Source organism: Euphorbia lathyris, chromosome 3 (genome assembly GCF_963576675.1).
Source record: "Euphorbia lathyris chromosome 3, ddEupLath1.1, whole genome shotgun sequence".
NCBI classification, from domain to species: Eukaryota; Viridiplantae; Streptophyta; class Magnoliopsida; order Malpighiales; family Euphorbiaceae; genus Euphorbia; species Euphorbia lathyris.
Window position 1 is genome coordinate 40,111,292 of NC_088912.1, and position 72,089 is coordinate 40,183,380.

The 72,089-nt window shown below is 36.2% G+C and overlaps 3 protein-coding genes, 1 long non-coding RNA gene and 1 other non-coding gene across 15 annotated transcripts; all 5 read left to right on the top strand.

Moving 5' to 3' along the window:
- The first annotated feature begins 15,737 nt into the window (after nt 1–15,737).
- On the top strand, nt 15,738–23,998 carry LOC136224042 (receptor-like serine/threonine-protein kinase NCRK). Of its 9 annotated transcripts, none has more exons than XM_066012256.1 (11): nt 15,738–16,142; nt 16,954–17,026; nt 18,090–18,177; nt 18,883–19,011; nt 20,174–20,287; nt 21,208–21,480; nt 21,607–21,848; nt 21,986–22,282; nt 22,476–22,712; nt 22,809–23,033; nt 23,335–23,998. In XM_066012256.1, the coding sequence occupies exons 3-11, from the start codon at nt 18,108–18,110 to the stop codon at nt 23,620–23,622; spliced, it is 1,875 nt and encodes a 624-aa protein (XP_065868328.1). In that variant the 5' UTR covers nt 15,738–16,142; nt 16,954–17,026; nt 18,090–18,107; the 3' UTR covers nt 23,623–23,998. The 9 variants fall into 9 exon arrangements, with proteins under 9 accessions (XP_065868328.1, XP_065868331.1, XP_065868336.1 ...); XM_066012258.1 differs by lacking the exon at nt 15,738–16,142 and adding an exon at nt 16,825–16,846; XM_066012259.1 differs by lacking the exon at nt 16,954–17,026.
- A 7,834-nt stretch (nt 23,999–31,832) lies between these two features.
- On the top strand, nt 31,833–35,030 carry LOC136223510 (uncharacterized). Of its 3 annotated transcripts, XR_010685995.1 has the most exons (5): nt 31,833–32,127; nt 32,949–33,027; nt 33,136–33,176; nt 33,690–33,731; nt 34,846–35,030. It is a non-coding gene; the product is annotated as an uncharacterized lncRNA (long non-coding RNA). The 3 variants fall into 3 exon arrangements; XR_010685994.1 differs by having other exon boundaries at nt 33,136–33,731; XR_010685993.1 differs by having other exon boundaries at nt 31,836–32,127; nt 33,136–35,030.
- A 22,316-nt stretch (nt 35,031–57,346) lies between these two features.
- TRNAD-GUC (transfer RNA aspartic acid (anticodon GUC)) lies at nt 57,347–57,418 on the top strand. Its single transcript has one exon. It is a non-coding gene; the product is annotated as a tRNA-Asp (tRNA).
- Nucleotides 57,419–62,400: 4,982 nt separating this feature from the next.
- On the top strand, nt 62,401–67,127 carry LOC136221599 (exosome complex component RRP41-like). The gene is made up of 7 exons (XM_066008986.1): nt 62,401–62,757; nt 64,206–64,284; nt 64,469–64,571; nt 64,674–64,794; nt 65,497–65,585; nt 66,561–66,710; nt 66,793–67,127. The coding sequence occupies exons 1-7, from the start codon at nt 62,619–62,621 to the stop codon at nt 66,880–66,882; spliced, it is 771 nt and encodes a 256-aa protein (XP_065865058.1). The 5' UTR covers nt 62,401–62,618; the 3' UTR covers nt 66,883–67,127.
- A 490-nt stretch (nt 67,128–67,617) lies between these two features.
- LOC136222024 (lysM domain receptor-like kinase 4) lies at nt 67,618–69,380 on the top strand. The gene has a single exon (XM_066009502.1). It carries the CDS (start codon nt 67,618–67,620, stop codon nt 69,361–69,363), a length of 1,746 nt encoding a protein of 581 aa, XP_065865574.1. The 3' UTR covers nt 69,364–69,380.
- Nucleotides 69,381–72,089: the final 2,709 nt, after the last annotated feature.

A 72,089-nucleotide genomic window follows, 5' to 3' on the forward strand; every position in this document is an offset into this window, starting at 1 on the left:
GCTTCTTCTGGCGTCATTTCTTTCACCGATGATGTCGAGCATCTATTAAGAATATAAAATACCCAATTTACTGCTTCTGGCCATAGTTTTCTTGGAACACTCTTCTCAACCAATAAGCTCCTCACTATATTCATCACGGTTCTATTTTTTCGCTCAGCAATTCCATTCTGTTGCAGTGTATATGCAGCCGTTAATTACCTCTTGATCCCATTCGTTTCACAATATTCTTTGAACTCATCTGATGTGAATTCACCTCTACGATCTGTTCTAAGGAATTTAATAGGCAAACCAGTTTCTTTTTCGACAAGAGCTTTAAATAGCTTAAAGTAAGTGAATGCATCTGACCTAAAAGTAAGAAAATACACCCATGCCTTCCTACTATAGTCATCAATGTAGCAGATGAAATACCTCTTGCTGCCCTCTGAAACAGGAGATATTAGGCCGCAAATATCAGCGTGAACGAGCTCCAACTTTGCTGATGCTCTCCATGTACTTTTCTTTGGGATTACATCTCGATGATGCTTCCCTTTCAAGCAATCACTGCACGTAATTTCACCCTCGGAGAACTTGGCAAGCTTCTCATCATGCCCTTTGTTTGCAAAGTTTTCAACCCTTTGTAGCTGAGATGATCGAATCTTCGATGCCATAAATGAGCCACGTCTTGAGTGATTACTTGGAGACACTCTTCATCTCTTTCCCTTTTGACTGATCGAGTGTTTGATAGCAACACAAACATTCGATTGGCTACCATGGTGGTTTTGAAAATCAATCCCTTTGTGTGGTGATAAATCCGGCACATATTTGACTGCATCAGTACAGCCAAACCCTTTTCTTACAGCTGCCCAACACTGAGAAGATTATTCTTCAACCCCGGTACATAATACACATCCCGGACAAGGTGATTAACTCCTTTTACAGTTAATCGAACACTTCCCTTTCCAATAACATTCATGCTTGCATAATTCCCTAATCTTACCACTTCGTTGAAACCCTTTTCTAAATCACAGAAGAGTGATGAATCACCACTCATGTGATTGATGCATCCAGATGCAATAAACCATACGTCATCTCGATCACCTCCAAGCGTATCGATATATGCCATTAGCACCATCTCTTCCGATTCATCCAAATCTGCATAATTTTCTTGGCACTCGTACTGAAAATGTCCAAGCTTATGACACTTATAACACTCAACCGTATCTTTGCTCCAGTTTAGGTGACCCCTGCCTTTACCTTTTCCTCAGCCTCCTCTGAAAGAAGCTCTTCCTCTTCCTCTTCCACAATAACCCTCTTCATGAGTCACCTTCAAAGCATGTTCTTCTCCTCCATCTCCTTTGAACTTTTGCTCATAAACGAGCAGAGAACTTTGCAAGGCATCCACAGAGAGCTGATATACGTCATTGGCTTCCTCAATGGAACAAACAATGTAGTTCCATTTATCAGTAAGGGTTCTCAAAATCTTCTCAACAATCTTGACATCACTTGTTGAAACACCTTTCCACATGATTTTGATTTGACAAAATTATTTAAGTAAATCTCCATGATAAAAATATTCTAACACAATTAAGTTTAAATTGCCTTGATTTAATTGTGCTAATGATTTTGTTCAATGTTGAGTAAGTTGATTGATAAGAACAGGAATTGAATATCTATAAAAAGTTAAGACAAAGTCAGCAGATGCAAATCACACAGCCGGAGCTGAGTAAAATGCAACTCAGCTTGGAAAAATAAATGTCTTCTTCAGAAAAGCTTGAAGGTGAAGCCGCTTTGTCAAGCTGGGTGGTTGTCAGGTCAGCATCAATGATCATCAACTTGCAAGACAAAGTCTGTCCATTTCTTGAAGTATTCAGAAGTCACAAAGAGCATGGACCATCTGACATCTACAATAAGACAGGATTGTCCTGCAGCACTGAGTGCTGACCAAGTGATGACGAAAGGTGAACGTTTCCCCACAACGGCTATGTCAGGATTCAAATTATTGGCACCTCAAACATCACTATAAAAAGGCCACTTCAACACTTCAATCCAAACAGATCTTCATCAAGTCTATTCATTGATAAAGTACAAAATAGAAGCTCTGTCCTGAAAAGAAAAAACAAGCTCTTACACCAACTCCTATCTTTGTGTAAAAGTCTAGAGTGATTTTAGTCATCTAAAGTGTTCTTCACTCAGTGAGAACAAATTCTGTATCATTTGTAAAAGGTTAGAAAAAAGAGGCTGAGTACTCGATTATAGTACCCAGTGGTAGAGAGAGGCTGAGTACTTGGTTATAGTACTCAATGGTAGAGATAGGATTGATTAGACGAATAGAGGATGGTACTCTTGCATACTTAGTTGCTATTGTAAACGGTTTGTGCTCTACCTTTAAAGAGCTCAGTAGAGGATTCGAAAAGCTCGGAAGGATTTCCGGGGACTGGACGTAGGCGGAGAGGCCGAACCAGGATAAGTCTTCTGAGTAACTTCTAACCCTTTATCCTTTGATATATATATATGTATTGCTTGCTAAATATTACTCGGTAAAATAACAACTTGTATACGCCGAGCTGAGTAATCTGAGTGTTGAGTTGGAAACTGACTTAAGTGCTGCTTCCCAACTCACAATTGAAATAACTCTAGTTAGCAGTTGACTAAAGTTGTCTCAAAATCCACTCAGCGGTGCTGACCTAGAGACTGAGTAAAAGTATTAAACTTAAAATAAGTCAGCCTTAATTAAAATTTTGTAATAGTTCCTAACCCCCCCCCCCCCCCACTTTGGAACTAATACTCTCACGTTACACGGGACCAACAAGTGGTATCAGAGCCTAACAGCTCACTAATCAAGATAAAACTATCTTGAGCTGATCCCTGTAATGGTTGAGAACAGCACTTGTTTCCTTCCAGGAAATCAAACAACTCAGATACTCCCTGAGGGATTATCTATTTCAAGGCCTCCACTATTCTTCGGAGCTAACTATACCTTCTGGAAGAACAGGATGAAAAATTTCATCCAGGCAAAAAATATGAGTGCATGGCTGGCTATAGTCCAAGGCCCTTTTGTTCCCTATGAAATCATTTACGGTGTAAAAACTGTCAAAAGCGAGGCTAAATGGTCAGAGGATGACCTTAAGAAATTGTAAAATAATGCTTCGGCTATAAACATGCTTCATTGTGCGCTAGATGCTGTAGAATACAATAAGATTTCAGGTTGCGAGTCAGCACAAGAAATCTGGAAGAAGCTAGAGGTTACCTACAAAGGAACCAGTAAGGTCAAAGAGTCAAAAGTGAATCAACACATGCGGTTGTACGAGCTGTTCGAGATGAATGATGATGAAGGCATCTCTGAAATGAATGCAAGATTCACTAATATAATCAACGAGCTCAAGAGACTCGGCAAGAACTTCACTGAGGAAGAACAGGTGAAGAAAATCCTGAGAAGTCTCCCCAAAAGTTGGCAAGCAAAGAAAACAGCTGTTGAAGAAGCTCAGGACCTGACCATGTACAAGTATGATGAGCTCATTAGATCTCTGCTGACCCATGAGATTTCAATGAAGAATTTTGAAGTAAAAGAAAAGTCTGAAGACAAGAAGCAAAAGTCTCTTGTCATGAAAGCTGACTCAACTGACGCTGACTCATCAGATGATGAGGAAATGGCCATGTTCACTAGGAAAATGAAAAAGTTGTTTAGAAGAAACGACAAATACAGAAAAAGGCCATCTAAAAGGAGTGATAAATATAAAGCTGAGTCAAGTGATAGTAGACACAAGAAAGACAGATCAAAGCCCGTTACCTGTTTTGAATGTCATCAAACTAGACACATCAAGTCAATTTGTCCTACTCTGAAGAAAGATAAGAAGGGCAGTAGAAAGGCAATGGTGGCCACTTGGAGTGATAGTGATGAGACAACCTCGTCAGAAGCTTATGCCACCGAGTCAGCAAACATCTGTTTCATGGTTGACGAGTCTGCTGACCTCTGCCATTCTGAGCAAGCTGACCACTCAGGTCCGTCTGACCATGAGAAACACTCAACCGAGGTAATGTCTCTACCCTTGCTCAGAAATGAAATGATTAATGCCCTGAGTGATCTCTATACACTTATCAAAAAGTGTAACAAGAAAATACGGGCACTCAGTAGGCGATGTGATGAGATTGAGGAGGTCAAGCTGAGTGATCTCCAACATCTTCTCTAGGACAATACCAGGCAAGATGAAAATTTAAAAATCATGCATAGGTTTGTCTCTGAAGTCCAATCAGATTCTAAGAAACTGAGGAAGGACATCACATCCATACAGAGCCAGCTGAATACATCAGCTAATAAGAGGTTCTGTTCAAAAGCTGAGTACGCAGGTACTGGTCAGCGGAGATGGAATACTCAGCAGAATGGTCAATGTGACTTCTGTGGAAAGAAAGGACACACTGCAAAAGTGTGTTGGAATGCTCAGTACTAAGGTGCTAACTAGCAAGTAAGGTATCCCCAACGGAAGTTCTATTGTGACTTCTGTGGGAAGAATGGCCACACTACCAATGTGTGTTGTCATACAATTAAGTATGACGTATTACCTGCTGACCCTAACAAACGAGGACCCAAAAAGACTTGGGTACCTAAAGATAACTAGTTACATTATAGGTAAGCCTGAGGTGTGCTGAGAAGTCAAAGCTATGGTATATTGACAGTGCATGCTCAAGGCATATGACTGGTGATGAAACTCAGTTCATCGCACTTGTGCATAAATGAGGTGGAAATGTAAGTTTTGGACACAACAAAAAGGGTAAGATAGTAGGGTCAGGAACTGTTGGTGGTAATCCTACTATTGAGTCAGTCTCCCTAGTCAGAGGACTTGAATATAACCTACTGAGCGTAGCTCAGCTGTGTGACAGTGGTAGAAAGGTTGTATTCGATGCCACTGAGTGTAAGATACTTGAGGGCAAAAAAAATGAGTTGATTTTAACTGCACCTCGTGTTGACAACGTTTTCATGCTGAACTTAGAAAAGAAGTTTTCAAAGAATATATGCTTAGTGTCAAAGGAAGATAATTCCTGGCTATGGCATAGGAGACTTGGTCATGTAATTATGGATCTCCTTGCCAAATTAGCAAGAAAGCAATTAGTTGAGGGATTGCCCAAACTCAGGTTTGAGAAGGATCAATTGTGCAATGCTTGTCAGCAAGGAAAAAAACTAAGAAATCTTTTCAAAGTAAAAATGCAGTCTCAACCAAGCGTCCATTAGAGTTACTACACTTGGATCTTTTCGGACCAGTCCAGCCGCTGAGCTTGGGTGGTAAGAGATTTTCCTTGGTCATTGTAGATGACTTTTCTCGGTACACTTGGGTCATCCTGCTGAGTAGCAAGGATGAAGCCTTTGAGATGTTCTCAACATTGGTTAGAAAACTTGAAAATGATAAACACCTAAAATTAGCTCACATTCGAAGTGATAATGATGGAGAATTCAAAAATCAACAATTCGATGAATTCTGTGAAACCAGCGGCATTGACCATAATTTTTCTGCTCCTAGAACTCCTCAACAAAATGGGGTAGTTAAGAGGAAGAATAGAACCTAGGTTGAAATAGCCAGGACAATGCTGAGTGAGAATAGGCTTCCAAAGTATTTCTGGGGTGAAGCTGTCAACACGACTTGCTATATACTAAATAGGGCTTTAGTCAGACCTATACTTAAGAAAACCCCCTATGAACTTTGGAAAGGACGAAAACCCAACATTGGATATTTTCATGCCTTTGGTTGCAAATGTTTTATTCTAAATACTAAAGACAACCTTGCTAAGTTTGATTCAAGAGCTGACGAAGCTATCTTCTTAGGCTACTCAACAAACAGTAAAGCATATAGGGTGTTCAATAAATGAACTCAGATCCTAGAAGAATCTGTACATGTTGAGTTCGAAGAAACTAACCCTGCAGGAAAGGTAAATCAATCAACTGAGGATGACCAATGCTCAGCATCTGCTGACCAAAATGGAGCTGCCGAGTCACTACCTCAAGGGCTGACCAAAGGTAAAAACGAACCTCAAATTATTTTCACTGACCAACTTAAACCTGCAGAGATTATTGAAACACCTGCTCCTGAAGACACTACATTGCCAAAAGAGATCAAGGTTCTAAGAGGACATTCTGAAAGTAGCATTCTTGATGCCACTGAGAACACTCTGATGACCAGAAATCAACTCAGGAGATATCTCAGCAATGTGGCTTTCGTGTCAGTTCTTGAACCAAGAAACTTCTTAGAAGCTGAGAACGATGAATTCTGGATAAATGCAATGCAAGAGGAGCTTGATCAATTAAAAAGAAATGAAGTATGGGATTTAGTGCCCAATCCAAGAAGTCAGAAGGTCATATGAATAAGATGGGTATTTCGAAACAAGCTAGATGAACAAGGAAATGTAGTTAGGAACAAAGCCAGACTTGTAGCTCAAGGTTATAGTCAGCAGGAAGGTATTGACTATGGTGAGACCTTTGCCCCTGTGGCTAGATTAGAAGCTATAAGAATATTGTTTGCATATGCTAGCTTTATGAATTTTAAATTATTTCAAATGGATGTTAAAAGTGCGTTTCTTAATGGAGTTATAAATGAAGAGGTTTATGTTAGTCAGCCTCCAGGGTTTGAGGATCCCAAGTTCCCAAACTATGTTTATAAACTCAAAAAGGCTTTGTATGGCCTGAAGCAAGCACCACGTGCTTGGTATGAAACGCTGACCAGCTTCCTGCTGACCAGAAACTATGTCAGAGGAAAAGCTGACACGACCCTATTCATTAAGAGAAAGGGTAAAGATACCCTGTTGGCACAAATATATGTTGACGATATTATCTTTGGTGCTACTAACGAGTCAATATGCAAGGAATTTAGTAAGCAGATGCAAACTGAGTTTGAAATGTCAATGATGGGAGAACTCAACTTCTTCCTTGGACTTCAAATCAAACAAGGCAAAAATGGTATCTTTATCAGCCAGACTAAGTATGCCAAGGAGATATTGAAGAAATTTGAAATGGAAAATTGTAACCCAATATCTACCCCAATGGGTACTGACACTGTACTCTGTGCTGACGAAAAAGGTAAGTCAGTAGACATCAAGTTGTACAGAGGTATGATTGGCTCTCTACTCTATTTAACGGCAAGTAGGCCAGATATTCAGTACTCAGTATGCTACTGTGCAAGATATCAATCTAACCCTAAGGAATCTCATTACATAGCTGTAAAAAGAATCCTTAGATATTTACAAAGCTCAGTGAATGCAGGTTTATGGTATCCTAACACTAATGATTTCACACTCATTGGATACACTGACGCTGACTATGGACGAGACAAGATGGAGAGGAAAAGCACCTTATGAGGATGTCACTTTCTTAGAAGCTGTCTTGTGTCTTGGTTTAGTAAAAAACAGTCGTCAGTAGCCCTGTCAACAACTGAAGCTGAGTACATTGCTGCTGGAAGCTGTGTTGCCTAAGTGCTATGAATCAAGCAACAACTGGAAGATTATGGAGTTCAGACCAAAATGATTGAAGTCAAATGTGACAACAAAAGTGCCATTAACCTATCAAAGAATCCAATCCAGCACATCAAGATGAAGCATGTCAGCATTAGGCATCACTTCATCAGAGATCATGTACTCAAGGGTGAGATCAAGCTGACCTATGTTCCAACGGATGAACAGCTTACAGATATCTTCACGAAGCCACTGGCTCGTGAACAATTTAGCATATTGAGGGAAGCCATCGGTATGTTTAATCCTCTTTAATAATTTTTCCAAGTATGATAAATGCTGAGTGATTATAACATGCTGAGTAATTATTGCATATGCTGAGTAAACATCTGTGCTGAGTAAATCACTATATGCTGAACTGCTAAGTACATTGAGTGATTATTAAATGCTGAGTTACTATGCATGCTGAGTAAGTACTACACGCTGAGTCGATATGCATACTGAGTGATTCACTATGCAAATATGTAACTCTATTCTTGCATTCAGAACTTCAAGCGTTGAGTACCTTAGATACTGAGTAAAACAACTTGCACAATAAATGCTTGCATGCGTATTCAAGTAGCTAACTAGCATGATGTAAGCGTAATCATTAGGAAAACCATGCGTCGAATGTGTCATTAATGTCAGAATTAAATGACTCTGAGTGGTTCAAATTCCCACCGTTATCCTGACCTATTAGATCAACACGCACCGCCTATAAATAGTGAACGATTTCTCACTATTCACCCTTACGCTTGATAATTTCGCACTTGGCCTCTCTCTCTCAAATCCTTAATCTTCTGCATTTCTCAAGAACTCCTCAAGAACACCATGTCGAACGATTCCCAAAACAACTCTAGTGACCAATACGAGGACAACAGATCTGATATTAATCCCCCGTCTCTAGTTGAGCAGGAGTATCAAGAAACTTCTTCCTCAGAGTCTCAGAAACAAACCCATGGTCAGCATGACCAACCCATGGGTGAGGTCAGCATCCTCGAAACTGAGCACTCAACTCCTTCGAAAACGAAGAAGCAGAAGAAGAAAAAAAAACCCAGGGAAAGAAAGTTCATTGCTGCCTTCAGCGGTGTTGAGAAACTTAACGTCTTCCACTTACGATGGTTCTCTAAGAGCTTCGTTGAAGCTGAAAAACCCTTCCGCGACTGGATCTCAAAAAATGGATGGACTACCCTCTTTTCACTCCCTGAAACGACCTACCCAAGGCTAGTAACCGAGTTTTATACTAACCTGACTGTGGATGAAGATGACACTGACTATATGGTAACTCACATTAAAGAGAAGCAGATTACCATTACCCCTTCATATCTCACTATACTGCTAGATCTCAAAGAAGAAGGAGCGAAACTAAGAAGAACCAATGACTACAAGTACGTTGAGTGCAAGGTTGAGTTTTGTAAACCCAAGGATCACGTGGGAGAAGTCTCTAGCACATGTTTGGGTCAGCCTCAAAGACAAGCACACTACATCCTGACCAACTACCTTTTCCCAAAGGTCAACGCCACCTCCTCCGCATCTAACTTCGAGCAATGCTTCATCTGGCATATGCTCAACTACCAACCACTCAACATGCCTGTCTTTCTCATTAGGGCTTTCCAACGAAGCACCAGGATCCTCAGGATGAGCTCTCTCATCACCAAAATTCTTCAGGATCACAAGATCAGCTTCAAGGGGGAAGCAAGTGTAGTTGGCACTGAGATCACCTCGGGAATCCTGGTCGGCTTGGCACATAGCCTTCCTTTCAATAGCAAGTCTAAGAAAGGAAAGGAAACCATGAAAGAGGAAGAACAAGCTGAGTTGCCCGTTAAAGGAAAGAAGAGAAAAGCTGACCCTGCTCCTAAAGCTAAACCTGCCATTCAGACAGCTAAAAGGATCAAGGTGGTGCTGACCAAACCTCCTCAAGCTGAGCCAGCCAAGAAAAAGGCTGAACCCGCTGAGGCCAAGAAGAAAAGAGTTGAGCCTGAAGAAGATAGTGAAAGTGAACCTGAGCAACCCCTAAAGAGGAAGAAATCCTCTGGAATGACACCGTTGGACGCAGCTCCACTCGACTTCATCATTTCAAAGGATTCACACTTCCTGCGAGCTCAGGGGATCGATCTGGAGAAAACTCCTTATGGTCAGGAGGAAGAGCAAATTTTTACTGAGGAACAGCCTGAAACTGACCAGACGAAATCTACTGAACCCAGTAACACAACTGCTGCTGAGCACGCTGATAATCAAAGAGCCGAGTCTCCAGTGAAGAACAAGGTTGTTGAGGACCTATATGCGGACTTTAGACTCAACTCCTCTCTTGAGTCCCCTGAACACCAAACTGCTGACCTCTCACCCAACTCCAAAAATCCCAAAGAAAATAGTGGAAAGAGGTTCAAGAGGAAGTCGAAAAAGCCTCAACTGATCTACATCTTAGATGACTCTCCGCTGAGAGACCCTATTACTGACCTGACTGGGTTACAGTTCAACTTCTTCACTAACATAACTGAACCCACTCAGAGTCAGGATAAAGAAAATCAAGCCTCTGTTCCTAAGGCTCAGGAACATGCTGAAACTACTTCTGCCGACACCGCTGCTCCACCTTCTACTGAGCAAGTGCTCGAAGTTCCTGCTGCTCAACTCAACGAGCAAGCAACGGAAAACACTAATGCTGCACAATCCACTCCTACTCCACCTGAGCAGTTAGTTATCCAGTCAGCCCCTGCTGCTGGACTCAATAATGTGAATGCCGCTCCTAACCAAGCTGGCACTTCTACTTCTAGACACCATCCAAATCCTTCAACATCTGCTGCCAACTAGAAAACGGCCCCTAAAACCTCACAGATCAATGCTGAGAATGATCCCTACAACTTCCTGGATGCCTCTGAGTCAGGCCGCAGAATCATTTACTCAGCTCATGCTCTTCTCCAAGAGATCAATCAGTCTCAAGCCGCTGCTGCTGGGTCCACTCCTGCTGAGCCAACTCAACTCTCCTCCATCACGCAACTTTTGACCGAACTCAAAGGTCTTAAGGAGCTGATGAATGTCATGACCTCATTGGTCTCTCAGTAGCCCAAGCAAGCATTCATGGTCAAGCTGGAGGATCTTCAGCTTATGATGGTTCATCACATGGACTCAATTGAAGGGAAAATTAATGCCCTATCTGCCGTGAACTCATCAACCGCAACTTCTGCTGAAGTTACTTAGCATTTCAATCAGCTGACCGCTGAGCTTACAACAGCTCGAGACCTTATTTCCTCTTCCTCTCAATGCACGATTGAATAAGTAGCTGAGGTTGTGCGCCTACTCAGCCTAACCAGAGAAGAGATGGAAACTGACCAAGTCAAGACCAACGATATCCTGCACTGCACCAGAACGACCCTTGAGCACATCCGTCATCTGAATGCTCAGCGTCATATCTACGATGCTTCCATGCTCAAGATGTATCATCAGTCGTATGCACGGATGACCGACTCAATCACCTGGATGGGGAAGTCACTTGAGTTCATACTTAGTGTCATCAGCGCCCACATGAAAATTCCCTCATCCAGCATGGCCGGTGGTGTCGAGGTCTTTAACGGTCTTAAAGAAAGTATGAGTCACATGCAACATTATTCGACCATACTGACGCATGCTGTTCAAAAAGTGCAGTTTTATGCTTCTGCCCCTCAGCTTGGTGATGCTGGCAAAACGGGGGAGAAAGATAAGCATCCAGCAGAAGAAACTCTATAGCAGACTCACCCAGGCTCAACTTCTGCTGCCCCGAGCCAACAAAGAACAGCCAAGCCTAACCAGAAGACCAAACCCAAAGCTAACCAAGTTCAAGTCAACATCAAGAGATAGATCTAGCAATAGAATTCACTTGTAACTTGTGTTTTTTAGTTGGTTGTCATAGGCATGTTTCTTTGTTGAGCTGACTGTTTATAAAAGCATCTTTCCACATATTGTTTTATCTATAATGCTTTATATGCTGTGTTAAATGCTGACTTTTCTCACATAACTACTCATTGAACACAATAAATTAAAACTTGTGAACATAAAAATTATACAAGTACTTGGCCTCTGAGTAAAACTACTCAGCCCCAAATTAGCATACTCAGCTTACCTTAACTCAGATACCTGAACCTTACTTTTAATTTAACTAAGTGTTAAAACTGAGTAATGACAAAATGTTCCAAGTACTGACCAACTTCTGAAGCTGACTTTAAACTCATTTCAATTATATCTTAAAAGGTTTAGAATTGAACTAAGTCAGTGGATTCAAACCTTAGTCCCACTCGATTAAATCTTGAAAGGTTTAGAGTTGAAATAAGTCAGTGGATTCAACCCTTACGGGGGAGTATTTTCAGAAGTTTAGAAAAGGTCAATTATCTTGGGGGAGGTCAACACTGAGTTCCTTGTTGAATATTTTTGCCAACATCAAAATGGTGGGGGGGGGGGGGGGGTTGTTGAAACACATTTCCACATGATTTTGATTTGACAAAATTATTTAAGTAAATCTCCATGATAAAAATATTCTAACACAATTAAGTTTAAATTGCCTTGATTTAATTGTGCTAATGAGTTTGTTCAATGTTGAGTAAGTTGATTGATAAGAACAAGAATTGAATATCTATAAAAAGTTAAGACAAAGTCAGCAGATGCAAATCACACAGTCGGAGCTGAGTAAAATGCAGCTCAGCTTGGAAAAATAAAATGTCTTCTTCAGAAAAGCTTGAAGGCGAAGCCGCTTTGTCAAGCTGAGTGGTCGTCAGGTCAGCATCAATGATCGTCAACTTGCAAGACAAAGTCTGTCCATTTCCTGAAGTATTCAGAAGTCACAGAAATCTGTCTGGAAGACTTTTCGAAAAAGAGCATGGACCATCTGACATCTACAAGAAGACAAACCTAGAGTTTGACGAAGATAGAAGACAGGATTGGCCTGCAGCACTAAGTGTTGGCCAAGTGATGACGAAAGGTGAACGTTTCCCCACAACGGCTATGTCAGGATTCAAATTATTGGCACCTCAAACATCACTATAAAAAGGCCACTTCAACACTTCAATCCAAACAGATCTTCATCAAGTCTATTCATTGATAAAGTACAAAATAGAAGCTCTATCCTGAAAAGAAAAAGCAAGCTCTTACACCAATTCCTATCTTTGTGTAAAAGTCTAGAGTGATTTTAGTCATCTAAAGTGTTCTTCACTCAGTGAGAACAAATTCTGTATCATTTGTAAAAGGTTAGAAAAGAGAGGCTGAGTACTCGGTTATAGTACCCAGTGGTAGAGAGAGGCTGAGTACTCGGTTATAGTACTCAGTGGTAGAGATAGGATTGAGTAGACGAATAGAGGATGATACTCTTGCATACTCAGTTGCTATTGTAAATGGTTTGTGCTCTACCTTTAAAGAGCTCAGTAGAGGATTCAAAAAGCTCGGAAGGATTTCCGGGGACTAGACATAGGCGAAGAGGCCGAACCAGGATAAGTCTGTTGAGTAACTTCTAACCCTTTATCCTTTGATATATATATGTATTGCTTGCTAAATATTACTCGGTAAAATAACAACTTGTATACGCCGAGCTGAGTAATCTGAGTGTTGAGTTGGAAACTGACTTAAGTGCTGCTTCCCAACTCACAATTGAAACAGCTCTAGTTAGCAGTTGACTAAAGCTGTCTCAAAATCCACTCAGCGGTGCTGACCTATAGACTGAGTAAAAGTATTAAACTTAAAATAAGTCAGCCTTAATTAAAATTTTGTAATAGTTCCTAACCCCCCCCCTTTGGAACTAATACTGTCACGTTACACGGGACCAACATCACTCACATCTTCCCCATAATTCCTCATGTCATTTGCAACCGTCATTACTCGACCAAAGTAATCATTGATCGATTCACCCTGCTTCATTGCCAGAACCTCAAAGTATTGATGTAGACGATTGAGCTGAGCTCTCTTCACTCTAGCATTACCTTGACACTTCATCTTCATGGAATCCCAGAGCTATTTGGATGTCTCCTTCTATATGATCATCTTCAGATTTAACTTGTCAAGTGACTGAAATAAGTAATTCTTAGCCTTCAAATCCTTTAGCTTCATCTCCTCTAGGTTCTGTCTTTGCGTTGGCGTCATCCCATCCATACTACTCGGCTGGTTGTAGCCTGATTCGACAACAACGCAGTACTCCTTGGATCGAAGGAGATTCTCCATGACTATACTCCAATGACCGTAGTCACCATCAAATTTCGGAATGCACGCTGCTACAAAGTTTGCTTCTGAACCCATCTCGCTTCACTCGCTCACGTGTTTCTCTCTTTTCAAATCTCTCAAGTCACCGATCTGATACCAGATTGTTAGATGCAATAAAAACTCAAGAGAAAGCAAATAACAGTACTGGGAATGACTTGTTTATTCCTTGTGAAAGTGCAGTAAATAAATAGAGAACAAAACAGACGTGCCGTAACAAACTACAACCCACGTTCTAACTGAAAATAAGGAAACAAACTTGACTAAATCAATTAACAAACTATCCTGAAGACTATGACTCTTATTTGATTGAAGACCTATCATTAAAGAGGAAGGTCGAAGCCTGAATACAGAGAGACCGCCTATGTCGATTCTTAGTAAGAATATCTTAAAGGCCTACAGGAAGCACATCACACTCGTGATGACCCAATGAATAATCACATGCGAAATTCATCATCCAGTCTGCAACCCGATTCCCTTCCCGATAGGCATGATTGAAACAAAGCTCTCAATCTCTATCTTATAACTCTTGGCATCTAAGTATAAGCTAAGTCTGAGGATGTTGTGAACCAATCTGACCTATCATAACTCAACGCCACCCGCAAATCCATTTCAACTTGAACCTTACGAAATCATTTCTCCCGCACTAAAGAAAGGCAAAAAAAATAGACCCCAAAGTTCTTCCAAAAATGCTGTGCAAATTCCCAAATTAACCATGAAACCATAGAGCCAATCACCAGCTTGATCCTTAATCAATCCCCCAGCCAAAGCATATCCAAGATCCCCATTGCTGGCACCATCAGTATTAAATTTCACCCACTACGGACCAGGTGGATCCATCGAACCCAAAGGTTCATCGGCGGTCCTATTTGCGCTAGGAAACAGAGCTCTTGCGCCCTAGCTGCCGCCTGTGCACGAGCCACCACAAAACAAGCCTTATCCCCCCCATGAAGACGGAACCATCAAAGACTCTCGAGTTTTGCCACTTCCATATCCACCATACCCCCCATGTGCAAACACACTCGATCGTGCAACACCGCTAACGAGCACCAAATTCTACAGATTTACCCGAAACCAATCCAGCCGAGATAGGTTGAAATTTTTTGCGTATACATAGAAAGGGACGAGTCTTAGCCAAACTTCTCGTGACCATACTCGGCTTCAGACGACTTCACCCTTGCTGCTGCGACCGATATAGGAGCCTCACCCGTGGTGCCGGGGCTTCTCAACTCCTCCTCTAGAATAACATCATCTTCTGCATTCCATTTGACTACAATAGCACTCGGATAAACACATGCAGTTTTTGAGTGTTCATACCGACCACACTTCATGCGACGTGGAGCCCCTCGTATTCAATCTGGAATGTTGAATGATTCACCTTAAACTTTGCAATAATTGGTTTCATTAAATCGATCTCAACGGACTTGAGCAAACCTCCACCATATAGCCTTTGCTGTGTTTTTGTCCACCTGCACCACCTTTCTAATGGAATTAGCAACGACCATTAGAAAATCCGAATCATATAGTTGCACTGGTAGGTCCGGGAAACGAACCCAAACAATTGTTGAGGCAATCATAGCTGAGGCTACTTCAAAGTCCACAGACCAGGTTCTGGCCGAGAGGCAATGCCCCTGAATAATCCACGATCCAGCCCGTATGCGAATCACGATATAGCCTATATTTTGACCCAAAATTTTCACAATGAAAGCTATGTTTCCATGGTGTAACCTATTCTTCAAGAAGCTGAGATGAAACAGTGAAGCTTGGTTTCAAGGGTTATCCCCTCCGCTAAAAGATTCTTAGAAACTCGAATTTCTGTTGTTTAAAAAGAAAATTTGGTTCTTTAAAAATAATAAAAGATACTATTATTTTATAAAACTTTGATCATTTTCTTTAATTTAAAAGAAAGTCCAATATTTCATAAAAAAAAAAGAAAGTCCAATATTCAGATTTTGCTTTTTCAAAAAAAAAAAAAAAAAGAAATTCTGATTTTGAATTTCTGAAGATGACCCATTTTTTGCCTCGGACACCGTAAGCACTTTGTCCAATAAAACTGTCACGTTTCCAATCTAACGGTTCTTAACTTACCATATTTGGAACCAACGGTCACAAAGTCGTCCCAGCTCATCTTCCCCATTCTAGAGCCATGTGATCTACTGATCTCTGCTCAGCTATGGTCAAACACAAACAGAAATGCTTTCACCTCGCATTTCTTTTCGCCATTTATGCACCTCTCATGCTACAATGCGATCTTTCTCTAACTCCACTCTCCACTCCACTCTACACTCCACTCTTTGGATTCAATCACTTCACTCTTCGAAGCTTTGATCGGATCCTTCCTGCGCATATCACCAGTACAATTCCGAATTTGAAAGGAGAAGAGCAACTCTTGCATCAGCCAGGCGAAAAGCGAGAGAGACACACGATCAGTACTTGAACCAGTGTATAAAACCTAATTTATGGCTTCTTCATTTCCGGCTTATAAGGTATACCTACTCTAGCTGCTCTGCAGCTGCTATTTTTTTCTATTTCTACTTTATTGTTTCTCATTCTTCATCTCCGCCTCCTCGATTTCGGTACTGTTAACTAAAACTCGGTTATCTCGGCCCTGCCGGTAAATGGAATCCGATTTCCCAGCGTCTGCCGTGGTTCTATTAACATTGTCAAACTCAATTATTTCTGATGAGCAGTTCAAATTGTTGAAGACTACTACAATTTTGAATTACCGACAACGAAATGGTGACCTGTCATTTGTACAAGGGCCCCCACCGCTTCTTATGGGTCCATTTCTTGAGCAGGAACGTTGAAATTCTACTTTTCGACGTATGCCTTTGAAGCCAAGTCTTTTTAACCGTCAAGCTTGTATTATACTGTATGATATATTTATTTATAGAAAGAATTGTGCTTTGAGAAAGAAAGAATAGGAAAAGAAATTGATCAATTTGAGTACTGTTTTAGCGGAACCCACTTGATTAAAACGATATTTTGAGTTTTTGTTGGATTCTAAACTCTATTGATTAGCTTTTGTATGCTATAATGGTTGAAGGGTCTTTTTCGAGTTTGCAAATGTGTCGCTTTCAAGAGGTTGTGGACCTCTGTTGATGATGTCTTTATGCTTTAGTTTTTTAAAACGAAATTTCCAATTTTTGTATGGTTTAATAAACATCACATCACTATCCTCTCTTACTGTGTTTGTGTTTTTTTCTGCATTCCCTCTTGGACTTCTTATTAACTTGTTTCCATTTTAGAATTATCTATTTGTTGAAATTTATTTTTATTTTCATTTGCTTGGTTTAGCTTCACTGCAAAAGATTGATGTTTTCGGGGAAATTGCGTCTCATTTGGATTGAACTGGCCTTATGTTTTTCAGGTGATTAAATGGTTTTTATTTTTTGTTGTAAGGGGGCCTTTTTAGCATACCGTAATTGGAGTTTTTGCATACTGTAGCTTCCATCAAACTAATTACTTATTTTGATTGGTCTTCTCTTTTCATCATTAATGTGATTTTATGTCGTTTCATGGGGTCGTTAGCTGGGTCAGTGCACATGTAATCACTTGATGTGATTACTGTCTCATCAGCGTTCAATGCATTTTCTACCTGTCTTGCTCCTTCTGCATTTAAGGGCTGCAGTTTTGTGTCATTATCATACTAGATACCACTTCTAATTAAGAACCCTATACTATCCAGTCAGTAATTAGCTTAGAGAATTTATCATAAGTTTGGTCTTGCAAGAACCGTAATTGAGTTTCATCTGCAATTTTATTGCTTACATATTTCGTAATTTAAAACGTGGGAAGTAATTGGAAGCATGTGTTTGTTGGCCAACCATACCATACATCACAAATTCTTAACTAATCTGCCCTGTTTAAAGTTCTTGGTTGTCTCTTTCATGCTAATTTTGAGGTTGCGTTCTGATAATAAGTTTAAGCTTTTATTTCTTACTTTTTCCAAAATTGTGAAGCATTCCTGGAACCCCAGTACTGATGAAGGTGTTTTACTTTCTCTGCTGTTCAATGCTAAATTCTTCTTTTGCATTGTTTGTCATTTTCTTTTTGTCACTACGTGCAATTAAATTTTAATATTTATTTTTGCTTGAATATTATCTCAAGATCTTCAAAATGTGTTTTTAGGAGTTGCAGTATTGATTTTCAATGAAATTTCTGGTTTCACATGTATAAAACTGAATGAGTACCCGGAAACAAAAATTTAAATCTTCAATTTCTTCTTCAGATAGTTGGGTCATTCTCCTCTTTTCATTGAGTTCTGAACTGTTGCTTGTTCCATAATGAATTTATATATCCTTCAAATCCAGTACTTGGTTATGCGAATGCGAGTTATCTCTCTATTTTCAATTATTATCTTTTATACAAATAAACTATATTTATTCTAGATTAGGACATGGAGTTGACTGGCTATATTGTTTCATGCTCAGTGTTGGAAGTTGGAGTAAATGAAGCTTCAAGTGGAAGTTGCCCTTGCATTTCTCGTTGGTTTGATTTGGATTCAGCAAGGTCTTTGTGGTTAGTAAGCTTTCTACTTTTTTATCAAAGTATACACCATTTATAACTGCCTTTTGGCATACTGAAAAACTTTTGAAAGCCTAGGCATCTCTAACTAAATGCATTCAGGTTAGATTTCTATTGCACTGTACTACATTGCATTGTTTATCTTTGGTATCCCAAAATAAACATTGTTAAACATATGCTCATTGTTATGTCAAAAAACCCATTGGATTTCGTTTTACTATCTTAATAGACATTTGTTCTTAAATCCTACACAACAATAAAAACGGATTTCTTTTTACTAATCTTAATAGACATTTGTTCTTAAATCCTAAACAACCAAAATAATGAAAAAATAAAAAATAATAAAAAAACTTTTTGTCTGTATTAGTAAGTATTTACTGTTTTTTTCTTACTTTGTTTCCTTGAGAGATTTGGAGCTTGCAGCTTTGGGATGCATACATTTGTGAGCTTTTTCTGTAACTGGGGTTGGGAGTTAAGATTTCGGTAAAAGAGTGTTTTCCTTTAATCATACCAACTTGTCGCCTGCTAATTACTGGGTCCTCTTACAATATCTTATTCATCAAACATATTAATCAACAACAAATTCCTAGATAAGGTGGCTTTTTGGTTGTGTTAAACTAACATTCTCAATGTCAAAGAAACCATAGGGCTGAAATGTAAATCTCATTATCTAATCATCATATTTGATTTATGATTAAGTTGTTGATGCAGATGAACCTTCTGCGATATCTGGCGTAAGCAATTGGACATGTGCATGTTCCTTATCAAATCAAGGAAATCAGAGTTTTGTTAAATCTAACTGTTCTACATCTTGCGATTGCAATCCAGGTATTTACTGATGATTTTGAAATAAGGCATATAAACTATTAATTGAGTCCTTGAACCATATGATTTTGTTTTACTACTTTCTCAAAATTTTCTTGTGTGTGAGCCCTTTAATTCTTATTTCAAATCACATGAGCAATTGAATTTCTATCTTATGGCATATTGAGGGGCTAAAGTGAAATGCTATTGTATGCATTTTGCAAAGTCCTCAATGAGACTTGAACTAAATAATTGGTGAACTCAAGTTTTAATACGAGTTGAGACAAAAGTTCGAGGCAACAAAACAAAATCAAATAGCATGGGGGCTTACTAATTACTGTTGTGTTTTTCCATTAGAAAGTTCTGAATTAGTATTGATTTCTAATATTTTTCTATTGGATGTCTAGTTGAACATAAACCTGCAACACTAATAATTATGTCATGAAAGTATATTCTCTATGAAAATTTCAAACAAAAGTTCTTATGGAAAACACATTTTTCCAGCTACTCAATGGACCTTATTCTATTGAATCCACGAACATTGAGGACTCTTGATGGCCTAACTAAACCAGTTGAGGACTTCTCTTACATGTAAATCATTTTTTACTAAAAGCCCTAAATGTTAATCACCTTCAAAGTTAAAGGACTTAGTGGAACCAAAAAAAAAGAAAAAAAGTTGAGGGGTTCATTAGAATCAAGTTAAACATTATAATGGCCCAAAATTTAATTATTTAATTTTGCAATATTTTAACATAGGAAATTACTGCAAGAAAGATAGTTAATTCTCAAATTTACAAATCTATGATCAAGTAGATGTTTGATTTGAGGTAAAAATTGCTTAAGCTTTTTAATGGATGTGGTAAGCAACAAGTAGAAGTCCATCTAAGAAAAAGTTTTCTCAATGTTAATAACTTGTGAAATTGTTCTAATAGATTTTATGCTCTTTACAATACAAAATTGATGAACAAAATATTATCTCATTGTGTGCCACCTACATCTCCTCATATTATACTCTAACAACGGATCCATATTTTGAGAGACCCTTTATCTGTTTGATTATGGACATGTTCTCGTCGCTATCACCATGTCTGTGACGTGTTTAGATGAAAATCAATTTTCGAGTAATTTGTTATTTCTGGTGGCTGTGATTATTACTGGTTTCTCTTAACTTTTGCCTTTTATGTAGCAGTTGGAGGAAGTGGAAGTTCATGGAAATGTATATGTGGTGCTGATGCATTGCCAAAAATAGCATCTGGCAATCAAGATGCTGATTGTTTTAGGACCTGCAACTGCGCTTCTGGTACTCTTCTTCTCCATCCGCACCAACACACCCATGCCCTCCCCTCTCTTTCACTCTTCCTTTTAACTCAAGGAATGCACTTTGTTTTTTTGCATTAATATATAATCTATTAGAAGTTGGCATTGACTTGGGTGGCAAAGGAGCTTGGGTTGATATCTTGGTTGAGTTCCTTGCTTTTGCAATAATAAGCTAATTGTCTTGTTATCATGGAAGTCCTAGGAATTGCATCTTCCACTTTTAGGACATAAGGAATTCCGTCCCATATTTCAATTATCAACTAATAAGTGGTCAATTAGAAGTACCTCTATGTCTTTGTACATCTAGGCATGGTGAATTAGTGCATGCGCCTTAATTTTGGAGTTTGTTGGGTAATAGCTTTTATAGCATGTCTAATGTCAGTAGGAATTGATAAAGATGTGCTCTAGTTGTTATAGATGATGTGACATAGATTAATTAGAATTTCGAGGATGCTCCTAGTCCAACCTTGGGCTATATCCTGACCATATATATAAGAATATCCGTAAATGGAAATCCTGGATTTTTTCATATTGTACAGTACTTGACTGGTTTTCCCACGAGCCAAACTAGATTATATGGAAAAATGCTTGATTGAAGTATGGCGTTACAAAATAGATGGCTATATACTCGTTTTTGTTCCTAAACAGGGAATTTTATCTTTAATTTATATGAATATTGTCCACATTATATATATGTGTAATTTATATAAACTGCATCATAAATTCATCTCGGTAGCAGGGTGTCAATATACCATATTGTCCACATTATATATATAGTATATAATGTGCTTCTCGTATTAGATTGTGTATATTTACGTTGCTTCCTGTCCTACTTTGTCATGCACTATTAATAATTGTTATCATGTGGCCTCACTTAATGACATGTACTTTGCTTCTAAACAGGAGCTCCTGTTGAAGCTCAAGCTAGAGGGAATCACTTCCGGAGCAAAGTTGTTGTGATAGTTTTGCTGTTATGTGTTATACTTACAACTCTTGCATTTGTTGCTTCACTAGCATGCTATTTACACCGAAGAGACAAGTGCCAACTTAGATTGCCAATGTTGTCATCTGACAGAGAATCAAGTTTCAGCAGTGCTGTAAACTTATTAAGTCACAAGCCATCTTCATTGTCTGCAAAAATAGTTACTACAGATTCGCACATCAACCCAATCTCAGGTAGGAGAAATTTATCATAACAAGTGTTTTCTCCCTAATTCTCTTGACTTAATTATTATTAGCCAAGTTTGAACAAGGCTTATTTTTCCGCTTTAACTAATGCATTTTTTTTTCCCAATTCCTTAGAGTGCTTCCCCAGTGCTTTATTTTTTAATAGAAGCAATTCAGAGATAATACATGGCAGCATCCTCCGGTTTTCATATTCTGGGCTGGAAAATGCAACAGATAAGTTCTCCAATTCCAATCTTGTAGGACTTGGGGGAAGCAGCTATGTATATCGTGGTCAGCTCGGAGAAGGTAAAGCAGTGGCTGTTAAGCGACTTACAGCTCTAGGAGGACCTGATGCTGATTCTCTCTTTTCTAAAGAGGTACTTCTTCAGCTTTGGTTTTTCCAGTTGGTTAAGGAGTAGGTTATCTCTCTAGTTGTTGTGTCTTAATATGAAACCAAAAGTCAGTTTGCGCTCGTAATATTCATATGAATGTTGTGCTGTATTTTGATGCTTAGGTTGAGGTATTATCAAGACTACATCATTGTCATGTGGTGCCATTGTTAGGCTACTGTGCAGAATCCCGAGGGAAGCATTTTGAGAGGTTGTTGGTATTTGAGTACATGCCTAATGGCAACTTGAGGGATTGTTTGGATGGAGATTTGGGGGAAAGATTGAAATGGGAAACTCGTGTTAAGATTGCAATAGGAGCTGCAAGGGGCTTAGAATATCTCCATGAAGCAGCTGCTCCAAGAATCTTGCATAGAGATGTCAAGTCCACAAATATCCTTCTAGATGATAACTGGAGGGCAAAAGTAAGCATTTAATATTTTTGCTATTTGTTAGTGGTAGAAGTCTCAAATAGAATGATGAACTTGTGTCGGTTGTAAACTTAATTGTATTGAAGTACATATCCATTACGAATGATACGCGTAGAAGTTTTGATAACTTGGATAAATAAGATAAGATTTGGTTAGTCTCTGATATGTATAACCTACAAATATGCAGATTACTGATCTTGGAATGGCTAAGCGTCTCAAGGAAGATGGTATTCCTAGCAGTTCAAATTCTCCGGCAAGAATGCAAGGAACTTTTGGCTATTTTGCACCTGAGTATGCAATGGTTGGGAGAGCCTCTCTTATGTCTGATGTTTTCAGTTTTGGGGTGGTTCTCCTTGAGCTAATCACCGGTCGACATCCCATCCATAAATCGACCAACAAAGGAGAAGAAAGCCTTGTCTTGTGGGTAATGTTCTTCATTGTGTTCCATGTATTCAGACGCCGAAATTAGTTTTCTAAGTGTAAGGGAAATAATGCTAATATGGTTTCTACTTCTTTGTAGGCTATGCCTCGACTGCAAGACAGTAGGCGAGTAATATCAGAACTGCCTGATCCACGTTTGAAAGGGACTTTTCCAGAAGAAGAGATGCAAATAATGGCTTATCTAGCAAAAGAATGCCTACTATTGGATCCTGATGCTCGACCAACCATGAGTGACGTTGTACAAATCCTCTCAACCATTGCACCAGATAAATCTCGAAGAAACATCCCTGTAAATCTCTTCCAGGTAATGTATTCAATAGCTTACTTTCCATTTGGTAAAAAGTTTTCTGGATTTAAACCAAAATCTTAGCTGGCGCAAGAAATTCATATATAATTAATGTCCCATTATCTTGTGAATTTAATTGCCCGTTTTCAAGATACTCTGGATGTGGAATGCTCGAAAGGCGAAAACCTTACTATTTTAATTATATAGCATTTTTTTGTATTGTTGCAATTATTTATTTACAAATACTGATCTCTAAGAAAGCAAAGTTGCCTGCGCTGTGTTTGATTATTATATGAAATTCCTTGAATTTTATGCACAGATGTCATTCACACGTAGCATGAGAGCTCAACCATATAAACAGAAGCCTGATCTTCAAGTTCAAGTTCCTACTGATGCAGCAGAATTGAGACGAAACACATCTATTAAACAGTCAGATCCAGTTTCAGTGTTATTAGGTGCTGACGAGGAAGTAAATACTGTTTCATCCGAGTACATCGAAAGGTTGATCCTCTTGACTTCAAAAGCACGAAGTTGGCGTGCCACAGATGATGAAGCTGTCGACTTAACTGAGCCTTGGCTCGAATCGTTCCATGTGGCAAAACATTAAATCGGTTGGTAAACTAAGACTATGAAAAGTTGCATCATTTTCTTAAAATATACAGAGTTGGATCTTGAAAGTTCGTTTTGGTCCTTACACAGAGGGGAAGCAAGCAAGATTTTGTGTTCTTCATTTTATATTTTTTTTCCCTCCAGAATTTGTTCTTTCTTTTGAACTCCGCAAATAGAAAAAAGATGGTCATTTTTTGTTCTTTTGTTGCATCTAATGTTTAAATGTACAGAAAAGGTTCTATAGAAAAGCCATTATTTTTATTTATTTTTTTAAAGTTGCAGATCGTATCTGGCTGAATGATCATATATTGTAGATGCAGTATAAGATTATGGATTCACTTTGTTGATTATGGAATGGAACATCTTCATGGCTACTGTTTGTAGTGCTTGATTTTTTTTTGTGTTTGAGAGCATTAACTGTTAGGGTTTTCAATATGTGTCTGATGTTTAGTTAGGGCTGTAATCGAGCTAACCCGGGCTTTGGCCTTTTCATGCTTGGCTCGGCAGAAAATGAACGAGCTGAAATTCAGTTTAAACTCAACATCCTGTTCCAGCTCGGTTCATTAAGAAAATGATTTGATTGAGAAACAACTCGTTTAATTTTTCACCAGTTTTACTCACAAGCAACTAGTTAATTATGTTCATGAACTTTGCTCGCGAACATCTATATAGTTTTGAAACCTATAAAACTGAAGTTTTACAACTTTTATGTTTCCCCCCTTTATAGAAAGAATATTATTAAAAAAATAATCGAACTCATCTGTCTGGTCATGAACATCATAATCGAGTTTGTTCATGAACCTATAGCCGAGTTTGTTCACGAGTTTTCGAGCTGAGTTTTGTCGTGTTCAAGTTCCGCGTTCATGCTCGGCTCGTTTGCAAATCGTGGTCAAACTCAGGTTGTTATAAATCGAGTGGAACATGGTAAAGTTTTTATCGAGCCGAACAACCTCTAAATATGATTGACCTGGTATGACTATAATAATATAAAAGTTATCTATATGGTAGTTGGGAGTATGGTCTTAGCAATTGTTGATGTGTTTTTGAATGGTAGTTGAGGTAATGAGTTGAAGAGAAGGTGTTACATTACATATTAAATTAAACATCAAACAGGAGATAAGTATTTGTTGAATCATCTATGGATCCACCTCCTCCACCGACAACTACTCCGCTGCTAGCTCCGGCACCACCCGCCGGAGGATTCATGGATTCATGGTAAGCTGTTGAATAAAATCATGTAATTTCATTAATGTACTGAGAGGATAATATTTATATAAAAATTGCAGCTTATGGTACCTGTGCTGTTGTGGTCTGTTTGCGAACTGCTGTCCACCACTATTTGAGACTGGACCTCCACTCCCCTAATCAACCTGCATTTTTTCCTGTTACTTTTCTTTTCTTTGTATGTATTTTGAAGATGCATGTGAAAAAAAAGAAAAGAATGTAGAAAACTTTGATTGGCAATTTGTCATCTGATTGTCCTTGTAGTTATGACAAAAGTTGAAACTGTTCATGAATTTAATTGCATTTCTGGACTGAAAATTTCTTAGTATTAATTCCTTAATTTTTTATTTTATTTAGGGAAAAGTATCGAAAACAATATTGATGGCTTGCCCAATTTACAAACAGAGACATGTAGTTTAAAAATTTGCAGATTGTTATCAGAATTTGATAGTTTAGTTTTAAATACTTTGTTTTGTAAAAAAACACACTACATATGCTTCTGTTTGCAAACTTTTAAATAACAAACTTCTATTTACAAATAAAACAAACCATAATAATAATAATAATAATAATAATAATAATAATATTATTATTATTATTATTATTATTATTTTTTTTTTTTTGTAATTTGCCCATTATTATATGTACGGCAACTGAAATCAGAGTTCAACTCCACTTATAAGGTAGCTGCACAAAGTTTATTTCGTCTGTAAGTAACTGCCGCATTTTATTTTTCTTAAAGATCTCAGCCAGACAAATTTAAATATGTGCTCTATCGACCAAAAGTAGGATGTGTACTCACGAACACTATGCATACAAATATGAATGTGAAATGTAAATCAAATTCTAGTGATTAATTCTAAACTTAAATTTAAAAAAATCAATAAAACGGTAATTAAATAGGTTTAAACCAATATTTGACTTTTCATCTGTTCAAACTTTTATCATTTGGTATCTGACTTATTATTTAATTATATTTGGCTGTCAACATTTTCAATTGGTATAATTTCACCAATTTGGATGGAAACTTAAAATAATTATTATTCTATTAACACGTGACGATATTTTAACATATTGGCTATCAATTTTAGTTTAGACATTTCTTTTTATTGCTTTTTATTTTTTAATCTAATTAATTAGTTTCACATGTGGCAAGTTAAGTTTAAGACATGTGATGTGTCAAGTCCATGTATCAACATATCACTACATATCAATAGAATAACAGTTTTGTCAAGTCTTCATCCAAATTGGATAAAATTTCACCAATTGGGATAGTTCAAGAGCCAACTGTGACCGAATAATAGGTCAAGGGCCAACTGACAAAATTTTAAATACGTTAGGGGCTAAATAATACATTAAGCTAATTAAATATGATAATTGTTTCTTTCATTTCTCGATTGAGTGAGTGTACCAATAATTTTGCAGAAATATTATAAAAGTATAAAAATTTGACATCCTATCAAAAGATTGTGTAAGTTAAAAGGGCGAAATAGTTAGATTCGTAATTAATGCCATAAAAAGAATGACTATTAAAATAAATAATGCTAAATTGAAAAATAAATGCTTAAGAATTGAAATTGAAGTTGGAATTGAAAAATTACATATTTAAAAACTAAAATTATAGGGTTTGGAATGGAAAAAAATTTGAAAGCTTATAAGCTTTAAGAATTGAATATGTAAGTCTCCTTTGACTTCGGGAGATAGATTTGCTAGTTCTCTTTTAGGTGTGTGTTGCTCTTTTTCATGCTCCTGTTTACCTTTTTCACTTCAAAAATTAGAGTTTTAGGTGTTTGGTTAATGACCTCCTGTTTGCCTTTTACACCTTGAAAGACAACATTAGGTGTTTAGTTTAGAGACCTCCTATTTGCCTTTTACACCGAAGCAGCTTTTTACAAAAGCAGAGAATCTCTGCTTTTTGGAAAAGCAGCTTTTTCCAACAGCAAATAGCAAAGTGTAACAGCAAACAACAAATAGCAAACTGTAACAGCAAACAGTAACAGTAAACAATAGGTAAAACAAACGGACCCTTAATATTGTCCCGTGGAGCGGACTTGGGCCCTAATGCAAGCATGCGGTTGTTGCCTCAAGTCTTCCATAGAGTAGTTTTCAAACTTGTTGTTGTATATTTTATTAACTCACTTAAATTGAAAGTTGTGACAGTTTTGTTGGGAGACGTCCATTATATGTTCCCATCACGAAGTATCACCTTGTGAGGAGGGACTTGATGTTTGAGAAATGTGCCAAGAACGAAATCAGCGTGCGGAGCAATGTGGGGATTCCTCGATAAGCACAAGATCGGCGGACGTTAAGCTGTGGTGAGACCATGGGAGATTTTGGAGCAACGTATACCCTATAAGCTTGTGATACAAAACTTGAACAGTTACAGAGGATTTAAGTGGGAAAACGAGCATGAAGTTCACGTAATACTAGCCCATGGGATATCATACCCGATGATCACCTCAAGCCTTGGCCAATTGTTAACGGTCTAGAGTGGTTCTAGTGAGTTTAAAGTTGGAAATGAAGTTCTTGAACGTACAGGGCAGATGACAGTTGTAAGGAAGTTCATTATTATTTATCCTATGCCAAACTTTGGGTCCAAATCTTTTCAAGAAATGGAGCATGATACGCACATCTATTTAAAGAATATGGGAAGTGTCTGAAACAGGGCTCACACGGTGTGACCTATTCAACACGTCGTGTGAGCAGCTGAGAGGAAGGGAGAAAACGACCGGAAAAGGACCACACGCCGTGTGACTCTTCCACACTTCGTGTGGAAGTGCTGCTGGTCTCTGTGGAAATTTGGTGAAGTTTCACACGTCGTGTCACTTACTTCACACGCCGTGTGAAACATAAGATGACAACCTTTGTAATTTCTAGGAAGAGAACCATATGACGAGTAAGGCCCAAGTGTTCATGTGAAATGGGCAGAAATGAGGCCACACAGTATGTAAGACAGACTATACGCCATATGGACTGCCTTAGCCATTAAGCTTTGTGGAGCTTGCTTATTGTCTGTCGTAACTTATTTACTATTTTTCCATATTTTAATTACTGTCTTCCCACTTGTATTTATTTACTATTTTTCCATGTTGCTTGTAAACCCCATGTTACCTCTATTACTAGTTGGAATTGTAATGTAGGGGAGTTCTTTGGTCCTTTTTACCTTAAGGAGGATTATTTTCTACTAGTTTAGCCACTAAAGAAATTGTTCTTTAATCATCGCCAATCAGTATGATATTTTGTTTCTTTAATATTAGTATGTTTTGTTTCTCTAGAGTATAAAAGCGAGGAAAGGAGAAGTGGATTTTCTTTTTATTTGTTTTGCGTATGTTTTGTTTTTTAGAGTATCATAAAGGAAGAAACCAGAAGTAGATTGATCAAAGACAAAGCCATCTGCTTACTGAAACTCTAAAACCAAAGTTTACGGTGGAAATGTGCCTTAGTTAATTTATCAAAACAAAGTGAAATAAGTTAAATGGAATATAGAACCATAAAAGATAGCAACCATTTAGCAGCAGAAACACGCAAACATCTCCAACTTGACAATCGAAACTTAAGATTTAACGGGTAGCTCTTCAATTTCATGGGGCTGCACACTTTGTTTCCTCAAAATGGTGACATTTAGTAGCAGAGTGTCGGCATTAATCAACTGAAAGACGCAAACATCTCCAACTTGAAGAGAATTGTCCTTAACAAATGCAGGAAATCCCGCGGACAATCGAAAGTTATAGTTTGAGGGGTAGCTCTTAAATTTGACCGGCCACACTTTGTTTCCAACTTGTAACAACAACTCCTCTATGCTCCGTTTCTTAAGTTTCGCCACAAAGTTTGATGGGACATTCTGCAACCACCAAAGCCTATCAGAAACAAACATGACAGATAAAATATTACAGTTGAAGAACGTACAAGGTGACCGTGCTCAAGATAGCTTTGCAGAAGCTTCACTTTGAAGTATGGATTCTGTGTGACATCTTTATGTTTCAACTGTTGTTTGTTTCCTGGATTACACAGACCAAAATGAATTTCACATGAATAATAAACAATATATCAGATTTGAATTAATAAATGAAAACTGACCAATTGGTTGTTGGTTTTTTCTGCAAATTACAACTTTAAATTGAGTTGCATTGTGATCTATCAATTCAAAGACACAAACATCACCAACTTCCAAATGATTATCTTCTACAAATTTCCTCCAACCACGACATAGCATAGTAGCTTTTTGAATTCCATTGAGTTTTCTATCAGAATATTCAACAAACCAAGTTTTATGATCCACAGTATTAAGAATCATATTGCCTCGCTCATTCTTAATATATATCTTGGTAAAGCTTGATGGTATATTCTGCAGAAATATGTAACAAATCAGGAAAGACATGTGTAAATTTTCCTAAAAATGTAAATCACTTCCCAATTATTGAAAGCTTACCACTCTATATTTACCACCAACATGCGATGGTTGTATAACAATGGAGAAGGAAGGATTGTTGGATTTGTAAAAAAGGTTTGCTCTCTTAAGTGCATAAGCTTTTTCTTTAGGACTCATTCTTCTTCTTGTTCTCTTCAAAATCCGCTCTCTTAAGCATCTTTCCGCAGGCAGTCCGCTGTAATTCTCTGGCTTCATCTTCTTACAAGGTGAGACATCAATTTCAATATCTCTATCAGCATGGATTGGGTAGTCAATTTCTGAAGCAGTGTTATCAAATATGGTAACATTGAAACAACAACCTTTGAGATTCTCATCAAATCCGAAAACAAGAAAAGATCCATGTGATAGAGAGTAATAATCAACAAATTTTGGCCAGCCTTTTCCAAACCAAATATTATCGTCACAAGTTTTGACAAGTTCCACTTGCCATTTTGCTCCACTTGGGGCTTTTAGGGACACCTCATTTGAAAGATAGTTTGCATATCTTCTCACAAACTTCCTTGGAATGGCCTGTTTCAACAAAATCATATGTCGTATTTACAAGAAAATCTAAGACATGCATGCATATGCATATAGAAAAAGAAGAAGGAAAGAATAAACTCACAAGCTTCCCTTCACGAATAGTGTCATCCAGTATTACCTTGAAAAAATGTGGTGCTTCGGCCTTAAACATTACAGTATATATGTTTCAATCACTTTTACGGATCATATTATCTACTATCGTTTGAACAGCCCTATGTATATATATAACATTTATTAAGGGAGAAAAAGATAAAAAGGAATGAAAGCTTTGTGTCATCATTAACCTAAATAAAAGTAGTGAAGCATAATTGGAGAATTTGAAGAGGCACTGTACACTTTTGAGTAGTGTATTTCTGGTCTCTTCTTTCTCTGGGTTTTTGTTTATAACTACTGGTCTAGAAAATAGATGTACATAATAGAATGATTTACTTGTTTACTAAAATGACCAATGTAACCTATAACTTTTTTTTTTTTTTAAATAATGTAACCCTATAACTTAATTAAATGAGTAACACGCTTTTTTTTCTTTTTATATGTTCAATACTTTTGTCTCTTTAATTAAAGGGTTAAGGTGCAAAAATACCCCTAACGTTTTGGGTCAGGAGAGCAATTTTACCTCTAACGTCTAAAATGGTGCAATTTTGCCCCTAACGTTTGTAGCCAAGAGCAATTTTACCCCTAACGTTGGTAATTTGGGTCAATTTCAGATATTATTATAAAACACATATATTTTTATTCATTATTTTGCACCAATTTCATATCAATTCATCCTAAAAAAAGAATTTCATGTTTTTTTGTAATTTAATAATAGAATTGGAGATTAATATTTACAAATTCGGTGAATTTTTTGAATTTTTTTTTATCTAATTCATACAAAAGACAATATATTTTTTTATTTTTTTCACATCCCAATGTTTATGATTTGTTACTGATAAAATGACGCATATATGAAGTGTAGATGATAAGATTCATGACCGAGAAGACAGTTTGATGAATTATTTCTGAAATTGATCCAATTTATCAACGTTAGGGGTAAAATTGCTCTTGGCTACAAACGTTAAGGGTAAAATTGCACCATTTTAGACGTTAGGGGTAAAATTGCTCCAGACCCAAAACGTTAGGGGTATTTTTGCACCTTAACCCTTAATTAAATAATATTTTCTAATTTTTCATTGTATTTTTCTATAGACTAGTTGTATTTTTCTATAGACTTAAAGCATACGTAATGGTTCATACTTACAATATTCAATATACATATCACATCATCCTTTTACTAAATTTCATTTTATTAAATTATCTAAAAATCACTCAATCATAATGGATTCACCAATCACAAATAATGCACCAATTAATTAAACTCTATCATATTATTTTAAAATAAAATATATATATTATTTAAAAATATATATATAGCAAAACATTATATATATATATCTTAATTAAATATTAAGAGAATTTTATTTAAACTTAAAAATGGAAAATCAACTAATCAAAACTTCGGCTAAATAATTACTGAAATATCTTTCTCAATGTTTTGATATTTTTATCCCTTGATATAAGGGAACGTTTGGTTTAAATTTCGGAATCGGAATTGGAATTGGAATGTTACGGAATCAGAATCGGAATCACTATTTTATAATTATGTTTGGTTTAATCCGGAACCGGAATTTAATAATAATAAAATAATTTAACTTAAAAAAATGTTAAACGGAATTGCATAGAAAAAATAACTGCAATTTAAAAAAAATTCAATTAAAACACTATGTCATTTTCCCTTTCACATGACACAAGATACTTGACAAACATTTGTTTTCGTGTTGGCTGATATTTTTTCGTGACAGTATTTTGAAATTCTGTCATCTCATAGCTTAATTAAAAACGCGCTCGATTCTCATATGACGCTACGATTATAGTCTTCTGTCATCGCAAAGAAACACGATTTTGATTGAAAAGTCACTTAACCATCAGATGACACTTATTAAATTGAACTGTCATTATTGCGATGAAACAAAAATCTAAAATTTTCTAACTTTCGCCCAAAACTCCAAATATACGATTTTACCCCTTTTCTCTCTTTAGGTTGTTCTCTCCTCTTTCATTCTTCCCTGTCTCTCTCAGAAAACCTAAAAATATGGATATCTTCACTGTAAACCTCATTCGCCTTCCATCTCTCCTCTCTATCAATTTCTTCAGGCTATGGGTTTATGTTCGACATGACCATGGTACCAGCTAGTGAGGGCAGTTCGAGCATCGCCAGACCTTCTTCTTCCGCCAAGAAACATAAGCGATCTGAAATCAAAAAGTGGAACGCTGCTCTTTGGGCCTGAGGTTTGTTCCTAGAACTCTAATACCTTTTCCATTTAGCTATGTTGGTGGTATGACCACGCTTTTTAAAAACCCTAACCTTAATTTATTGAATTTGGGGGGTTTTGTTTATAATTATTATTGTTGATTGATTTCTCCATATAGGCACCGTTCTATACAAACAGGTCTTGATTCCTTTCTATTTAATTGTTCAAATTTCTTTTTTCTTGGCGTTGATTTTGATGATTTTGTTTCATATTCGGGAATTTGTTGTACGTTAATTGTAGAACTTCATCAGGGCTTTGGATTCTTGTGCTACTCATGTGTTCCTGATAATAATCATGATCGCTTGATTTTGTGGATACTTGATGAATCTATTTTTCGTATCTTGTTTATTCTAGAAATTAACAACGTTTCAGAAATGAATGGTCATGGTTAGATGATATTCCCGTCGATTGAACCTACTATTAAGATATTTTATGATATAAAAACTGTTTAAGAAACTTTTTCTGTTTCCAAATGGCAATACATAGATTACGTGCATAGGTTTATGTCTGTTGTAAATTAAAACTGCTAGATATGGCAGGCTGAAGATTGAATGTTGTACATAGATATGTTGGGGTTGTCAATTTCAAGTTTTCCTTGTCGAGTTGCTTTTAATTGGCATGCTAAGCAAGTGCCTTGTTCTTGGAGATCCTAGTTGTGGGCAATTGGAATATTATCTACTTTCTGGATGCCTCAAATGCTAAATTTGGTTTTGTTTTTTGATTTTTGGTATAAATTTGCTATAATCACTTGACCCTACTCTATCCCTTTTCTTTTGATTGTCTTTTGAATATATGCAGGAGATCCTTGGTGAACTCGCACAGATTGATGTGGTAGTGAATTTTAAATGCACTTAGGATTTTTTCATAAAGCAAGAAGGTAACACGTTTGGCCACTTTCATAAATCATTTAAAAATTGATTTTTTTCTATTGCATGTCCTGCTATTGCCTTACATGCTCAACAAAAATTCACTGTTGTCATTGCAGAAGGTCCCTAGAAAGATAAGATGGTAGCCTGCGCTGAACAGGTAAATTGTAATCCTTGTGTTCATACATACATCATAATTTTTAGTGTATTAGTAATTTCCTTGGTGAAATCACTCTCCCTGTCGGGAGATTGTTTGGAGCCATTAGCATAATTTGTCCGAATTCTTATGGGATATTTGCAAACACCCCTTTTATTTCAACTGCTACCTCAGACTCCTAGAATAAGTCTCCATTGGAGCGCTTTTTCATCAAAGCAATGTGAGCCCCCTATTTAGATTTCCATTGGGTAATCATGAGTTTGTGAGGTTATGCTTGATGCTTACTGCGAATTTCAATCATTGATTAGTCTGCAAATGTTATTTCTCCCTTGTTCTGTTTCCCTTTAATGTCTCAGAATTTACTGGCATAAGTTCTGAACCAATATTGCCATACAGATCAAACGAGAAATCAGAATAAGTTATGTGGCATATGATGATGGTTGTAAACAAAGCAGCAAACCATCTTTGGGGTAGTGAATTTTACTTGTATCTTTCTGCTTTTATTCAACTTTGCAGGTTTGAAATTCAGGATGCACGAATTAATAATTCAGGATGCAGGTTTGAAATTTTGCTTGTATCTTTCTGCTACCAATTAATAATTATATTAATAATAGTTGTTGGTAGAGTTATACATGTGAATAAGGTCTTCGACATTAGCAGTACTTGTGAAATTGAAATGGATGTTCTTACTTTGAGTTCTATTGGTGCTGCTTTTTAAATATTTATTCTGTTTTAGTTTTCCTTTTTATATAATGAACACCAAATTCCACAATTAGTAATTGTGTTGATGTTGTTCCATGATGATTTGTATGCCATTTTTTTTTCTCTATAAGAGATAAGGTACCAAAAATAGGTCTATGGTTTTTGGAAAGTATCAATTTAGGCTCCACGTACAAAATAGCATCAATATAGGCTTCAAGTTTAATAAAGGGTATCAATTTAGGCACCGAGAATGGATTAGACATGTCATTCCTATTACTCGGTTAAGTTCTGATTTCTCCCTCCATGTACAATTGACAACACTTAACGGAGTAATATCAATGACGTGTCTCATTCCGTTATTGAGGCCTAAATTGGTACCTTTTTAAATGTTAAGCCTATATTGATGCTATTTTGTACGTGAAGTCTAAATTGATACTCTTTTTAAACGTTAAGCCTATATTGATGCTATTTTGTACGTGAAGTCTAAATTGATACCCTTTTTAGACGTTAAGCATTATTCCAATTTAGAAGTTAATTAAGTATGAATTAGCATTATTCCAATTTTAAAACATTTCAACTTTTTGGAATTCTTTAATGATGCAAAGTTAGCTTTCAAGAGTTAATGCATCAAACAATCACTGTCAAGTTGCTTTCATTTTATCACTACAAAATTTGAGTTCTATATAAGTTTATCTATTAAGATCATTTAATATTTTTAACTTTATTTGTCTCCTCTCAGTCTCAACAGAAAATATCTCTCTATGGTAGGAATTACTTTATTTTCAATAAACTGCAGATTATGTGCTATCAGAATTTCATGCATCTCTAGTGAGCCGTTTCTTTTACCCTCATTTTATGTCAATATGAATTACATGTAATGGCCCAATTTAGGCTACTAAAGTGTGTGGCACAATAGAGGCACTTGTCATTAAGATCAGTACTCAATTAACTTGTGTATTTTATGTTGCAGGGAGCAAAGGGATGGAAGGAAACATGCAAAGAATGGGCATAACAAGTCAGGAGATTCAAGGTTTAGGTGTTTAGACTTCTTATATAGTTAAATATTAGTTTTGTAACGAGAAACCTTTGGTTAGGATTGTGATATTCACATATGTACAAGTTTATTGTTATATATAAAGGTTATTTGCACATTATTTGCAATCTACTTTGATTATTGTTTGCATCAAAAATAAAGTTTTTTATTACATACCTTGGTTTACTCTTTTTCATGGGATAAACTTTTTTTTTTAGGAAACTTTTTCTTAAAAGAACATTTTAGGAAACTTTTTCTTAAGAGGTCTGTTTAGGAAACTTTTCATTTCAGGAAACTTTTCATATTTTCCATTGATTTAGGATTTCCTAGAGTGAACCTCAGTTTCCCTCAGGGGAAACATCTAAAACAGTGTAGCTCAAGGGAAACCAACTTCCTATGTAGTGTACCTTAGGGGAAACCATGGTGTACCTTAGGGGAAACCATAGTGTACCTTGGGGGAAACCATAGTGTACCTTGTGGGAAACCAACTTCCTATAGTGGACATCAGGGGAAACTTGAAGTAAACCTAGAGGATCCTGAGGTCATTTAATATTTCTAACATGTATTTTGTGAGCCAATTAAAATCAGAAAAGTTAGAAAGCATCATAATCAATTTCATCGTGGAAGTTAAAGTGGAGCAGTTACTCAATGAGGTGGAGAACGTGACTTGTGGAAGCAAGCAGGAAGTTACCTCCAACATCTATAAAAGCTAGGACTCAAAAATCAATCAACCCCACTCAAAAATCAATTAAACACAGACAACTCAAATTTTTCTCTCAAATTCTCTGCCAAAATATGCCTCTTTATCAATCCTTAGATTCGTAGAAATCGTTCTTTAGCATTTAATTAGTCTAAACAATGTCTCAATTCCCAGAATTAGCTCTTTAATCTTCAGTTACTCAGAAAAGCTTTCAATTTTCAGAAACTTCAAATCCGAAATTCTCTTAGCCCAATCAACCAACTCAACAACTCAACAAACCCAAGCAAAAACTCTAGCAAATTACCTCTGGACTTCAGCATTTTTACAATTCTCGATTGTTTCCTTAGATTTAATTTTCAAGTGCAAAGTTCATTCAAGCTTCCAGTACATTTTTATTTTATTTGTTGTTCAACCATTTTCTGTAAGGTCGGTATCGTTTTGATAATCGAAACTTAGGAATTTTACGGTCTCTTTATTCCTTACAATCGTTTTGATAATTAGAAGTTAGCAAGCGCACTCAATTTCATTCCACAGTTCGAGAATACCATAATTCTCTGGCACGCCCGCAATTTCCCACGAAAGAGCCAAACAATTATATATACAGGTTCATGGAAGAGGTAAAAACCAAAAAAACAATGACAAAATTCTTATAAGAAAATGTCATCTTACTTTCTATCTAACGATACAGAACTGATAACAAACTGTCATACTAATTATGTTCCAACGATAAAATTTAATACAAATTATATCATGTGAATTACGTTATGATGACAGTCGAGAAAACAAAAACTGTCATTACATTAACATAACACCTCCATTTTAACTTAATATTTTGACAGATTATTTAAAAATGGTGTCATGAGAACATATATTCCATGACAGTTGTTATTAGATAATCCGTATATAAGTAGTGGTCAGATGACATGTCGCTGTCATGTGAGGCTATTACGGATGACAGAACGTGACCGTCATCTAAAGCATCAACAGACGGCAGCGAGCCCTGTGACATATTTATATCGTGCGGGATGACGGTTTTTAACCGTCGTCTGAAGAGGGTTTTGGCGTAGTGAAATAATCTGTTATTTGCAACTATTTTGAAAGCATAGTTAAACAATCAGTTATTGGTAATGTATTTCTTATAAAAAAAATTCAATTATGTGAAAACAGTTTACTAAACAAGAGTGGAATCGTGGATGATATTTTTTTAATAATTAATATTTTAATTATTAATAGATCAGGGTGGAATCAATTATAATGGATGGTTAGGAGGTGGGAATCATGATGTCCATTTTTTTGGAAATTAGATTTATATACCATACACTTTTCTGTTCAAACAAACACTAGGAATGGAAAACAACCATTCCCATTCTCATTCCCGAGTAAAAAAACAGCTAACCAAACACCTCCTAAATATAGTGGTAGAATTGCAAAAAAATAAGGGTCTTGTTTCGTAAATAGTTATTAACTGTTAGTTGATTACGTTAGCTGATTTGACTAGCTGATTATATAACTTGTTTGATAATATTTAGAGGGTAAATTACACCCATGGCCACTGAACTATACCTATTTTCACATTGTGGCCACTGAACTTCAATTCTTCTCGATATGGCCATCGAACTTCACACTTTGTTACACCAGTGGTCAATGTCACCGTTGACCATCAATTTTCTATCGTTGACCCATAATATGACCGGATGTCTCTCTCCCTTCCCATTTCTCAATAATTTTCTACCCATTTTACCCTTATTAATTACCACCTATCATATCAAATCAAATAAAAAAGTTTCTCTCACCCTTTCTGTTCACCACCTTCCATCGCCTTCTTACCCACGTTTCATCCACAGACATCATTCTCTTCATTTTCTCATAAAAAAAACCTTCCTAAAACCCTAACTTTACTGAATCATTGAAGAAATCAAGTAAGGAATTCATGCGAAGAGAAGGAGAATAATTCCTGAGATTTTTTTTCTATCGTTTGATCGGACAAGATATGGATTGTAAGTGATTCTCTTATACATCTATTAAAAATTATGGATAGTAATTCGCAAGATATTGAGTTTTGTACTTAATATGAATCTCTACAAACTGTCATGTGTTTGTTTATAATGTTATGGTTTTCCATTTTCAAAAAATTCTCAAGAGTTCATAATTGTGTTGATAGTTGTGGTGATACATGCATGTGTTTTGAATATGAAAAGCATCTGTGTTCCTGTGTTTGTTTATAATATTATTTTAATGATCCATTTTTGAAAAATTCTCAAGCAATCGTGTTCATGTGCATATGAAAAAGCAATCGCACTGTATATCGAGACCAGTCAGTATTGCATTGCCAGCATTTTCATTTGTTATTAGTGACATTTGATAGAAAACCCTTTATATTTTGATGTCCGTGAAGGAGCTTGTTCTGTTCCAGATTACTTGTGGTAGAGAAATGGTGCTATCACGCATTACACTTCATTGCATGAAACAAACATAGGAGTTTTCTGTACCCACTCAAAATTGCAAACCATATTTTTGCATGTGTATTGAATATGAAAAAGAAACTGTGTTCCTGTGTTTGTTTATATGCATGTGTATTGAATATTGATAGTTGTGTTGATAGCTTAGTTGTGGTGATAGTTGTGGTAATATATGCATGTGTATGCAAATCCAGAGGATGGATATTTTGATATCGACATATAGTACGATGGTTATCTTGGTGAATACAATTATTCGGAGGGCAAGAAGTATGTATGGTTTGACGCTCATTGGGACACATTGTCCTTGGTAGCAATTGACAATAGGTTGAAAGCAATCGACTGCCAAGGAACTCTGAGGTACTATTGGAAGAGTCATCGTTAAGTCTATAATTTGGAAGACCTAAAGATTTTAGGAAATGATGTCGATGTATATAATATTCCATTGTGGGTACGAGTGGTGAAATCATAAACTTGTATGTGAAGAAAGTGACCGTCTAAGAGATTGAGAAGGAGAAACTTCTGTTACAGCAGGCGCATGGAGTTCACAGTACAGTCGTAATAGAGGAGATTGAAGAGGAGAATGTACATGTTTTGAGACCGTGTAAGCGACGTAAACCTGAAGGCACAAATGGTACTACATGCCATTTATTGTTAGGGTGGCATGAAGATGATGCAAATATGCATGATGAATGGCCAAATGATCATGAAGCAATTGAACATGAAGTATCTGGACCTGAAGCAACTAAACCTGAAGTATCTGAACATACAGCTGAAGCAACTGAACATGTAGCTGAAGCAATTGAACATGAACCTATAACTGAACCTTAAGCAACTGAGCAGACTGAGGGTAATGCTGAACCAACTGCACCATTGTTTGATATGAATAAGTGGTTTGATAACTATTTGGCTACACTGGATGAGTCAGTGATCTCAAACGTGGAGATGTCGAGAGCACCAAATGTGGAAGTGTCAAGTGCACCAAGTATGGAAGTGTTAAGTGCAGAATGTGAAACTGAGCCAGTAGCTGATCAAACTTAACATAGTGAGGACACAGACGAATTCATTGACGAGCATTATCCCTTACAAGATGGTGATGAAGATTTAGCTGAAGGGGTGAGAAATGCAAAAAGTGGAAACCCATTGGGAATAAGTAGGGGAATTGGATCAATTCCTAGGGCTACTGGTATGGACTCATCCATGAACTTTGAAGTTGCTGACAATGAGTCCGAGTCTGAGGATGAAGATGAGTTACATATGGATAGGAATTCAGATGATGACAACCATAAACGATTCCCAGAATTTAGTGTTAATGACATACAAAATCCATATTTTCGAATTGGAATGTTGTTTGATAATGGTAGGCAGTTCAATGAAGCTTGCAAAAACTATGGAACCAACAACAGGTCAGCTGAGTTACATGTTATGTTGTGTATGTTTAATTATTATAGTGTATATGTATCTTTAATGACACACTATAAATGATTCTTGTAGGTGGCAAATATGGTTCAATCCCAATGAGAAAGACACGATTTGTGCATTATGCAAGAACACAAATTTTGAGCAAATCAAACCTTCCAAATCAAGTCTACGAATTTTGAGCACACATGTCCAAAGGTGCATAAGAACTTTCACCTAACTCAACATTGGATTGCCGAGCATTATTTGGAGGATATTAGGATCGACCATGACTACAAAGTAATTGGTTTGCTTGAAAGATTGAAAAGGGAAAAAAAGTCTGACTGTTTCCTTATTGAAGGTGTATAGAGAAAAATCTTAAGCACTTGAAATGGTCATTGGTGATGAACGATCACAATATGATAATATATTCAGATAATGTTTCCTTAATACTTATTAGCATTTACATGTGCCTGGGTGCATTGAAAAATGCTTTCAAGGCAGGTTGTAGGCCTTTAACTTGCTTGGATGGGTGTTGGTTGAAGGGTATATATGCGGGATAACTTCTATCAGCAGTTGGAATTGATCCAAATGACTATATTTTCCCCATCACGTATGGAATGGTTGAAACAGAGAGTAAAGAGACATGGACTTGGTTCTTAAAGCTCATTGCTGATGATTTAGAGATAAATGTAAGCAGCAATTGGACATTTATGTCCGATAGGCATAAAGTAATGTTCTTCATATGAACTTCTGGCAAAAACCATTGGATATATATAACTAATGTGTAGGAAAATAGACAAGCCTAGGCATAGTGGAATAATAAAATTTTATCTATTTCCCTTTTCCAAGATCTGCTAATTGTTATTTCATATAAAGAGGGATAGAAAGTAATACCTTTATTGAAGAACTATCTACCGTTGCAAACGAAGTGCCCACAACTTGTTATTATCAACTCGTGAACCACGAACATTTGATTCAACACAAAAACAAAACTAATCAGTAATCAACCTTTAATGAATAGCAATCGCAATGATTGCCTCTAACAGAAATTGATACGAGATCAAAGAGGGAGTAAGAAATAAAGTAAATTAGCCGAGACGACGACGGAACAATTCCTTCTCCTCCTGTATAGTGTGTTAGCCCAAATTCTGAGGTTAGGGGTCTATTTATAGACTTCCAAAACCCTAATCCCAGTTGTGTTAGGAATTTAATTAATTGGAATCTTATTATGAATAGGATTCCTAATTAGATAATTAAATAAACACTTTAATATTATCTAAACAATAACTAATTATATTTAGATAATTATTATTAATCAAATTAATAATTAATTAATGTTAGGGATAATTAATTAGAGTTTTAATTGCATAAAACATCCAATTAATATTATCAGATAATTCTTTAGTTTAATTTATAATCATAATCTAATTACAATTATTAAACTAAATCAATATCCCTAACTAATATATAAATTTCGGCCCATGTGTCTATGTCCCGGTAATTACGTTTTCTTCCTCCGATTCCAAGTCCCATATGCGACCCATTAGGTTCTTTATTGCCACTAGCCGTATATATCCTTTGAAATTATTCATCATGATTAATTCCAACATATATATAATGGAATACCGTCGCGAGCTGTTACTAGTAGAACCTATAATATTCCCCCAGAGCAATTAAGAAGTCAGGTTGATAACTGATGTTAACCTTTCTGTATTAGGTACAGTATAATACGATCCTTCATCAACTATATCCTGTCGGTCAATTCCTTATAACCATGGAATGTGTCAAGGTTACATATAACGAAGAGTTCGGTTTTACTTGTACAAGTTGAATTCACTCTGAAAAGATAAGTTAAGTGAAATGTTCATTTCTACTCTTAACTGTATCACCTTGCAAGGATTTCAGTCAATTCACCACAAGTGGCCATTTGGATATATCTCCCACTTATCGAGAGTGACGAATGCTCAATCTGACATTAACTATTCTGCAATTACTTTGTGTGATACCCAACCCTGCTCTCACACACCCTAGGCTCTCACCTATTGGATCGTGCTCGCATAGAATCAAAGTATCAGACTCCATAATCCAGAATCACTAATTAACGAATGTTTGAGTCTGAGGATTAGTTATACCTACTAATACCAATGAGATGAACAGTTGACACATTAGATAAATCAATCCATTCTGTTATCTCAAGTCGGGTCCCAATCCTAATGAACTCCTTCACCGGATCCATGTAACTGTCTAGATATCCGAATATCTAAAGCTTGTGAGATCAGCTTTCTGTCTCGACAGAAAATACTGTTACATGCAAGTCTCAACAGCAATATGCCAATCCCTATAACATATTACTTGACTTGGGTTTACTTTAAGTTTATTGGTCTATTATAAAGTACAGTCTCACTTCATGCTTTTATGAACACTTTATAACTACTTAAATAAACTTAGGGTTACTTTCTTTATGAAAGATTCTTGCCTTTATATATAGTTATATTTTAATGCTATATATCTGATTAAACAAATGATCAAATAAATAATTTATTAATTAATATTAATATCCTAAAACAATTGTCTTTAGGACACTAAACTCCAACATTCTACCACTTGGACTAAAGCCAATTGTTCCTGAAACTAATACCAGAAGAACTAAGATGTCTATCGTGAGCTCTTTGTGGTAATGGATTGGTCAACGGATCTGCAACGTTGTCCTCAGTGGGCACCTTTTCTATTCTCACATCTCCCCTGGCTATGATCTCCCTAATGAGATGATATCACTTGAGATAATGTTTGGATGCATTATGAGACCGTGGTTCCTTTGCTTGTGCAATGGCTCCATTGTTATCACAGTACAGAGTAATGGGATTCACAATGTCAACGGATCTGCAACGCTGTCCTCAGTGGGCACCTTTTCTATTCTCACATCTCCCCTGGCTATGATCTCCCTAATGAGATGATATCACTTGAGATAATGTTTGGATGCATTATGAGACCGTGGTTCCTTTGCTTGTGCAATGGCTCCATTGTTATCACAGTACAGAGTAATGGGATTCACAATGTCAGGTACCACTCCTAGTTCTGTTATGAACTTCCTAATCCAAACAGCCTCCTTTGTCGCTTCTGCAGCTGCGATGTACTCTGATTCAGTTGACGAGAAAGCAACACTTCCTTGCTTGGAACTCTTCCAACTAACTGAACCTCCATTCAGGATAAACTGGTATCCTGATTGGGATCTATAATCATTTTCATCAGTCAGATGACTAGCATCTGAATATCCTTCAATTTTCAATTCTCCTTGTCCATATATGAGGAACATGTCTTTAGTTCTTTTAAGATACTTAAGAATGTTCTTGACAGCAATCCAGTGATAAAATCCCGGATTCCCTTGATATCGGCTCGTCATACTCAATGTGAACGCCACATCAGGTCTAGTGCAAAGCATAGCATACATGATCGAACCAACCGTGCTGGAGTAAGGAATTACAGCCATGCGATTCTTGTCACTGTCTGTTTTAGGACATTGACTATTTGATAACTTGACACCATGGACCATTGGTAAGTTCCCTCTTTTCGATTCATGCATGTCAAAACGCTTTAGGACTTTGTCAATATATGTAGACTGGGACAGTCTGAGCAGTCTCTTTGATCTATCCCGATAGATCTTAATCCCTAAGATGTAGGCTGCTTCTCCCAAGTCTTTCATGGAGAAATTACTCGATAACCAAACTTTTACTGTTTGCAACATTGCAACATCATTTCCCATAAGTAGTATATCATCAACATATAGTACTAAGAAAACGACTGAGCTCCCACTTGTCTTCTTGTAAACACAAGCCTCTTCTGAGTTTTGTTCGAAACCAAATTGTTTTATGGTTTCATCAAAACGTTTGTTCCAGCTTTTAGATGCTTGCTTGAGTCCATAAATGGACCTTTGAAGTTTGCAAATCTTGGTTGCATTCTTCGACATGAAACCTTCAGGTTGCATCATGTATACATCCTCAAGTAGGTTTCCATTTAGGAAAGTTGTTTTCACATCCATTTGCCAAATCTCATAATCAAAATGAGCGGCAATTGCAAGCAATATTCTGATGGATTTGAACATGGCTACTGGAGAGAAAGTCTCTTCATAGTCAACACCTTGCCTTTGACGATATCCTTTTCCTACTAACCTAGCTTTGTAGGTACTAACCTTTCATCCATGTCTGTCTTCTTCTTGAAGATCCACCTGCACCCAATGGGTTTTATCCCTTCGGATGGATCAACCAAAGTCCACACTTGGTTAGTATACATGGAGTCCATTTCAGAATTCATGGCTTCAAGCCATGCTTTAGATTCTAGACTAGTAAGAGCATCTTCGTAGGTTTCGGGTTCATCGTCTAACACGGGAACCAGTTCGTCATCTCCCACTAGAAAACCATATCTAATTGGGAGTTCACGAATTCTTTGAGACCTACGAGTGGGATATGACACTTGTGTTTCATCTAGTGAAACGGGTTCGGGTTCAACTTTTTTCGTGCTTTCAACATGTGCTTCCTCTTGAACTTCCTCAAGTTCAATCACGCTTCCATTCTGTGTTTCTTCCAGAAACTCTTTCTCTAGAAACACCGCATGTTTGGATACTATTACCTTTTGGTCATCTGGATGATAAAAGTAATATCCCATAGTTTCCTTTGGGTATCCAATGAAGAAACACTTGTCAGATTTGGGATCTAATTTATCTGACACAATACATTTGACGTATGCTGAACATCCCCATATTCTCATGAAACTGGCGGATTTGGTTGGAACTCGGTTTAAGGTAAATAGGGCAGTTTCTAAGGCATAGCCCCAGAATGATTTTGGAAGAGAAGTGGTGCTCATCATGGATCGTACCATATCTAGTAAGGTGCGATTTCTCCTTTCTGATACACCATTGTGTTATGGTGTATAAGGAGGTGTCCATTGTGAGCATATTCCACATTCATTTAGATAACTCATAAATTATTCAGAAAGATATTCTCCACCTCGATCAGATTGAAGTATCTTGATAGTCTTTCCTGTTTGATTCTCAACTTCATTCTTAAAGCATTTGAATTTCTCAAAAGCTTCTGACTTGTGCTTCATCAAATAGATATAACCATATCTGGTATGATCATCTATGAAGCTAATGAAGTATCTGAATCCTCCTCTTGTTTGGACTGACATAGGACCACATACATCTGAATGTATTAATCCTAGAGTGTCTAATACACGCTGACCTTTATTGCTAAAGGGTGTCTTTGTCATTTTTCCTTTTAAACATGACTCGCATGTTCCCATTGATTCCCAATCAATTGAGTCTATAAGCCCATCTTGATGTAGCTTAAGCATGCGTCTCTGGTTTATATGGCCTAAACGACAATGCCACAAGTAAGTTGAATTATCTAATCTAAGTCTTTTGGTATCAATTGTCAAAGCAGAAACTTTATCATTCAGAATATAAATCCCATTCAATGATATTCCTGAAAAATAGAAAACTTTGTTTCTATAAAATTCGCAATTATTGTTCTTAATTGAAACATGAAAGCCATCTTCTACTAGACAGCTAATGGAAATAATGTTACGAGACATATCTGAAACATACAAACAGTTCCTTAACACTACTACAAGTCCTGATAGTAGATGCAGATCATAGTTCCCAATTGCGAGTGCGGCAACCCTTGCACCATTTCCAACTCGCAAGTTTATGTCCCATTTCTTCAATTCCCTAGTCTGCTTTAGTTCCTGCATATTCATACAAATATGAGATCCACACCCGGTATCTAATACCTAAGATTCAGACTGCGAAATTGAGTTAATTTCAATATAGAACATACCAGAAGTTGAAGCACCGTCCTTTCCCTTCTTGAGAGAAGCTAGGTACTCCTTGCAATTTCTCCTCCAATGCCCATCTTTACCACAGAAGTGGCATCCCCCTTTGGGCTTCTTGACTTGCTTTCCTTTGGCCTGGGCTGACTTGCCTCCCTTGTTCTTCTTGGGATATTTAGGATTGGGAAAATTCCCTTTCATCTTCTTTGATCCCTCAATCACAAGAGCGGGTACCACCTTATCTTTCTTCAGGTTGGGCTCAACAGTTTTGAGCATACTGGCAAGCTCTTCAAGAGAGGTATGTAAGTCATTCATTTGGTAGTTCATAGTGAACTGTGAATAACTATCCGGGAGGGATTGAAGAAACAAGTCTACACTTAGTTCATGATCCATCGCAAAGCCAATACTTGAAAGTTTGGTGATATAGCCAATCATCTTGACACAATGTGTCATAACAGATGTGCCCTCTTGCATCCTGCAGTGAAACAACAGTTTTGATATCTCAAAACGTTTGCACCGAGTCTGTTTTCCAAACAACTCCTTTAAGTGCATGACAATAGAATATGCATCCATCTCCTCATGTTGCCTTTGCAGATCTGGTGTCATCGATGCAAGTATGATGCACCCAGCGTGTTCATCATCGGATTTATGCTTCTGATAGGCATCAATCTCTTCAATGGGTGCATCATCGGCCAGAAGAACGGGTATCGATGTATCCAGTACATACCCTATCTTTTCAAACTTCAAAACAATTTTGAGGTTACGAAACCAGTCGGTGAAGTTTGAACCATTCAACTTGTTATCGGTAAGGATATTTCTTAGATCGGTTTTCGACATGATTGTTTTTAGAGTACGATTTGATAAAATTAACCTGAGAGTGAGAAAAGTGACGGATGTTATTCACTTATTTAATTCACTTACAATTTAAATACGTTGGACTTTTATGTTTTAAATTGCTCCCACTATTTTACCAAATTAATAACCCTCTATATTAATTCGTAGGATATTCACAATTCCTTTAGTGAGCTAGAATCCTAACTCCTGAAATTTCACCTTGAGTTTACTCAACAAGCTAGTTTCATTCATTAGGTAGATTCATGTAATCAATCACATCAAAACATGTGATTTCTAGGTTGTTGGGTTACTAACCATATTAGTAACTGATATGTGTCGTCTATCAATCCCAACCATATTGCCCATTAGGTTAGAACAACATGAGTTTACTCATCCAATTATTCTATCCTAATTTAAGCATTACCCCATATTCGTGAAAAACAATTTTTCGATAATTCAGGTGTTACCATAAGACCCCGAGTTTGAGTTTACTCAACAACCCAAAGGCCCCCAGTACTGCCGGCTGAATTATAATATTAGGGAGGGTCAACTGATTTTAATAACTTGCTTATTTACTTAACTTTTGATTAGTGAGGGATTTTATTTAAGTCTCATAATCTAACCTAGTCTTGATTTGCTTTAGCACATATCAAACATTCATACATTCAACATTGACAATTATGGACATATCTCTAAGTTTACTTGAAGGGATTTGGATGAGAAGAGAAATACAATAGAGAGTAAGAGAAGGTAGGACACGCAGGTCCTATTTAAATACCAAAAGACTAAATAACTATTCTAGAGGGTCTAATATGTCCATAATGCCAAACATGCATAGACTCAATTAAATTAAATTTAATTGGTTGATTACATAAACTATTTATGTAATATTTGAGTTAATCAAATTAACAACTTAAATTAATTTTCATCCAATTTTAATTATGCATATCCTAATTAATTCGTATAATTCATTTAATGCTTTGAATTACTTATATCAAATATTTAGGTAAAACAAACTTTTAAATAAATTGATTTTGATAATTAAAACAAAATATTATATTTGAAACATATATATATCTATATTTAAAACGGGTCTTTTAAAACATGTTTAACATATATATATCTGGTCTATGATTTAGGCAACATTTTCATTTTAGTTGCCATAGGGTAGGAAAATGTTGCCATAGATACGAGTAGCAACACTTGTATCGATGTTGCTAAAAATGTGAAAAAATGTTGCAAATGACATCTTTGGCAACGTGCAAAAATGCAACACGTTTTTTTGGCAAAAAATGTTGCCTATATGTCTATAGCAACACAATAATGACTTTAGCCAACACTTGTTCGGTGTTGCAACAGACCATCTATGGTGTAGTGACACTTTTAAAAAAACCAGTACCAATGATTGGGCTGGGCCGATTTAATCGGCCCGACGCTTTGGCATAGCTGCTGCCGTAGGGCAGCAGCTAGCGGCCAGCCGCTACTGGTTGCTGCCGCAAGGCCGCAACCAGTCGCAATAGCGGTCGGGGTCGCCGCCTTGCGGCATCGACCCCGAACAGCTATTGATATATATTTTTTTAATTAAATACATACATATATATATATATATAATTGTTCTAAAACAGTTTCAAAACAATTTTCAGAATATTAAAACAGTTTTATCTTTTAGATTTAATAAAACAAAACGTTTTAATTATCTAACTATAAAACCTTTAGGTTTTGTTTAAACGATTATCAACCGAAATAATCAGGAACTACGCATAATCAGTTTGAATTAACAAGTAATCAAAACTTATTTATCGTTAGATTAATTGAACTAACCGATTAATTAATTTATCCTAACAATAAATCTATTCAATCTGATTGAATAACCCTTTTATTTACATATATGAAATAACAGATTAACATAGGCTCTGATACCAATGTAGGAAAATAGATAAGCCTATGCATAGTGGAATAATAAAATTTTATCTATTTTATCTATTTCCCTTTTCCAAGATCTGTTAATTGTTATTTCATATAAAGAGGGATAGAAAGTAATACCTTTATTGAAGAACTATCTACCGTTGCAAACGAAGTGCCACAACTTGTTATTATCAACTCGTGAACCACGAACGTTTGATTCAACAAAAAAAACAAAACTAATCAGTAATCAACCTTTAATGAATAGCAATCGCAATGATTACCTCTAACAGAAATCGATACGAGATCAAAGAGGGAGTAAGAAATAAAGTAAATTAGCCGAGACGACGACAGAACAATTCCTTCTCCTCTTGTATAGTGTGTTAGCCGAAATTCTGAGGTTATGGGTCTATTTATAGACTTCCAAAACCCTAATCCCAGTTGTGTTAGGAATTTAATTAATTGGAATCTTATTCTGAATAGGATTCCTAATTAGATAATTAAATAAATACTTTAATATTATCTAAACAATAACTAATTATATTTAGATAATTATTATTAATCAAATTAATAATTAATTAATGTTAGGGATAATTAATTAGAGTTTTAATTGCATAAAACATCCAATTAATATTATCAGATAATTCTTTAGTTTAATTTATAATCATAATCTAATTACAATTATTAAACTAAATCAATATCCCTAACTAATATATAAATTTCGGCCCATGTGTCTATGTCCCGCTAATTACGTTTTCGTCCTCCGATTCCAAGTCCCATATGCGGACCCATTAGGTTTTTTATTGCCACTAGCCGTATATATCCTTTGAAATTATTCATCACGATTAATTTCAACATATATATAACGGAATACCGTCGCGAGCTGTTACTAGCAGAACCTATGATATTCTCCCAAAACAATTAAGAAGTCAGGTTGATAATTGACGTTAACCTTTCTGTATTAGGTACAGTATAATACGATCCTTCATCAACTATATCCTGTCGGTCAATTCCTTATAACCATGGAATGTGTCAAGGTTACATATAACGAAGAGTCCGGTTTTACTTGTACAGGTTGAATTCACTCTGAAAAGATAAGTTAAGTGAAATGTTCATTTTTACTCTTAACTATATCACCTTGCAAGGATTTCAGTCAATTCACCACAAGCGGCCATTTGGATATATCTCCCACTTATCGGGAGTGACGAATGCTCAATCTGACATTAACTATTCTGCAATTACTTTGTGTGATACCCAACCCTGCTCTCACACACCCCAAGCTCTCACCTATTTGATCGTGCTCCCACAGAATCAAAGTATCAGACTCCATAATCCAAAATCACTAATTAACGAATGTTTGAGTCTAAGGATTAGTTATATCTACTAATACCAATGAGATGAACAGTTGACACATTAGATAAATCAATCCATTCTGTTATCTCAAGTCGGGTCCCAATCCTAATGAACTCCTTCACCGGATCCATGTAACTGTCTAGATATCCGAATATCTAAAGCTTGTGAGATCAGCTTTCTGTCCTGATAGAAAACACTGTTACATGCAAGTCTCAACAGCAATATGCCAACCCCTATAACATATTACTTGACTTGGGTTTACTTTAAGTTTATTGGTCTATTATAAAGTACAGTCTCACTTCATGCTTGTATGAACACTTTATTACTACTTAAATAAACTTAGGGTTACTTTCTTTATGAAAGATTCTTGCCTTTATATATAGTTATATTTTAATGCTATATATCTGATTAAACAATTGATCAAATAAACAATTTATTCATTAATATTAATATCTTAAAACAATTGTCTTTAGGACACTAAACTCCAACATAATGTTCTATTTTACAGGGGATGATTGGCGCAGTGGAGACATTATTTTCGTATGCTGCTCACAGGTTATGTGTACGCCATATGCACGCAAACTTTAGGCAAAGGTTCAAAGGGAAGGAACTTAAAGACCTGTTATAGAATTCTGCTCGGCCACCTTATGAGGCTCAATTAAATAAGTGGGTAGAAAAAATTGAAGCACAATCACTAGATGCTAGAGCATGGTTGAGGGAAAGGCCTAGTCAGCATTGGTCAATGGCATTTGTCACTGTCACAGCCCAGTGCGATATTTTGCTAAATAACATCTGTGAATCATTTAATAAGTACATTCTAGATGCAAGGGATAAAGGTCTGATAGCAATGTTTTAGTTAATCAGAATTAAAATGATGAGAAGGGTGAAATAAAAAAAAGTGACTGGAGCAAGCAATACAACTACGAGTGGTGCCCAAAAATCATAAAGCGTCTAGAAAAATCTAAACAGTTGGCAGAGTCATACTCATATGTTTTCTCTGGTAGCACTAGGGTGCAAGTGAGTCGTGGTGGCGAGCAGTTCATGGTTGATTTGGGAGATAAGACATACACATGAAGGAGATGGAAGCTCAATAGAATCTCTTGCTGTCATGTTGTGGCTGTAATTGTAGAGCAAAATGAACGCCATGAAGATTACTTAGCTGACATCTATAGTATTGATACTTATAAGAAGGTATACAACTATTATATTGAGCCAATTAATGGCCATGATCAATGGCTGATAGTAGAAGGCCATCCATAAGTCATACATATGTCTTCGGTTAAGACAAAAAGAGGTCGAAAGAAAAGAGCAAGGAGAAAGGAATAGGAAGAGATTGAAGTAGCTGGATTGAAGAGAGGAATAAGCAGGAAAATCATGGTCTACATGTCATGCAGTAAGTGTGGAGGTAAAAATCATAATAGAAAGAGTTGTAAGGCATCGACATCATCATAGGGAAATACCACACCCGCTCATGTTGGACCAACAACTGTCAGATGGATGATGGATGTAAGTTCAATGTTGGTTTCAATTATTTAGTCACTTGTGCTGCTATTTAGTCACTTGCGTTGTTATTTAGTCACTTGTGTTGCTATTCACTTGTGCTGTTATTTAGTCACTTGTGCTGCTATTCAATTATTTAGTCACTTGTTTTGTTATTTACCCTTGATAAACTAAAATCTTAACTAGTTAGGAAAATGTACAACCAAAATAAAGAATTCATAGAACTTTATGCAAGATTGATTTCTGTATTTGGACATTATGGACTCCAACATGGTTAAAGTTTCTGCATTTTGTTCTAATTTCATTTTCAATGATCAAAGTTTGTTGTTCCTGCGAGTTTAATGAATTGGTGGAGTCTGGTGAACTGTTGTTGTTGCGAGTGTAGTGAACTGCTGCGAGTTTTGTTCTAATTTCATTTTGTTTTTTTTTGCTACAGTCCAGTGACAAATACTCACTCTGTTCCACAATACATGTCTTTTAAGGTTAATGCACACTAATTAAGAAATGCAATTAATTTTAAGTAAACGACTTTGTTACCCTTGTATTAATTGGATCCACTAGCAACTTTATATATTCCCAAGACCAAAAGTCTGTTGGGGTTTAGTGTCCTATAGACAATTGTTCTAGGATATAAACTTAATGTAAATGAAGTGTTCTTTACATCATTTGTTTTAATAAGATATGGTTTCATAACTATATAAAGACAATCTCTTTTAAGAACTAAATAAGTCTAATAAAAGGAAATCCCTAAGTTTGTTTAAAGTGATTATAAAGTGTTCATACAAGCATGAAGTGAGACGATACTTTATAATAAACTAATAAACTTAAAACTACCCCAAGTCAAGTAATATGTTTAGAAATAGGATTGGCATATCACTGTTGAGATTTGCATGTAACAATGTCTTCTGTCGAGACAGAAAGCTGATCTCACAAGCTTCAGATATGCAGATATCTGGACAGTTACATGGATCCAATGAAAGGGAGTTCATTAGGATTAGGGACCCGACTTGAGATAACAGGATGGGTAGATTTATCCTTGTCACCTGTTCATCTCATTGGTATTAATAGGTATAAGTAATCCTCAGACTCAAAGGAATGTTAGTGATTCTGGATTATAGAATGTGATGCTTTGATCCTGTTGTAACACGATCCATAACAGAGATGACTCTAGAGTGTGAACGGCAGACGTTAGGTATCACAGGAAGTAATTGCAGGATAGTTATACATTGGATTGAGCATTTGTCACTCCCGATAAATGGGAGATACGTCCAAGGATCGCTTGTGGAAGACTTGACTCTAAATCCTTGCAAGGTGATAGCTTAAGACTTGAAATAGAGATTTCACTTAACCTATCTAATTGGAGTTAACTCGGCCTGTACAAGTAAAATGAACGTCTCGCTATATGTGACTTGAAATTATCCATAGTTATAAGATTTGGTTCAAGGATGTAGTTGATAAAGGATCGAATTATACTGTAACTAATACGGAAAGGTCAACGACAGAATCAACCTATCTTCTTATAGCTCTGGGGGAATGTTTCGGATTTGCTAATCACATTTTGCGTACTCATTCCGTTATGCAAAGATTAAATATAATTCTGAGAAAATTAATTTAATAGTTGCATACGGCTATAAGAACCTAATGAGTCACACATAAGACTTGGAGCCCAAAAGAGAAACAGATGTTAATTAATTGATGGAAGCCCAACTGAGTCCACTAAGGCCCAGTAAGTAAGGGGGGCGATTTTTATGTATAAAATACATAAAGAAATTAATTTGATTTTAAGCAATCCTAATTAGATTATGATTGTAAATTAAATTAATTAAAGGATAAATAAGTTAGGAGGTTTAATGAGATTAAATTGCTCCTATTATTATCCTAAAAGGTTATTATTATTATCTTTATATTTAGATATAATTATAGATAATAAATAAGAATTATATTCCAAATTAAATTCTTATTCAATAACCTAATTCTATCTAACTAGGGTTTAGATACAAGAGAGTATATATACCCCCTTTATATGTAAAATTTCGGTTAACCCCTAGTCTACCGAAGAGAAGAATTTCGACCCCCCTTGTTGAGGACGAGATTATTCACCGCTTCCTTCCGTTTCAATTGATTATTAATCTCTTTCTCTATTCCTTGATCTTGTGTTGATTAATTAGAGGCAATCTATTCTTGATTGCTTTCATACGGTTGAATTCTAACTTGGTTTTGAATTGTGTTTTTGTCTTGTGCTCGGGAACTCGAAGTAAGAGTTATGGGCACTTCGATTGCAATGGTAGATAGAACATCAAAAGGTATTTCCTTCTATCCCTCTTTATATGAAATAACGATTAACGGATCTTGGGTTAATGGAAAAAGGTTAAAATTTTTATATTTCCGCTGCCAAACGTTTGCCTATTTTCCTTCAAAGTCAACTTAAATAGGGGTATATTTGGTAAAAGTAAATTAATGTGCATAGATTGAAGCAAAGTGTCATATATTGTGGAACAAAAAAAAGTTCTCTAGAAAGACATGTATTGTGGAATGGAAGGAGTAGTTTTCAATTAGGTTGTTTTTTTTAATGATTTTAATAGGATTAAGTATACAGATAAGGATGTTGTTTTTCATAATTGTATGATTACTAATATGTTTCTATTTTTACATACTACATATTGCTTTATTCAATATTATACAAGACAAATAGTTTGAGTCATTTTCTCAAAGTGTTCAAGAAAATAATGTTGAGCTTTCATTAGCTTAACTTCTCTTGGATACAACAGCTTCGAAATGTTGTGTTGTCAAGCAAGTTATATCCATGCTAGTGATTTTATTGATTGTGTTGTTATTTTAATGATCCATGTAAGGAGCAGTTTCACTTGTGTTGTTATTTTAATTCGTTTCAACTGTTTAGCAGGGTTCTAGCCAGAGCAATGTACTTGTTGCTCAAGGAAGCCAAATCAATGTTAATGCTGCACAAGGATGCCAGATCAATGTAACTACTGCTCACAAAAGCCATATCAACGTCAATGCTGCATAAGGAAGCAATGCAACCATAACTCAAAATAGGGGAAGAGGATCTCGTAGAAGAGGACGGGGTAGAAGAGGTTCTACATCTACAACTGCCTAAGGAAGCAATGTCACTACATCTCAACCATGGATATAATTTTGTTTTAGAATTTAGATGTGCATATTGGGAATGGGTGTACATTTTGTGTAATTTTTCGGGGTTGGTTTTAGGCATGTGCATTGCCTCAACCTTTGTGCTACTACACTTTTTTGTCCTAATGTATTGAAACAATTTTTTTTTGTTTCAAACAGAAGTGCTTCTGCATTTTTTAGGTATAATTGTTTGTGCTGATGCATTTTTGTTTAAAACAAAATAGCTGATAAAAAAATTTTGGTACCAATTACAATATATTTTTGTTTCTAGTTACCAATTACTGTGTAATTACAGGCATCATATCTTTCATTGATTTGTTCTCTGTCAGCTAAACACAAAATAATCATATACCATAAATAGTTTTTTTTTTCCAAACAGAATAAGCACTTATATGGATGACAATAAGCACTTATAAACAATTTTTTGGTTGATTAGTGAACATAATGCAATGATCAACGTGCCATGTTTATGTACCATTTACAGTGTAATTACAGGCATCAACCAAATGAATGAGCATCAACCAATCAACCATAAGTTTAGGTACCAATGACAGTATAATTAAAGATTGTTTAGGTACCAAATCTGGAAAATTATTTATAGGTCCCAACTGTAATTGAATGAATATTTCAGCAAAAAAAAAAGATACAATTTAATTGAATGCATATTTCAGCAAAAAAGATACAATTTCATTGAATGCATATTTCAGCAACAAAGATACAAATCCATTCCAATACCCCAAGATACCCATGACACATTATATTTTGACAAACCCATACACAATAACTAGTACAGACACAAAAATTACAACACCAAATTTACAGCGCTTAATGCATCCTTCACCAGTTGTTCCTCATTCTTTCTCCCTCTGTTCTCTTTCTTTTTCCCTCTATTCATTTTCGATCATGCCAACCTTCCTCAAAAGATCAAGAATAACACATTTTGCTCGAGGTTGTGTCGGCTGATCAAACCAAACAAAAAATTTGTATGCATTCTGTTGCTGCAATATTGCAAGGTCAAACATTGGTAATTTAAAAAACCTAATTTCGACCAAAAACCCTAAGTAAAAAACAACCCATATAAAGCTCAAACCCCAGTTACTTACCCCATAGTTCCTACAATTGAAGTATCTCCTACTAGGGTTTGAATCACTCTATGAAGTTTTTAACGGAGAATCTAACCCACAATCGCATACGTACTTTCTTAAATTGGATGAAGTCGATTGTGACATGGAAGACATAGTGAGTGAAAGAGACGAGAACCCAGAGATGGAATGAGATAGAACCTAGGTATAACCCAGATAGAACCCAGAGATGGAAAGAGAGAACTAGTGAGAGAGAGTGAGTGAGTGAATGCGCGCCAAAGTGAGGGGTTGGAAATAGAAGAGAGAGAACCAAATATCTATATACATATATATATATATATATATACATACATATATATATATATATATATAGAAAATTATTGAGAAATGGGAAGGGAGAGAGACATCCGGTCATATTATGGGTCAACGGTAGAAAATTGATGGTCAACTGTGATGGTGGTCACTGGTGTAACAACGTGTGAAGTTCGATGGCCATACCGGAAAGAATTGAAGTTCAGTGGCCATGGGTGTAATTTACCTAATATTTAGATGATTGCTAATACCTGTTTGTGTAAAATGACAAATAAGAACATTGTAAAACCTTTATTTAGGATTAAAAAGTATTAATTAGGGGCTAAAATGTCATTCAAAGATGGCACAATAAACTAATTGAAAAATCTCTTAAAACCAATTTTTTCAAAATTAGTTTTTTTTGGATCCAATAAACTCTTTCAAACATCTCTTCACCAAACACTATTATTAGAAATTTGACTAGTCAAAGTCTTTAAAGTGGCTCAAACCTCTAATTTTATCTCAAAAAGCTCTTTACAATTTTTTTTGGTCTTTGGTCCTGCTTAGTTTTTTTTTATTAAAAAAAACTAAGCAGAACCAAAGACAAAAAAAAATGTCATATAAGGTCAAAAATCAAATGAGCGCCATATATATAATATATAGGGTAAATTCCAAAAACAACCCCTGTGGTTTCATGTTGTTTCAAAAAAACCTATGTGGTTTGTTTTTACAAAAAAAAAGCACTGTGGTTTACGCCGTTACCCGAAAAACGGAAAAGGGCTTAACACCGTTATAAATGCTGATGTGGCAAGGGGTAGAGTTGGAAAAAAATTTTATTTTTTTTAATTTTTCTTTTTCTTCTTTTCCTTCTTCTTCTTCTTCTTCTTCTTCTTCTTCTTCTTCTTCTTCTTCTTCTTCTTCTTCTTCTTCTTCTTCTTCTTCTTCTTCTTCTTCTTCTTCTTCTTCTTCTTCTTCTTCTTCTCCTCCTCTTTCTTCTCTTCTTTTTTTTTTAAATTTATGAAATTTTATTTTTTTTAATTTTTCTTTTTCTTTTTCTTTTTCTTCTTTTCCTTTTCCTCCTCCTTCTTCTTCTTCTTCTTCTTCTTCTTCTTCTTCTTCTTCTTCTTCTTCTCCTCCTCTTTCTTCTTCTTCTTCTTCTTCTTCTTCCTTCTTCTTCCTTCTCCCCACCCCCATTCTTCTTCTTCTTCATCCCTCTTCTTCTTCCTTTATTTTTTTCTTTTTTTTAAGTTTCGGAAATTTCCAGATTTCCGAAGAAATCTGGAATTTTCCCGAAATCTGAAAATTCCAGATTTCGGGAAAATTCCAGATTTCTTCGAGTAAGGGAATTAAAAAAAAGAATAGAAAAAAAGAAGAAGAAGAAGGAGGAAGAAGAAAAAGGAAGAAGAAAGAAGAAGAAGGAGGAGAGAAGGAAGAAGGAGGAGGAGAGAAGGAAGAAGAAGAAGAAGGAATAAGAAGAAGGGAGAAGGAAGAAGATGAAGGAGGAGAGAGAAGAAGAAGGATGAGAGGAAGAAGAAGAAAAAGAAAAAGAAAAAAGAAAAAGAAAAAGAAAAAGAAAAAAGAAAAATTAAAAAAATCGAATTTCCAACCTTACCCTTGTGCCACGTCAGCATTTTAACACCGTTAAGCCATTTTCCGTTTTTTGGTTAACGGCGCAAACCACAGTCCTTTTTTTTTGTAAAAACAAACCACATGAGTTTTTTTGGAACAACATCAAACCACAGGGGTTGTTTTTGGAATTTACCCTAATATATAATACTAACTGATTAGTGTATTTTGCAATGTTTGGAAGTCCAAATAATTGTCTAACTTTTTAATTTGGATATCAAACATATGTAATTGATATGAACAAATGATATTATATGATGAGTTTAAAGGATTGTTAAGTAGGTTGATGATAAGATTAAAACCAAAAAGGTGACAAACATTCAGTCGTTGTAGTATAGTGGTAAGTATTCCCGCCTGTCACGCGGGTGACCTGGGTTCGATCCCCGGCAACGGCGATTTTTTAAAATATTTTTTTTATTTTTTTATTAATACTCCATTTATTCTTTTTTATAAGTCGTTTAAGGTTTTTTTTTTATCAAACCCAATGTAATATTAATGATACTACTAAAATGACTACTTTTAATATTTCTCTCCTAAATCTCCAATTTCTATGCAAAATTCCTTCTCTTCTTAATTTTTATAGTTTAATTAAGATTATTTGCATTAATAGATAAAGCCCTCACTTACCATAAATAGGGAAAAATTAGAGAAAATATTATTAAAAGTGTATTGGTAATATAAAACGACATATAAAAATGAACAAACTAAAAAAGCTAAAGCATCATATAATAAAAAAGGGAGGGAGTATTAATTTCAAACGAAAATTACAATAGAAAAATAAAAAACAGAGAGGAAAATTCATAATACATGGTAAACGGTAATAGTGGTAGTAGTTGATGTGGTTGAATCCTGAACGTCCTATTGGAAACCTACTATTGAAAAGAAACAAGGTTAAAAGGGGTTGTTGTCTGGCTAACTCACTCTCGAGGATGAACACAACAATAAATCAAAAGTTGTAATGTAAGCTTAATGAAATGAATGAAGTAGTGTACCTAGACCTGAGCTTACTCTATTTATAATGTGACAAACTGTAGAAGATGGTTATGAGTTGAAGAGCGAGATGTGCTATGTGTCACCAATTGATAGGTGAACGTACGCTCAAATATCAAGCTTGATATTCACAAAATCGAGCATGATTGCTATAAAGATCCTTGACTGTGTCTTTTGACACTTCTCGAGTCGAGGTATCTAATATGATTCATATTGTCTATTTTTCTGTGGAGGTGCGCCATGTTCTCTTTCCCCGAATGCTGGTTCGTGTCTCTTAAGTTCCATATGGCGAGTTTATATTCTCTCGATATCAGATGTCTCCCCCCGACGTATGGAAATGGCAACGTCGTGTGGCCGAGAAGCAACAGTTTCTTCTTTTCGGAAACTAATTCACACGACGTGTGGGTGATTCCACACATCGTGGGAGCTAGTTTCTCAAACTTAAGAACACCACAAAACTTGACAAAATGAATAAAACTTAACGATAAAAAGTTACGAAACAAATACAAATTGTATAATAACATATAAAAGCAACATAAAATAATTCAAAATGCTGAAATAAAGTAGCACACACGAACACTAGTGCGAAGGTGCCGCCACCCCTCTGTACGAACAAAATTTGTACTAATTCCAAAAGTACAAATTACAAAACATAAAAACGAAATAAAATATGGGAAAGAAAACTTTCTCATCACTGTGGTGGTGGTGGCGATGGCCAATCAAACCCAAATTGATCATTATATCCTTGGACGAAGTAGTCGAAGTTAGCGTAAAATGCTTGTGCATTAGCCCGATCTTGTGCTTGATTATCAAGTAGTTGTTAGAGTATGAGCGTGTTTCGATTCGCCGCCTCGTCATTCCGTTGGGCCATCTCATAACTTTGTTGTGCCAAGTCATAGCCCCGTTGCATCAATTGATGGTACTCCATATTGTGGGCTTCAATCATGTCAAGGTGGGATGAAATTTGAAGGAAGCCCGGGTGTTGGTTGAAATTCGCCTCTTAGTACGGGCCTTAGAGTGTCCCCCAAAACTACCTACGGTGGCCTTCTCCTTTCTATGCTCCTCACCGTGTTCCTCGTGTTGCGGTCCGGGTGCTTAGTTAGATGTACCCGCTTCTCCCAATTTCAGCCCCTTTAACAATGATGCATCAATGAGTTTCGGGGCGAGAGATGCTAAACCTACAAAAGAAACATTCAGCAATAATTTTTCGGCAAAAATAGTTACCCAATGGCCTAAACCAAGCCCCGACCTCTTCTTTTTATTCATTGTTTTCATTAATTCCTCTACAAGGAACACAATATCACACTCAATGTTGGTTTTTCTACAAAAAGGGCATGGAGCTTCCTCTCGTTCACCTTGTTTGTCTCGGTCTTGCCACAAAACATATAAGCAATAAATTTGTACAAAAGATAAAGGATTGGTTCCTGAATCATACTAGACCTCATATTAGTCACATTGAAGTCGTCACTCCGTATGATTGTTTTCGAAAACTGCTCCGTCTTTTGACATTTTAATGTGTACTTCACCCATTTGGAGTTTTGTGAGAAGGGCCTCCCCACCAATCTCAAGTGTAACCACCGAGCATTATCTTCATCCGCACCCGTCAAGGATGTGTAAAATTCTTCTACAAAGGATGGGTAGACCAAGGTACATGCATTGGCCATATCTTTCCACGTCAGACTCTCAAGTTTCTCTATGAATGGAACCAACAAGTCTTTTTCAATTAATAACTCTCGGTCAAAGTAGGGAAATGCTTCACATGGGGAATATGAGATGGCCTCGAATCACTTTGCCTCATCTTTGTTGAGGATGGCAAATGAAGCTCCCACCCTCCTAGAGATGGCAGTGGGACGTAAAGCTTGTGGTTGGGCGCTTGATTCGGCTTGCTCTCGTGCTAGGCGTGCCGCTTCCATTCAGTCGGTTTCCTTAGCCGGAACCTTAACACCCTTTCTTTCTCTTCCCATATTCTATCACAACAATTGTTAAACAAAAGAAATAAAACAAGTTAAAAGGATATTGGTGAGAGTTCAAATGGTATGGAGTGTGGGATATGTGACTGTTAATGGTGTTAAATAGGAAGATTTGGAGGAAGAAGAAGGTGTAATTAATTTTATTTATTGTGTAGGTTTATGGAAAAGTGAAAAAGCTGTATAAGGCATCGAAGAGTTCGTGTGTGGAAATGGAAAATGTGTATGTGGGAAGTGAAGATGAGGAAGTGAAAAAGTTGTATGTGGAAGTGGAAAATGTTGTGTTGGGAAGGTAAAAAGGTGATTGGAGGGGATTCATATGTAAAAAATGGTGTTTTTGAGGTTTCTGGGATTGCCAAAAAGTACATCTCTAACTCTTCAATTTGGTCCTCCCTGCGAGCCGTTTTGGAGGAAATCAAGATTGATACTGTCTGGTGGATTGGAGAAGGTTCTATCCGCAATTTCTAGGTTGACAGGTGGGTAGAGCCCATTATTGCAGAGCAAATGAATATTCCTGCTTCTGCACGAGTCAATCTGTTTGAGCCTATTCTTAACTTTAGGCATAATGGCTCGTGGGTTAACTTACAATCTCTGCATATGGATGTTCAGGCGGCAGTGCATCGGGTTGAAGTTATGACTGAGTCTGACTCTTGTATCTGGAGCCCAGCAGAATCTGGTAAGCTTACTGTAAAAGCGTTCTATGATAGCCGTTCTTTAGGAGACCAGGTTGGCTGGAGTTCTTTCGTATGGAATTCGTTCACTCCGCCCCGTAGATCTGCGATTTGTTGGAAACTGATTCATGGGAAGCTAGCGACACAACAGCTGCTTCAGAAGCATGGGATTCATCTGGCGCAAAGGTGCGCTCTCTGCAAGAAGGAAGAAGAATCAACAGATCATCTCTTTGTCACCTGCGGAATTACACGAGAGTTGTGGTCCATGGTCTTTAACGAGTTCAGTATGGGCTGCGGATTTACTGCCTCTTTTGCTGATTTCTTCAAAGTTTTAAGGCTGTTGAGCTAGGAGATGTAAAAGGAGAATGTGGATTTCCGCAGTAATCACCTGCGTCTGGTTTATCTGGACGACGCGTAACAGAGCTATATTCGACTCAGATCTCCCTTCAATCCAAAACCTCAGGTACAAGCTTATGATCTATATCAGGGAAAGAAGTGCCAATTCTGAGAATGACGCTCGAGTGATAAATGAGCCTGAGTGCATTACTGTTCGCTGGATTGCGCCTCCAACTGGTTGGATCAAGGTTAACACAGACGGAGCCGTGAATTCTTCTGGAAACGCCGGAGCAGGAGGCATCTTTAGGAATTCTAGAGGATTTGTGGTTGGCTATTTTGCCCTCCCCTTGAATTGTTCGTCTGCCCACATCGCTGAGCTTAGAGCAATTGTGTTTGCCATTAACTCTGCCTGGGAAAGAAATTGGAGATGCATCTGGATTGAATCTAACTCGGCTTATGCGGTTCAGCTTCTAAACAATGGAAGGTCTGAGGTCCCTTGGGTAATCAGGAGAGAATGGCAATCCTGCTTAACTAAGCTTTCGGTTATGAATTGGCGTGCCACTCACATTTACAGAGAAGGAAATCAAGCAGCTGACCGACTGGCCAATCATGGGAAGAATATCGAGGCGATATACTGGTGTCACTCTGCGCCTCACTTTTGTCAAAGCTTCGTATTTGATGACATTTGCAATGTAGCTCATATTCGTGTTTTGTAGTTTTTCTCTTTCATTTTTTCATTCTTTTTCCCTTTTTCCTCCCTTTGTAATCTTCCTTTTTTTTAATAACATTCGGGTTGTTGGTTGTGCTGGGGGTGCCAGCCTAGCTGGGATGTTCAGTCTTCCTTCGCGTCCCAACTTTGATGCAAAAAAATATGTAAAAAATGGTGAGAAATTGAATTTAGAGTATTTCTGTCGAAATACACTCACACGGCGTGTGACTATATTAGTTGAGGCTTATCGGTCTTAAGCCCACACAATGTGTCGTTGTGTTTCTGTGTGACTCTAAATTTCTAATTCAGACGACGTGTGACTTAGAAAAAAGGGGAATCCTTGCATCCCATGTCCATCATTTTGATAGTTTTTAAGTTTTGATACGCAAATTCATAAATTTAACTGTCCATATTAATTGAAAAATAATTTATTTGGCACGTTCGCATATTTGCAAAATATCACTAACGGTAGGCTTAAGGTTAAAAAAAAGTACCAGTTTAACGGTTGATAACAAAATGTAACACGTTATTTATATTATTCTGTTAAGTTCTGATTTCTTTTTCTATATATCTTTGACATAACTTACAATAATAATACGAATGGTGTGTTACTTTATTTATCAATAACTAAATTAATACTAAATTTTAAATATTAAATCAATATCGATGGTATTTTATAGGCAGAGCCTAGATTAATACTTGGCTTCAGCTGTGGCATTACTTTAAACATTCAAGCGAGCCCAAGGGTGAATCAACGTCTTCACTATATATTTTGAACCAAATCCCGAGTTCTGTAGCATAGCTCAATTGCTCAGCCTCCGCATTCCTCATCAATTTGACATTTGAAGAAGAATAGGTCTTGAAAGACTATTAGACCTTCATCAATCGTTCCCGCCAGCCAGAGACAGAAAGAGGAAAAGAAATGGCGACGAAACCCAGTTCAGCTCCGACCACATACTCTCCAAATCCGACCTGGAAATCCCGGCCTTCCATTTTCAAGGACTCTGATGTTGATTGGGTCCGTCCCGACGGCCGAAGCTTTCATGAGTGTCGACCTGCATGTAAAATCTTTGTCTCTATTTCCTTTAGTTTCTTGCTTCATATATGTTCTGTGAATTTGGGTTTTCTTATTTCGTTGAGCTGCTTGTACTTCCTAACTATAGCCTGTTACATACTCTATCGGTTGTCATTGTTTTTGTTTCTTTCTTTAATGATGTCCTTCATTTCGTAACTGGAATCAAATGGTAGTTTTTCAAGGTGTGTTGTTGATGTTTCATTTCTTATTACTTTTATCATATGGTCTTGAATTTTTATTTGGCTTGTTATTTCCCCTCTCGTTTGGTTCAAATGATTGATTGAGAAAAGTGCGGGCCTTTCTATCATGTGTATTTTTTTTTGCTTATGTACCATTCCAAAAAATGGGAAACAGGATGGCCTTTTTTTTTGGTGTTGATCTTGTATTTATCATTTCTACTGTGAAATGAGTGTGCTTTCTAATTGACTTTGTGCTAATTCAATTCTTAGACTTGAATGGTTCATGGAATTGTTTTATATCTCTGGTAAGTACTATGTAGTACGTGTGTCAGTTGTTTTCTGATGCAAATATTGAATTTCTCACTTTAAGAATTTTATATGGGGTTTGAATATCTGAATTCTTCTCTGCAGCTGACTCTTGCCTTTCTTATAGTCTGCCCTTCTTGGACCTCTCTTAGACAGTTAATCAGAACATGGATACTCAAGTATAATTGCCGAAAAAGAAAATCTAGGAAAATATTAGACTGACCTGGGTCTGAAGGGATTTGTGTTTGATACTTGATCCAAATTTGAGCAGGAATAATTTGTTGATTGATTGTCTAGCAGTCATTTTATGCATCATTGCACCTCTTCTTGGCAACATAGTTTTGACATAGTTTTCTAGGTTTATGCTTTATGCTATATAGTATATACCTTGTACGTCTCCACGTTTTAAGGGATTAAATGGCCCTTGTAACATATTTTATTATTCTTTGTATGGAAATTCTTTTCTAATGGTTATATATAAGTAATACTTGGCATTTTCAGAGTCTTATTAGTAAAATGATGATTTCATCAAATCTTCCTTAATCATATAGTTATTCTTTTTGCAGGATAATTTCAATGAAATTACTACTTACTAGAAAGGATTCTCAGAAAGTTTAGTTTTATGTGTCACACTTGCATCTGGGTTTAAGATCCTCTGTCTAACTATGTGCATTTAGTTGCTGTTGTCATCTTGTTTTCTCTTATATTTTCTTCTAAGAACTGCTTTAGATGTTTGAGTTAGTATAATGGATGAAAATGAATCTCTTTGTTTAGAAACATTTCTATGTTATAAACACTAAATCCTACCATTGCTTCGTTTAAAAGATGTTTACATGCATGCACCTTTGTCTTTATTGTCTTGCTGGACAGTACACTCATAAACATATGTTAATTGATGAGATTTTGGTTTCTTTTGCTTGGATGATGATAAATTCATTTTTACCTGCAGTTATGAGAACTTGTGCTGTCAATGCTGCTTCAGGATCAGCTTATGCGGAGTTTGGAAATACAAAAGTGATTGTGTCTGTGTAAGTTATCCTTTTCCATATGCATACATACTGTTCTTTTATTGATGTCAGATATTTCTTATCTTAGAATTTTCTTTCAACTATTAATCTTTGGTTTGGGTAGTGAGATAGATCCACCCTGTCCATTATGGCTTGCTATGGAATAGAATTAACTTTTGGATTTTATTGGTATCTCCTGATTCAGGTTTGGGCCTAGAGAAAGTAAGAAGGCAATGATGTACAGTGACGTAGGTCGCCTCAATTGCAACGTGAGCTATACAACTTTTGCTACTCCTGTTCGTGGACAGGTAGATGAGATAAAGGCATCAATGAAATTTATGATACTTATGTTAACTTATATTTTGATTTTACAAACATCTATATCTGATATGTGGAAATCCTTTTGTTAGGGACCAGACCATAAAGAATTTTCTTCAATGCTTTGTAAAGCTCTGGAAGGTGCAATAATGTTGGAAACTTTTCCCAAGACAACCGTAGATGTTTTTGCATTGGTATTGGAATCTGGTGGCAGTAAGTTTCAGCTTCACATTAAGTTTTGAATGGAGTGATTTGAATTCTAAAAGAAAAAAGACTAACCACACACACATCTAAGAGCAATATAACAAGTAGCTTGATAAACATATAGCATATATATAGTAATCTAGTATTTTAAATAATTTTATACTTTAAAAAGTTGTTGGTAAGGTAATTTTTATGTGCTATGTAGAACGTATTTAAAAATGTATTTTAGTGAACATTTGATATATAAGTAGTAATTGCTAGTAAATTTAATCAAACATATAGCATTTTTTCGGCTATCAGCTGTGTTACTTCAGACATTTAAAATTAAACATGTCCTGAACTGCATACACATACACTTATGCTCGTTGTTTTAGTACAACTAATATGTAGTTTTGAACAACAGTGTTATGTCTTATCTTCTAAAAGGATACACATGAATAATAGAAGACAATGTCTTAACATTAGAAAAAAGAGGGTTTAGGTGTCCAATGGGTTACGAAAAAAGTTCCTTGAGCCACAAGACTGATTAAATTAAAGTTTAGGCAGAAAGGGGTATATTTTCGTCATTGCACCAAAACAATGTTATGTGGTGCTTTTCATGCTTGTGTCAAAAAAGAATATATAGCATTCTCATGTATTCCTCATGTACTAAACAAGAGAAATTTTATGTAACTCTGGGCCTATTTATGAGCTTAATCTTATAATTTTCAGGTGATCTTCCTGTTGTAATCTCTTGTGCAAGCCTTGCCTTGGCCGATGCAGGGATAATGATGTATGACCTCGTTGCTGGAGTTTCAGTGGTATGTCTATTGCATAGACTTGGCTTCCTTTCACCTTCTCTATGTGCTTAAGCATTTCTCACATGAGTAGTCATTTATTTTCTCAATTTAAGCTGATCTGATTACTTTTTTTGATTGTTGACTGAAGCAAAAGTTTAAAAGATGAAATATTATTTGATTCCGGTGGAGAGCTAAAACTTCAAGAACGTTTCAGAAGTAATGTTTTTGAAATTAGTATGCATTATTGTATTGCCTTTATTTTCCGTCCGATATGTGTTCCTTGTCAGTGAACCCATGGAAGCTCAACCCTCTGCAATTCCAATGCTTCATCTGTGTTATTTCTTTGCTATCTCACAAGCTAGTAGCAAATCTTGTATTTGTGTTTAACAGTTTTAGGGCTCATAGTCCAATTTTGATTATAAGTTCTTGGTGAGATTATTATTTTATCTGTCCTATCTTTTTGCTGTTAGTTTCTCAACGAAATATCAACGATTAATAAGTGGGATTTAGTAAATTTTCCATAGGATTTAATTTCTGCATTTTGTAAATTTGTCTTGTTTTGGGAATACATAGATAAGGAGCAATAAAAGGAAAATAAGGGGTCATCTTCAGAAGATTTCAGCTTTCTTTGAAATACTGCCCTTTTCTTTTCTTTTCGTTTTTGGATGAAAATGCAACTGTTCAAGCTGAGGACGTTGGTTGGCTGCTGTAACACTTTTGGCTCATTGCACACTTCGTTTTTCTTCCTACTGTGGAATTCTTTCATACTGCGAAATGCTGTTTAAAACTTGTTTATGATCTAGGATCTGCAGCCTGAACATGCTTAGGCAGGGTACCTTCAATACTTTTTGATGCTTGTACTACTGCAGCCTTTTGTTTCTTGCACTCATTTGTTAAATCTAAGATGGATTTACTCTTTCGTATTAAGTTCATTTTGTCCCTTTTCTATTTTTTCCAAATTTTGAAATGTGCAATCAATGAACTTGTTTTGCATAGGCTGGTCTTGGTAAAAATCTGGTGATTGATCCAGTCTTGGAAGAGGAGAGCTGTCAGGATGGAAGCCTAATGATTACTTGTATGCCTTCTCGTTACGAGGTTACTCAGCTCACTGTTACTGGGGAGTGGTCTGCTGCAAAGATGAATGAGGTAGAATATATCACTCGATTTTCTTTTATCATTCTCACACATATCATATATGTCACATCTTTAATGTTGCTTTTACAAACAGGGAATGCAGCTTTGCCTCGATGCTTGTTCAAAGCTTGCGGAGATAATGAGATCATGCTTGAAACAGTCTGCTTTAGCTTCACAAGAGTAAAAAGAAACTAGGAGTAGTAATTTTACTAAATATAATAGATGACCCATTTTTGTCGCTTTCATTTCTTCATGGAGTCTTGTGGGGTTTTTGTGAAGGCTCCCAAATTCTCTGAAATTTTGCTTAACCGGTTCGGCTAACCCTATGTAATTTTCTCTCCCTTTGAATTCTTGCCAGTTGACTATTATGCGTTCCTGGATGAATTTGGGTTCACTTTTTCCTTTTCTTATCTTAACTTAGCTTGGGTGTATCCGGTTTTCATGGAGTTTGAGTGTTGGGTAAAAGATGATATTTTCTTACTGTTATACAAACTTGTCGTTTATGTACTCTTCCTTGTCCATGATTATATGAAGAAAATATCCGAATCACCTTTCATTGTAGAAAATAACCGAATCAAGTAAATTTATTGTTATTTTGATTGGATGTCCTATTTCATGGTGCTGGAAAGAAACAAACAAAAAATCTCAAAGCAAAGACATGCTACAGAAATTAAAACATCATAAAATGTCGTATTCTAAATTGTCTGGCCGGCTCTTGATGATGCTTTCAAGATGTCAATTTCCATTCAAAGTTTTAATATTTTTTAAATATTACATTGCTGATATGAGCTACAGTTTTTAGTCAAATAAAATAACAAGTTGATCATTCCCCAATCACTTACCTATATTGATTGTTCTTCGTGGAATCTTATGAGCTTTATTAAATCACTTCAACTGTTTGATCCTCGAAACATTAAACATGTTGTTTCCTTGGTTTATAATTCTAATGCTCACATGTTTTAATCTAACTCGATCTGATCCACAGTTTTATGATTCATCTGACTGTTCATCAGATTCCAGCTATCCAGGTTCAAGATACACTTGCAAATCTCACCACAAATCATGCTCTACTTTTTTAGTCTACAAAGCAAATCAAAACTTCAACTCTATCTCAACTATCTCTCGCTTGTTCCAATCCGATTTCCACGAGCTGCTTCGCCTAAACAACCTCTCTCCTTCTTCAGACATCCTTGTATCAGGTAGAGAAGTTCTTGTTCCTGTCATATGTTCTTGTATACACAACTTCTTTCAGGCAAATCTTAGCTACATTGTTCCTGAAAACACGACTCTTTCGGACATCGCTTGTGATGTTTTCGAAGCATTAGTGAAATTCAGTACTCTGCTAGCATCTCAAGGAAATGGTACTGAAATTCATTTGCCTTTGAAATGTGCCTGTCCTGATACAAATGATGAAGTTATGTACTTAATTACTTACCCTCTAGTAGAAGGAGATGGATTCAATCTATTAAGCAAAAAATTTGGTGTATCTCCTATGGATATATGGACTGCTAATCATTTTGACCCTTTTCCTACTGTTTATCCTAACACAACAATACTGATTCCACTGAAAAACCGTCCGGTCATCGATTTTGTTATCCCGGATTCTCCTCCTCCAGCTCCTGGTTTTCTTCCAACAATCACCGTCGAAAATTCGATCATGAAGTTAAAGAAACTGTACATTTTAGTCTCAGTGATAGGATTCTGTTTGATAGTTACAGCATTGGTTTTGTGTTTATGGTATGCAAAAACATTATACAAGAGAAAGATTCATACTTTAATGTCTTTTAATACTCGAAGCTCTCCGCTTTCGTGTTCGACATTAAGAAGCTCTCCGAAATCAGGAAATTCATGTCTATCCCCTGATCTTCTAGTTGGAGTCAAGTATTCTTTGAAGCATTATAGCATGGAGGAACTCCGAAAGGCGACAAACGATTTCAGTGAAGCAAACAAAATTGGAGATAGAGCGTATAAGGCGACGTCATTGATTGATAATACTGATATGATGATCAAGCAAATGAGGTTCGAAGATACAAGAAAAATGATTGATGTTCATACCAAAATCAATCACATAAACATAGTGAATTTGCTCGGCGCGTGCTACGGAGATAACAACTTGTCATGCTCGTACCTGGCATTCGAGTTACCGAGCAATGGCTGCTTGAGGAAATGCTTATCGGATTCAACTAGTTCGCTTCCATGGCATAGGCGCATACAAATAGCTTTCGATATAGCTACAGCTCTACATTATCTGCATAACTGCATCTTTCCTTCATATGCTCATATGGATGTGAACAGCAGAAACATTTTGATAACAGAGAAATGGAGAGCAAAATTGACAAATATAAGAGCAGACATTGTAGGTGAATCTTCTGAGAGGGTAGATGTTTTCGAATACGGTGTAGTTTTGCTTGAGCTTATGTCAGGAAGAGAAGATAAGAAAGATGGAAAATTGTTGAAAGATTGTGTAGGATTTTTAGGAGGTGATGATAGTGAAGGAAGTTGTTTTGAGAAGCTGAGAATCTTCATGGATCCAAGTTTGAAGGAAGATTATCCACTTGCAGAGGCGTTGTGTTTAGGTGTTTTAGCTAAGGCATGCGTAGAAGATGATCCTCTGCATAGACCTTCTATGGATGATGTTCATAAAGTTATTGTTAGATTGGTTTGACTGCAACTTTTATCAATTTTAACTAATTTGATTGTAATAAAGCAAATGTTTTTCATAGGATTTATTTAATAAAACCACCATTCATTAAGAATGCTTCAAAATTTACATATTTAATAGTTTGAAAAATTCAGGACTGTCGACTCCCACGTTTTATATGGGATAAAGCGATTCCATCGAGTTTACAAATGGCGTTCTATACTTCTCCCTTTGATCAGTGGTTAAAGACGAACCTAGGACAGGCATGGCCTATTTTTTTTGCTTTCAGTATCTGGTGGCTTTGGAAATGGCGAAACGAGAGGATCTTCATCTCTGTCACTCCAAATGTCTATGCTATCGACAAAATTGTCTACTTTTGTGAGGAATTTCTCAGAGTACAAAAGCTTCTACACACTGACTCGTTACTTCCGAAGCATCTGATATGGGTTTCGTGGCATCCACCTCACCCGAGATGGATGAAATTGAACACCGACCGGACTGTAAAGGAAATCCTGGCATGGCGTCAGCAGGTGGTCTGCTCAGAGACGAGCAGGGACGTTGGTGTGGAGGCTTTGGTGCAAACATTGGATATTGTACCTCCACCGCTGTTGAGTTATGGGGTCTCATTTTTGGACTTCAACTAGCCTGGGATCAGGGAATCAGGAAGCTCATTGTGGAATTGGACTCGAGAGTCATCTTACAATACATGGCAGGGGGTATGGAGATGCAGCATCCGTTTTCTTGGCTAATTCAGAGGTGTGCTGATCTCCGGGACAGACAGTGGAGTGATCTTTTTATACATACCTACAGTGCAGGTAACAGGGCAGCGGATTGGTTGGCGAATTTCGCAGTGAGTTTTCCTTTGGGTCACCATGAGTTTGATGCGCCTCCTGCAGTATCCAGGGAACTCTTGCATCCGATTGCAGGGGTTCTGTTCTTAGCCGTTTAGTTCGTCTCTAATCTTTTTGCTTTCTCTTTTTTCCCTGTTGTCTTGGGCTTTTAGCCTTCCTTTACCAACCTATCAAATATAACTAATCCAATCCAAATGAATCCATATATTTTAATTCTAATGGTTTTATCCATGAGTTTGATGGAATCCAACCCATGTAAGGAATTGATTGATTGGGTATGGTTGAATTTTTATTCAAATATTTGCATGTAGTTTTTTTATTCTCTTATTATCCATTTAAAAACAAGTTTATTACAAAATATTATTAGAATTCATATATTAAATTAAGAGTGTTAAATAACAAATTGTAGTTTAAAGTATGTACAAACGGAAACTTTATTTATTTTAAAAATACAAAAAAAAAATGAGAAAAACTAAAAACTTAGAAAAACAAAGTGAAACAAAATGTGAAAGCCGCAAAAAACGAAAAAAATAGAAAAACAAGAAAAATAGAAAAATTGGTAAAACAAAAAAACAAGAAAATTTGTAAAACGAACAAAACATGAAAAATTGAAAATTAGAATCAATTTATATGCAATTGAAATTAAAAAATAAAAAATTTACATGTGTTTTTTAATAATATATGAAATTGAATGAACTTATGAACGTTATGAATCAAATTGGTCATAACTGTATTTTATGGATAAAATTGCTCATACCTGTCAACATTATGGATATTTTTTATATCTTATTCTCGGATAGGTTGAACCTTATCACAATAAATAATAACTTTTGTAAAACAAACTCAAAATTTTAATTATAACAAAAAAGAAACCTAAGCCTCTTGATATCGGAATACCAATTACTCTCTGATAGTAGACCTTGAGTCACCTGAGAAGGGAGAAAACCGTCAGACAGGGGTCGGAGACCGACGAACCTTCTCTGATGCTTAAGTCAGTATAAAAATACATAACTTGAAAGCTATTTAGTAGAAGCGAGTAGTAAAGAATTGTGTACATGATATCATGATTTCCATGCTAGTTATAGACAATTATTTACGTCATTGTTTGTAGCTTTGTACATATGCAGCTCATTATTGGTTTGGAATCTATATTTACACAATGTGTTGATTTGAGCGTGTTTCTTGAGTTCCGAAGCTCTTCTCCTGTATTTATTCCGGAAAGGCCCTTCTGGATGGATGTGTTGGCCGAATATAATAAATAATGGGTATGAGTTTATTTGCTTAAGCGCATAGCATTATTTAATACCATATCATCTCTTATTAAGGATATTTTAGAATTTTAGAAATTGTAAAATTTCAAATTTTGTATTCAGATTCTTAGAATTTCAGAATGTCTAGAATTTCAAAAATTTCAAATTTTTAGAATTCCAAAAATTCTAGAATTTCAGAAATTATGAAATTTTAGAAATTCTGGCATTCAAATTTCAGAAATTTTGGAATCGAAAATTCTAAAAATTCTAGAATTTTAAAAATTCAGGAATTCAAATTTCAGAAATTCTAGAATTCTAAAAATTGTGGAAATTCCTTGGAATTTCAAAAATTCTGGAATTTTAGGAATTTTGAAATTCTAGAAAAAATCGAATTCCAGAAATTCTGGAATTCCAAAAATTATAGAAATTCTAGAATTCCAAACTTTTTGGAATTTTAGATTTCTGGAATTTTAAAAATTCTAGTAATACAAAAATTCTGGAATTTCAGAAATTTTAAATTCTAAATTTTTTACAAAAATTTCTGAAATTAAATTCTAGAAATCTGGAATTCCAGAAAAAAGAGAGAGCCAATAAGTCACTGAAAAAAGGATGAGTGAAAAAATCTCAAAAATACCGTTAGATTATAAAG

Excerpts from the sequence above, each read along its gene's own strand:
- LOC136221599 (XM_066008986.1), top strand. The coding sequence starts at position 62,619 with ATGGCGACGAAACCCAGTTCAGCTCCGACCACATACTCTCCAAATCCG. Across the intron at positions 64,285-64,468 it reads ACAAAAGTGATTGTGTCTGT|GTTTGGGCCTAGAGAAAGTA; the intron begins GTAAGTTATCCT and ends CTCCTGATTCAG. Across the intron at positions 64,572-64,673 it reads CTACTCCTGTTCGTGGACAG|GGACCAGACCATAAAGAATT; the intron begins GTAGATGAGATA and ends TCCTTTTGTTAG.
- LOC136222024 (XM_066009502.1), top strand. The coding sequence starts at position 67,618 with ATGTTGTTTCCTTGGTTTATAATTCTAATGCTCACATGTTTTAATCTA.
- LOC136224042 (XM_066012256.1), top strand. The coding sequence starts at position 18,108 with ATGAAGCTTCAAGTGGAAGTTGCCCTTGCATTTCTCGTTGGTTTGATT. Across the intron at positions 22,283-22,475 it reads ATGATAACTGGAGGGCAAAA|ATTACTGATCTTGGAATGGC; the intron begins GTAAGCATTTAA and ends ACAAATATGCAG. Across the intron at positions 23,034-23,334 it reads TCCCTGTAAATCTCTTCCAG|ATGTCATTCACACGTAGCAT; the intron begins GTAATGTATTCA and ends TTTTATGCACAG.